Genomic DNA, 72,089 nt, shown 5'->3' with positions numbered 1-72,089 from the left:
AGAAATACATCCACACGTGGAACAACTCCTACAGAACTCCTACTGAAGGCTGGCAGAAGACCTCAGACCTCCCAAAAGGCAAGAAACTCCCCACGTAACTGGGTAGGGCAAAAGAAAAAACAGAGACAAAAGAATAAGGACGGCACCTGCACCAGTGGGAGGGAGCTGTGAAGGAGGAAAAGTTTCCACACAGTAGGAAGCCCCTCCGTGGGCGGAGACTGCGGGAGGCGGAGGGGGGAGTTTCGGGACCGCGGAGTAGTGCACAGCGACGGGTGCGGAGGGCAAAGCGGGGAGATTCCTGCACAGACGATCGGTGCCGACCGGCACTCACCAGCCCGAGTGGCTTGTCTGCTCACCCGCCGGGGCGGGCGGGGCTGCGAGCTGAGGCTCGGGTTTTGGTTTTGGACGGAGCTCAGGGAGAGGACTGGGGTTGGCGGCTTGAACATAGCCTGAAGGGGTTAATGCACCACGACTAGCCGGGAGGGAGTTCGGGGAAAAGCCTGCACCTGCCGAAGAGGCAAGAGACTTTTTCTTCCCTCTTTGTTTCCTGGTGCACGAGGAGAGGGGTTTAAGAGCGCTGCTTAAAGGATCTCCAGAGAAGGGCGCGAGCCGCGGCTAAAAGCGCGAACCCCAGAGACGGGCGCGAGCCGCGGCTAAAACCGCGGACCACAGAGACGGGCGGGAGACGCTAAGGCTGCTGCTGCCGCCACCAAGGGCCTGTGTGCGAGCACAGGTCACTCTCCACACCCCTCTTCCGTGGAACCTGTGCAGCCGGCCACTGCCAGGTTCCCGGGATCCAGGGACAACTTCCCCGGGAGTACGCACGGCGGGTCTCAGGCTGGTGCAACATCACGCCGGCCTCTGCCGCAACGTCACGCTGCCTCTGCAGCTGCAGGCCCACCCCGCACGTAGTGCCCCTCATACCCCCATCCCCCAACCCCCGGCCTGAGTGAGCCGGAGGCCCCGAATCAGCGGCTCCTTTAACCCCGTCCTGTCTGAGCGAAAAAACAGACGCCCTCCAGCGACCTACACGCAGAGGCAGGGCCAAATCCAAAGCCGAGCTCCTGTGAGCTGTGAGAACAAAGAAGAGAAAGGGAAATCTCTCCCAGCAGCCACAGAAGCAGAGGATTAAAGCTCCACAATCAACTTGATATACCCTGCATCTGTGGAATACCTGAATAGACAAGGAATGATCCCAAATTGAAGAGGTGGAATTTAGGAGCGAGATCTATGATTTTTTTCCCTTTTCCTCTTTTTGTGAATGTGTACGTGTATGCTTCTGTGTGAGATCCTGTCTGTATACTCTTGCTTCCACCATTTGTCCTAGGGCTCTATCCGTCCATGACTTTTTTTTAAAAATTCTTTTTCTTAATAATTAAGTTTAATTGTGATAACTTTATTATACTTTACCTTCGTTCTTTCTTTCTTTCCTTCCTTCCTTCCCTCCTTTAGACAACGAATCACCCCAAATTGAGGAGGTGGTCTCAGGGAGCAGGATTTATGATTTTTCCCCCTTTACCTCTTTTTGTGAAGGTGTATGTGTATGCTTCTGTGTAAGAATTTCTCTGTATAGCTTTGCTTCCAACATTTGTCCTAAGGTTCTATCCGTCCCTTTTTTTTTTTCTAAATATTTTTTAATTCAATAACTATATTATACTTTATTTTATTTTTACTGTATCATCTTTCTTTCTGTCTTTTTTCCTTCTTTCCCTCCTTCCTTCCTTCCTCCCTCCCTCCCTCCCTCCCTCCTTTCTTTCCTTCTTTGCTTCTTTCTTCCTTCCTTCCTTTCCTCCTTTCCTTCTTTCTTTCCTCATACTTCTAATAATTCTCCCTACTTTTTCTCCCTTTTATTCTGAGCTGTGTGGGTGAAAGGCTCTTGGTGCTCCAGCCAGGAGTCAGGGCTCTGCCTCTGAGGTAGGAGAGCCAACTTCAGGACACTGGTCAACAAGAGACCTCTCAGCTCCACATAATATTAAACGGTGGAAATCTCCCAGAGACCTCCATCTTAACACCAGCACCCAGCTTCACTCAACGACCAGCAAGCCACAGTGCTGGACAACCTATGCCAAACAACTAGCAAAACAGGAACACAACCCCACCCATTAGCAGAGAGGCTGCCTAAAATCATAATAAGGCCACAGACACCCCAAAACACACCACCAGACGTGAACCTGCCCACTAGAGAGACAAGATCCAGCCTCATCCAGCACAACACAGGCACTAGTCCCCTCCACCAGGAAGCCTACACAACCCACTGAAACAACCTTAGCCACTGGAGACAGACATCAAAAACAACGGGAACTACGAAAGTGCAGCCTGCAAAAAGGAGACCCTAAACACAGTAAGATAAGCAAAATGAGAAGACAGAAAAACACACAGCAGATGAAGGAGCAAGATAAAAACCCACCAGACCTAACAAATGAAGAGGAAATAGGCAATCTACCTGAAAAAGAATTCAGAATAATGATAGTAAGGATGATCCGAAATCTTGGAAGTAGAATGGACAAAATGCAAGAAACAGTTAACAAGGACCTACAAGAACTAAAGATGAAACAAGCAACGATGAACAATGCAATAAATGAAATTAAAATCACTCTAGATAGGATCAATAGCAGAATAACTGAGGCAGAAGAACGGATAAGTGACCTGGAAGATAAAGTAGTGGAAATAACTACTGCAGAGCAGAATAAAGAAAAAAGAATGAAAAGAACTGAGGACAGTCTCAGAGACCTCTGGGACAACATGAAACGCACCAACATTCGAATTATAGGGGTTCCAGAAGAAGAAGAAAGAAAGAAAGGGACTGAGAAAATATTTGAAGAGATTATAGTTGAAAACTTCCCTAATATGGGAAAGGAAATAGTTAATCAAGTCCAGGAAGAACAGAGGGTCCCATACAGGATAAATACAAGGAGAAACACGCCAAGACACATATTAATCAAACTGCCAAAAATTAAACACAAAGAAAGCATATTAAAAGCAGCAAGGGAAAAACAACAAATAACACACAAGAGAATCCCCATAAGGTTAACAGCTGATCTCTCAGCAGAAACCCTACAAGCCAGAAGGGAGTGGCAGGACATACTGAAAGTGATGAAGGAGAATAGCCTGCAACCAAGACTACTCTACCCAGCAAGGATCTCATTCACATTTGATGGAGAAATTAAAACTTTTACAGACAAGCAAAAGCTGAGAGAGTTCAGCACCACCAAACCAGCTTTACAACAAATGCTAAGGGAACTTCTCTAGACACGAAACACAAGAGAAGGAAATGACCTATAGTAGCGAACCCAAAACAATATATAAAATGGAAATAGGAACATACATATCGATAATTACCTTAAATGTAAATGGACTAAATGCTCCCACCAAAAGACACAGATTGGCTGAATGGATACAAAAACAAGACCCTTATATATGCTGTCTACAAGAGACCCACTTCAGAACTAGAGACACATACAGACTGAAAGTAAGGGGATGGAAAAAGATATTCCATGCAAATGGAAACCAAAAGAAAGCTGGAGTAGCAATTCTCATATCAGACAAAATAGACTTTAAAATAAGGACTATTAAAAGGGACAAAGAAGGACACTACATAATGATCAAGGGATCGATCCAAGAAGAAGATATAACAATTGTAAATATTTATGCACCCAACATAGGAGCACCTCAATACATAAGGCAAATACTAACAACCATAAAAGGGGAGATCAACAGTAACACATTCATAGTAGGGGACTTTAACACCCCACTTTCACCCATGGACAGATCATCCAAAATGAAAATAAATAAGGAAACACAAGCTTTAAATGATACATTAAACAAGATGGACTTAATTGATATTTATAGGACACTCCATCCAAAAACAACAGAATACACACTTTTCTCAAGTGCTCATGGAACATTCTCCAGGATAGATCATATCTTGGGTCACAAATCAAGCCTTGGTAAATTTAAGAAAACTGAAATTGTATCAAGTATCTTTTCCGACCACAACGCCATGAGACTAGATATCAATTACAGGAAAAGATCTGTAAAAATTACAAACACATGGACGCTAAACAATACACTACTTAATAATGAAGTGATCACTGAAGAAATCAAAGGGGAAATCAAAAAGTACCTAGAAACAAATGACAATGGATACACAACGACCCAAAACCTATGGGATGCAGCAAAAGCAGTTCTAAGGGGGAAGTTTATAGCAATACAAGCCCACCTTAAGAAGCAGGAAACATCTCGAATAAACAACCTAACCTTGCACCTCAAGCAATTAGAGAAAGAAGAACAAAAAAACCCCAAAGCTAGCAGAAGGAAAGAAATCATAAAAATCAGATCAGAAATAAATGAAAAAGAAATGAAGGAAACAATAGCAAAGATCAATAAAACTAAAAGCTGGTTCTTTGAGAAGATAAACAAAATAGATAAACCACTAGCCAGACTCATCAAGAAAAAAACGGAGAAGACTCAAATCAATAGAATTAGAAATGAGAAAGGAGAAGTAACAACTGACACTGCAGAAATAAAAAAAATCATGAGAGATTACTACAAGCAACTCTATGCCAATAAAATGGACAATCTGGAAGAAATGGACAAATTCTTAGAAATGCACAACCTGCCAAGACTGAATCAGGAAGAAATAGAAAATATGAACAGACCAATCACAAGCACTGAAAGTGAAACTGTGATTAAAAACCTTCCAACAAACAAAAGCCCAGGACCAGATGGCTTCACAGGTGAATTCTATCAAACGTTTAGAGAAGAGCTAACACCTATCCTTCTCAAACTCTTCCAAAATATAGCAGAGGGAGGAACACTCCCAAATTCCTTCTACGAAGCCACCATCACCTTGATACCAAAACCAGACAAGGATGTCACAAAGAAAGAAAACTACAGGCCAATATCACTGATGAACATAGATGCAAAAATCCTCAACAAAATACTAGCAAACAGAATCCAACAGCACATTAAAAGGATCATACACCATGATCAAGTGGGGTTTATTCCAGGAATGCAAGGATTCTTCAATATACGCAAATCTATCAATGTGATAAACCATATTAACAAATTGAAGGAGAAAAACCATATGATCATCTCAATAGATGCAGAGAAAGCTTTCGACAAAATTCAACACCCATTTATGATAAAAACCCTCCAGAAAGTAGGCATAGAGGGAACTTTCCTAAACATAATAAAAGCCATATATGACAAGCCCACAGCAAACATCATCCTCAATGGTGAAAAACTGAAAGCATTTCCACTAAGATCAGGAACAAGACAAGGTTGCCCACTCTCACCACTCTTATTCAACATAGTTTTGGAAGTTTTAGCCACAGCAATCAGAGGAGAAAAGGAAAGAAAAGGAATCCAAATCGGAAAAGACGAAATAAGCTGTCACTGTTTGCAGATGACATGATACTATACATAGAGAATCCTAAAGATGCTACCAGAAAACTACTAGAGCTAATCAATGAATTTGGTAAAGTAGCAGGATACAAAATTAATGCACAGAAATCTCTGGCATTCCTATATACTAATGATGAAAAATCTGAAAGTGAAATCAAGAAAACACTCCCATTTACCATTGCAACAAAAAGAATAAAATATCTAGGAATAAACCTACCAAAGGAGACAAAAGACCTGTATGCAGAAAATTATAAGACACTGATGAAAGAAATTAAAGATGATACAAATAGATGGAGAGATATACCATGTTCTTGGATGGGAAGAATCAACATTGTGAAAATGACTCTACTACCCAAAGCAATCTACAGATTCAATGCAATTCCTATCAAACTACCACTGGCATTTTTCACAGAACTAGAACAAAAAATTTCGCAATTTGTATGGAAACACAAAAGACCCCGAATAGCCAAAGCAATCTTGAGAACGAAAAAAGGAGCTGGAGGAATAAGGCTCCCTGACTTCAGACTATATTACAAAGCAACAGTAATCAAGACAGTATGGTACTGGCACAAAAACAGAAAGATAGATCAGTGGAACAGGATAGAAAGCCCAGAGATAAACCCACACACATATGGACACCTTATCTTTGATAAAGGAGGCAGGAATGTACAGTGGAGAAAGGACAGCCTCTTCAATAAATGGTGCTGGGAAAACTGGACAGGTACATGTAAAAGTATGAGATTAGATCACTCCCTAACACCATACACAAAAATAAGCTCAAAATGGATTAAAGACCTAAATGTAAGGCCAGAAACTATCAAACTCTTAGAAGAAAACATAGGAAGAACACTCTATGACATAAATCACAGCAAGATCCTTTCTGACCCACCTCCTAGAGTAATGGAAATAAAAACAAAAATAAAGAAATGGGACCTAATGAAACTTCAAAGCTTTTGCACAGCAAAGGAAACCATAACCAAGACCAAAAGACAACCCTCAGAATGGGAGAAAACATTTGCAAATGAAGCAACTGACAAAGGATTAATCTCCAAAATTTACAAGCAGCTCATGCAGCTCAATAACAAAAAAACAAACAACCCCATCCAAAAATGGGCAGAAGACCTAAATAGACATTTCTCCAAAGAAGATATACAGAATGCCAACAAACACATGAAAGAATGCTCAACATCATTAATCATTAGAGAAATGCAAATCAAAACTACAATGAGATATCATCTCACACCAGTCAGAATGGCCATCATCAAAAAATCTAGAAACAATACATGCTGGAGAGGGTGTGGAGAAAAGGGGACACTCTTGCACTGCTGGTGGGAATGTGAATTGGTTCAGCCACTGTGGAGAACAGTATGGAGGTTCCTTAAAAAACTACAAATAGAATTACCATATGACCCAGCAATCGCACTACTGGGCATATACCCTGAGCAAACCAAAATTCAAAAAGTGTCATGTACCAAAATGTTCATTGCAGCTCTATTTACAATAGCCAGGACATGGAAACAACCTAAGCGCCCATCATCGGATGAATGGATAAAGAAGATGTGGCACATATACACAATGGAATATTACTCAGCCTTAAAAAGAAATGAAATTGAGCTATTTGTAATGAGATGGATAGACCTAGAGTCTGTCATACAGAGTGAAGTAAGTCAGAAAGAAAAAGACAAATACCGTATGCTAACACATATATATGGAATTTAAGGGGAAAAAATGTCATGAAGAACCTAGGGGTAAGATAGGAATAAAGACGCAGACCTACTGGAGAACGGACTTGAGGGTATGGGGAGGGGGAGGGGTGAGTTTTGACAGGGCGAGAGAGAGTCATGGACATATACACACTAACAAACGTAGTAAGGTAGATAGCTGGGGGGAAGCAGCCGCAAGGCACAGGGTTATTAGCTCGGTGCTTTGTGACAGCCTGGAAGGGTGGGATGGGGAGAGTGGGAGGGAGGGAGATGCAAGAGGGAAGACATATGGGAACATATGTATATGTATAGCTGATTCACTTTGTTATAAAGCAGAAACTAACACACCATTGTAAAGCAATTATACCCCAATAAAGATGTTAAAAAAAAAAAATTTTTTTCCCTTTTTCCTCTTTTTGTGAGTGTGTTTGTGTGTGCTTCTGTGTGATATTCTCTCTGTAGAGCTTTGTTTCCACCATTTGTCCTACAGTTCTCTCTGTCCATTTTTTAAAATTTTTTCTTCATAATAATTATTTTTTATTTTAATAACTATTGTATTATACTTTATCTTCTCTCTTCCTTTCTTCTTTCCATCCTTCCCTCCTTTAGACAACGAATCATCCCAAATTGAGGAGGTGGACTTTGAGAGCATGGTTTATGATTTTTTTCCCCTTTTCCTTTCTGTGAGTGTGTATGTGTATGCTTTTTGTGTGTGTGTGTGTGGTACGCAGGCCTCTCACTGTTGTGGCCTCTCCCGTTGTGGAGCACAGGCTCCAGATGTGCAGGCTCAGCATCCATGGCTCATGGGCCCAGCCGCTCCATGGCATGTGGGATCTTCCCGGACTGGGGCACAAACCCATGTCCCCTAAATCGGCAGGCATACTCTCAACCACTGAACCACGAGGGAAGCCTTATGTATGCTTCTGTGTGAGATTTTGTCTGTATAGCTTTGCTTACAACATTTGTCCTAGGCTTCTATCCACCTCTTTTTTTCTTAATAATTGATTTATTTTTATAACTTTATTACATTTTATAGTACTTTATTTTGTTTTAACTTATCTTCTTTCTTTCTTTTTTTACTTCCTTCCTTCCTTCTTCCCTCCCTCCCTCCCTCCTTTCTTTCTTTCTTTCCTTCTTTCCTTCTCTCTTTCTTTCTTTCTCTCTTTCCTTCTACTTCTACTAATTCTTTCTTCCTACATTTTATCCCTTTTATTCTGAGCCATGTGGCTGAAAGGCTTTTGTTGCTGCAGCCAGGAGTCAGTGATGTGACTCTAAGGTGAGAGAGCTAACTTCAGGACACTGGTCCACAAGACACCTCCCAGCTCCACATAATATCAAATGGCGAAAATATCCCAGAGATCTCCAACTCAAATCCAGCACTCAGCTTCAGTCAATGAACACCAAGCTACAGTGTGGACACCCTCTTCTGAACAACTAGCAAGACAGGAACACAAACCCACCCATTAGCAGAGAGTCTTCCTAAAATCATAATTCCACAGACACCCCCAAACACACCATCACACGTGGACCTGCCCAGCAAAAGACAAGATTCCGTCTCATCCACCAGAACACAGGCACTAGTCCCCTCCACCAGGAAGCCTACACAACCCACTGAACCAGCCTGAGCCACTGGGGACAGAGACCAAAAACAACAGGAACTATGAACCTCCAGCCTGCAAAAAGAAGACACCAAAAACAGTAACATAAGCATAATGAGAACAGAAACACACGCAGCAGATGAAAGAGCAAGAAAAAAAACCCACCAGACCTAACAAATGAAGAGGAAATAGGCAGTCAACTTGAAAAACAATTCAGAATAATGATAGTAAAGGTGATCCAAAATCTTGGAAATGGAATAGACAAAATGCAAGAAACATTTAAGAAGGATCTATAAGAACTAAAGATGAAACAAACAAAGATGAAAACACAATAAATGAAATTAAAAATACTGTAGATGGGATGAATAGCAGAATAACTGAGGCAGAAGAACAGATAAGTGACCTGTAAGATAAAATAGTGGAAATAACTACTACACAGCAGAAAAAAGAGAAAAGAATGAAAAGAATGGAAGACAGTCTCAGAGATCTCTGGGACAACATTAAACACAACAACATTCGAATTATAGGGGTTCCAGAAGAATAAAAAACAAAGAAAGTGATTGAGAAAATATTTGAAGATATTATAGCTGAAAACACCCCTAATATGAGAAAGGAAATAGTTAATCAAATCCAGGAAGCACAGAGAGTCCCATAGAGGATAAATCCAAGGAAAATACGCTAAGACCTATATTAACTAAACTGTCAAAAGTTAAATACAAAGAAAACATATTAAAGTAGCAAGGGAAAAACAACAAATAATACACAAGGGAATCCCCATAAGGTTAACAGCTGATCTTTCAGCAGAAACTCTGCAAGCCAGAAGGGACTGGCAAGACATATTTAAAGTGAGAAGCAGAAAAACCTGCAAACAAGATTATTCTACCCAGCAAAGATCTCATTCAGATTTGATGGAGAAATTAAAACCTTTACAGACAAGCAAAAGCTGAGAGAGTTCAGCACCACCAAACCAACTTCACAACAAATGCTAAAGGGACTTCTATAGGCAAGAAACACAAGAGAAGGAAATGACCTACAATAACAAACCCAAAGCTATTAAGAAAATGGGAATAGGAACATACATATCGATAATTGCCTTAAATGTAAATGGACTAAATGCTTCCACCAAAAGACACACATTGGCTGAATGGATACAAAAACAAGACCCATATATATGCTGTCTACAAGAGACCGGCTTCAAACCTAGAGACACATACAGACTGAAAGTAAGGGGATGGAAAAACATATTCCATGCAAATAGAAACCAAAAGAAAGCTGGAGTAGCAATTCTCATATCAGACAAAATAGACTTTAAAATAAAGACTATTAGAAGAGACAAAGAAGGACACTACATAATGATCAAGGGATCGATCCAAGAAGAAGATATAACAATTATAGATATTTATGTACCCAACATAAGAGCACCTCAATACATAACACAAATACTAACAGCCATAAAAGGGGAAATCGACAGTAACACATTCATAGTAGGGGACTTTCACACCACACTTTCACCAATGGACAGATCATTCAAAATGAGAATAAATAAGGAAACACAAGCTTTAAATGATACATTAAACGAGATGGAGTTAATTGATATTTATAAGACATTCCATCCAAAATCCACAGAACACACATTTTTCTCAAGTGCCCATGGAACATTCTTCAGTCTAGATCATATCTTGGGTCACAAATGAAGCCTTGGTAAATTTAAGAAAATTGAAATTGTATCAAGTACCTTTTCCGACAACAGTGCTATGAGACTAGATACCAATTACAGGAAAAGATCTGTAAAAAATACAAACACATGGAGGCTAAACAATACACTACTTAATAATGAAGTGATTCCTTAAGAAATTAAAGGTGAAATCAAAAAATACCTAGGAACAAATGAAAATGGAGACACACGTGCCAAAACCTAAGGGATGTAACAAAAGCAGTTCTAAGAGGGAAGTTTATAGCAATAAAATCCTACCTTAAGAAACATGAAACAAGTCAAATAAAAAAACCAAACCTTACACCTAAAGTAATTAGAGAAAGAAGAACAAAGAAAACCCCAAAGTTATCAAAAGGAAAGAAATCATAAAGATCAGATCAGAAATAAATGCAAAAGAAATGAAGGAAATGATAGCAAAGATCAATAAAACTAAAAGCTGGTACTTTGAGAAGATAAACAAAATTGATAAACCATTAGCCAGCCTCATCAAGAAAAAAAGGAGAAGACTCAAATCAGTAGAATTAGAAATGAAAAAGGACAAGTAAAAACTGACACTGCAGAAATACAAAAGATCATGAGAGGTTACTACAAGAAACACTATGCCAATAAAATGGACAACCTGGAAGAAATGGGCAAATTCATATAAATACACAACCTGCCAAGACTGAATCAGGAAAAAATAGAAAATATGAACAGACCAATCACAAGCACTGAAATTGAAACTGTGATATAAAATCTTCCAACAAATAAAAGCCCAGGACCAGATGGCTTCACAGGCGAATTCTTTCAAATACTTGAGAACAGCCAACACCTATACTTCTCAAAGTCTTCCAAAATATAGTAGAGGGAGGAACACTCCCAAATTCATTCTACGAGGCCACCATCACCTTGATACCCAAACCAGACAAGGATGTCACAAAGAAAGAACACTACAGGCCAATATCACTGATGAACAGAGATGCAAAAATCCTCAACAAAATACTAGCAAACAGAATCCAACAGTACATTAAAAGGATAATACACCGTGATCAAGTGGGGTGTATTCCAGGAATGCAAGGATTCTTCAATATATGCAAATCAATCAATGTGATACATCATATTTACAAATTGAAGGAGGAAAACCATACGATCATCTCAATAGATGCAGAGAAAGCTTTTGACAAAATTCAACACCCATTTATGATTAAAAACCCTGCAGAAAGTAGGCATAAAGGGAACTTTCCTCTACATAATAAAGGCCATATATGACAAACCCACAGCCAACATCATCCTCAATGGTGAAAAACTGAAAGCATTTCCACTAAGATCAGGAACAAGACAAGGTTGCCCACTCTCACCACTCTTATTAAACATAGTTTTGGAAGTTTTAACCACAGCAATCAGAGAAGAAAAGGAAATAAAAGGAATCCAAATCAAAAAAGAAGAAGTAAACATGTCACTGTTTGCAGATGACATCATACTATACATAGAGAATCCGAAACATGCTACCAGAAAACTACTGGAGCTAATCAATGAATTTGATAAAGTAGCAGGATACAAAATTAATGCACAGAGATCTCTGGCATTCCTATACACTAATGATGAAAAACTCAATGAGAAATCAATAAAACATTTCCATCTACCATTGCAACAAAAAGAATAAAATATCTAGGAATGAACCTACCTAAGGAGACAAAAGACCTGTTTGTAGAAAATTTTAAGACACTGATGAAAGAAATTAAAGATGATACAAATAGATGGAGAGATATACCATGTTCTTGGATTGGAAGAATTCACAGTGTGAAAATGACTCTACTGGGCTTCCCTGGTGGCGCAGTGGTTGAGAGTCGGCCTGCCGATGCAGGGGACACGGGTTCGTGCCCTGGCCCGGGAAGATCCCACATGCCGCGGAGCGGCTGGGCTCATGAGCCATGGCCACTGAACCTGTGCGTCCGGAGGCTGTGCTCTGCAGCGGGAGAGGCCACAACAGTGAGAGGCCCGCGTACCGCAAAAAAAAAAAAAAAAAAAAAAAAAAAAAAAAAAAATGACTCTACTACCCAAAGCAATCTACAGATTCAATGCAATATGTATCAAACTACCACTGGCATTTTTCACAGACTAGAACAAAAAATTCACAATTTCTGTGGAAACACAAAAGACCCCGAATAGCCAAAGCAATCTTGAGAATGAAAAACGGAGTTGCAGGAATCAGGCTCCCTGTATTCACACAATACTGCAAAGCTACAGTAGTCAAGACCGTATGGTTCTGGCACAAAAACAGAAATATAGATCAATGAAACAGGATAGAAAGCCCAGAGATAAACCCACGCACATATGGTCACCTTATCTTTGATAAAGGAGGCAGGAATGTACAGGGGAGAAAGGACAGCCTATTCAATAAGTGGTGCTGGGAAAACTGGACAGGTACGTGTAAAAGTATGAAATTAGATCACTCCCTAACACCATACACAAAAATAAACTCAAAATGGATTAAGACCTAAATGCAATGCCAGAAACTATCAAACTCATAGAGGAAAACATAGGCAGAACACTCTATGACATAAATCACAGCAAGATCCTTGTTGACCGGTGGGAAACCTAGAGAAATGGAAATTTAAAAAAATGGGACCTAATGAAACTTCAAAGCTTTTCCACAGCAAAGGAAACTATAAAAAAGATCAAAAGACAGCCCTGTGAATGGAAATAAATATTTGCCAATGAAGCAACTGACAAAGGATTAATCTCCAAAATTTATAAGCAGCTCATGCAGCTTAATAACAAAAAACCAAAAACCCAATCCAAAAATGGGCAGAAGACAAAAATTAAAATTTCTCCAAAGAAGATATATGGACTGCCAAGAAACACATGAAAGTATGCTCAACATCATTAATCATTAGAGAAATGCAAATCAAAACTACAATGAGCTATCATCTCACACCAATCAGAGTGGCCATCAACAATAAATCTAGAAACTATAAATGCTGGAGAGGGTGTGGAGTAAAGGGAACACTCTTGCACTGCTGGTGGGAATGTGAATTGGTACAGCCAGTATGGAGAACAGTATGGAGGTTCCTTAAAAAACTACAAATAGAACTGCCGTATGACCCAGCGATCCCATAATTGGTCATATACCCTGGGAAAACCATAATTCAAAAAGAGTCGTGTACCAAAATGTTCATTGCAGCTCTATTTACAGTAGTCCAGAGATGGAAACAACCTAAATGCCCATCATCACATGAATGGATGAAGAAGATGTGTCACATATATACAATGGAATATTACTCAGCCATAAAAAGAAACGAAATTGAGCTATTTGTAATGAGGTGGATAGACCTAGAGTCTGTCATACAGAGTGAAGTAAGTCAGAAAGAGAAAGACAAATACCGTATCCTAACACATATATATGGAATATAAGAAAAAAAATGTCATGAAGAACCTAGGGGTAAGACAGGAATAAAGAGACAGACCTGCTAGAGGATGGAGTTGAGGATATGGGGAGGGGGAAGGTTAAGCTGTGACAAAGCGCGCGAGAGAGGCATGGACATATACACACTACCAAACGTAAGGTCGATAGCTAGTGGGAAGCAGCTGCATAGCAGAGGCAGATCAGCTCGGTGCTTTGTGACCGCCTGGAAGGGTGGGATAGGGAGTGTGGGAGGGAGGGAGACATACATATACATATGTATATGTATAACTGATTCATTTTGTTGTAAAGCAGAAACTAACACACCATTGTAAAGCAATTATACTGCAATAAAGATGTAAAAAAAACAGAGGTTAAGGGGAATAAATCCTGCTTTCAAAGTCCATCTCCTCAATTTGGGATGATTCGTTGTCTAAAGGAGGGAAAGAAGGAAAGAAAGAAAGAAGATAAAGTAAAATAAAACAAAATTATTAAAATAATTATTAAGAAAAAAAACTAAAGAAAACGGACAGATAGAACCCTAGGACGAATGGTGGAAACAAAGCTATACAGACAAAATCTTACACAGAAGCATACACATACACACTCACAAAAAGAGGAAAAGGGGAAAAAATCATAAATATTGCTCTCACAGTCCACCTCCTCAATTTGGGTTGATTCGTTGTCTATTCATGTATTCCACAGATGCAGGGTACATCAAGTTGATTGTGGAGCTTTAATCCGCTCCTGCTGATGCTTCTTGGAGAGATTTCCCTATCTCTTCTTTGTTCTCACAGCTCCCAGGGGCTCAGCTTTGGATTTGGCCCCGCCTCTGTGTGTAGGTCGCCGGAGGGCGCCTGTTCTTTGCTCAGACAGTTTGGGGTTAAAGGAGCAGCTGCTTTGGGGACTCTGGCTCACTCAGGCCGGTGGGGATGGAGGGGCACGGAGTGCGGGGCGAGCCTGCAGTGGCAGAGGCCAGTGTGACGTTGCACCAGCCTGAGGGGCACCATGTGTTCACTCGGGGAAGTTGTCCCAGGATCCCGGGACCCTGGCAGTGGCGGGCTGCACAATCTCTCCAGAACGTGGGTGTGGAGAGTGACCTGTACTCGCACACAGGCTTCTTGGTGGCAGAAGCAGCAGCCTTAGCATCTCTTGCCCGTCTCTGGGGTCCACGCATTTAGCCGCGGCTCGCGCCGTCTCTGGAGCTCCTTTAGGCAGTGCTCTTAAATCCCCTCTCCTCGGGCACCAGGAAACAAAGAGGGAAGAAAAAGTCTCTTGCCTCTTCGGCAGCTCCAGACTTTTCCCCAGACTCCCTCGCAGCTAGCCGTGGTGCACAACCCCCTGCAGGCTGTGTTCACGCTCCCAACCTCAGTCCTTTCCCTGCTCTCAGACCAAAGCCCGAGCCTCTGCTCCCAGCCCCGCCCACCCCTACGTGTCAGCAGACAAGCCTCTCAGGCTGGTGTGTACCGGTCGGCACCGATCCTCTGTGAGGGAATCTCTCCGCTTTGCCTTCCGCACTCCTGTTGCTGTGCTCTCCTCCGCGGCTCCAAAGATTTCCCCCTCCGCCACCCGCAGTCTCCGCCTGCAAACGGGCTTCCTATTGTGTGGAAACCTTTCCTCCTTCACAGCTCCCTCCCACTGGTGCAGGTTCCGTCCCTATCCTTTTGTCTCTGTTTATTCTTTTTTCTTTTGCCCTACCCAGGTACGTGGGGAATTTCTTGCCTTTTGGGATGTCTGAGGTCTTCTGCCAGCATTCAGTAGGTGTTCTGTAGGAGTTGTTCCACGTGTAGATGTATTTCTGGTGTATCTGTGGGGAGGAAGGTGATCTCCGTGTCTTACTCTTCCGCCATCTTCCCCTCGTCTTCCCCCTTTGATGTAATTTTAAAGAAGACTTTAAAATTTTCTCTTTTTTGATAGTTCATTAGTGTGTAGAAAAGCAACAGATTTCTGTATGTTAATCATGCATTATGTAACTTTGCTGAATTAATTTAATTTTTCTAATAGTTTTGGTGCAGAGAATTTAGTGTTTTTTACATAAAGTATCCCGTGATCTGCAAATAGTGACAGTTGTACCTCTTCCTTTCCAATTTGGACACATTTTATTTCTTTTTTTTTTTTTTTGTCTGATTGTTGTGGTTAGGACTTACAATACTATGTTAAATAGAAACAGTGAGAGTGGGCATTCTTGTCTGGTTCCTGAATTTAGCAGGAACGCTTTGAGCATTTACCAGTGAGTATGATGTTGGCTGTGTGTTTTTTCATAAATGGACTTTATCCTGGTGAGATATGTTTCCTCTGTACCCATTCAATTACTTTTTTTTTTAATAAATGGATGTGAATTATGTCAAATGCTTTTTCTGAACCTATTGAGGTGATCACGTAATTTTTACTATTTGCTTAATGTGATGCATCACATTGATTGATTTGAGAATGTTGTTTCTTTTTCCTTTTTTCTGGAGGTATTTCCTGATTTCCTCTTTGATTTCATCATTGACCCACTGGTTTTTAATACCATGTTGTTTAGTCTCCACTTGTTTGTTCTTTTCCCATTTTTGCTTATTTTGACATTTTAGTTATGATATACCTTGGTATGGGTCTCTATGGGTTCATCTTCTTTGGGACTCTCTGTGTTTCTTGTACCTGCATATCGGTTTCCTTTTTTAGGTTTGGGAAGTTTTCAGCCACAATCTCTTCAAATACATACTTTTCTCTCTTCTACTTCTGGAACCCCTGTATCCTATTCTTGGCATGTGATGTTACCCCAGAGATCACATATGTTGCACTCATTTTTTTTTTCATTTGTCTTTCTTTCTGCTGTTCTGATAGGTGATTTTGTTATTCTATCTTCCAGATCATTTATGAGTTCCTTTGTGTCATTTAGTCTGCTATTCATAACTTCTAGTGTTTTTAATCTCAGGCATTAAAATTATATATTTTTGATTAGGTCTTCTTTATATTTTCTAGTTCCTTGTTAAATTGATGTGTTTAGATCAATTATTTTCCATAATTCAGTTAGAATTTTAATTATCAATGTTTTAACTTCTGTATCTGGTAGATTGCTTATTTCTATTTCACTATTTTTTATAGGGTTTCTCTCGTTATTTGAATTGACAGTATTTCCTCTGCTTTTTAATTTACCTAACTTTCCCTGTCTCTATGAATTTAAGTAAAAGATTTACCTGTTGTGGTCTTGAAGTGGTGTTCTTATGTGGAAGCTTCCCTATAAAGTCTGCCTGTGCCAAATGCTTCTTTCTTTTTTTTTTTTTTTTTTTTTTTGCGGTACGCGGGCTTCTCATGGTTGTGACCTCTCCTGTTGCAGAGCACAGGCTCTGGACGCGCAGGCTCAGCAGCCATGGCCCACGGACCCAGCTGCTCCGTGGCACGTGGGATCTTCCCGGACTGGGGCACAAACCCGTGTCCCCTGCATTGGCAGGCGGACTCTCAACCACTGCACCACCAGGGAAGCCCGCCAAATGTTTTTGATGAAAGAGCTTGATTTGATTTGGGTGCCAGTTATGTCTTTCTTCAAGGTGTGCTGGCAGCCCTCACCTTGGTAATGGGTGTGACATTTGTTGGAGGATCTAGAGCCTACATGTGTTGTGAGGTGGGACTTTCTCTCTACTCAGTGGCTGACACTGCCCTGTCAGGGGTGGAGTCTGATCCTAAGTTGCTAAAGTTTGCTTTTTTCCCTTTAAATTTGTGTTTTCCCATCTCCCTACACTGAAAACTTTGCCCCGAAGGAAAGGAGTACTGCAGCAATTTGGGCTCGTGTGCTTACAGATTTCTCTTGCTCTGCCTCTATAGATGTCTGCTTCTCATATGCAGCCCACTGTTGCATCTCTTCCCCTTTTGTAGCCACTTCAGATCTAGTGATAGGCTCTGGCATAAAGCGTTTTGGGCTGGAGTGTTCACAGGCCTTTGGCTGGGGCATGCAGTGAGGTGGTCACTGAAATCTGTCATCCATGATGCCATCAAAGGTCTGGGCTGCTTCTGGGGCACCTCTTGAGTGATCACCAACAATGTCTGCTGCCACCCCACCTGGGATAGGCCTTAAGCTCCTGAGTTGCCTCTAAGTCCGTTGATTGGGCCTTGGCTGTCCTAGATCCAGTGCCAAAGTGTGGCATGGAGTGAACAGTGCCAGGGCATTCACTCAGCTTAGACTGGTGAATGCTGTGAAGTGGCAGCCAATAGAAGAGACCCCTCTTCTCCCTGCCTGGGGATAAAATTCAGTGCTCGTGCACTCCTCAAGAGTCAAGTCGAGGCTTTTTCAGGCTTTCTATCTCTGCTAGCAGTTCTTCAAGCAGCCACATGGGCTTGTCTCCTATGCATAGGATCCCAGGACTCTGTCTACATATGTGATCTCCTTTTTCCTCTGAGTCTCCCCGCAGGGGTTCAAGTCCTGACCTGTTGCCTTTCTTCCCTTTCTACACAATTATATGTGTATCTTTCTTACAGCTTTGGTTGTACAGGAGTCCTTCTGACAGTTTCCATTTAGTTTCCTAAATTGTTCCATGTGTAGATGCATTTTTGATATGTTCATGGGGGGACATGATCTCCACATCCTCTTATTCTGCAATCTTGATCTCCCTCTCCATTTGCTTTAAAGAGAGCCCAAATTAGCAGACTTTAACCATTTAGAACCTGCCTGTTTTTCATAACCCACAAACTGCACCCAACATCTTTTAGCCATTGATATATGAACTTTGGAGCTATAGAGACCTCAAGATACTGCTGTCCTCTGACCCAGAGACTCCTCACTGGGATGCTGAGCAATATCACTTAGACATGTAAGCTCCTTTTTGGTTTCCCTGTCCCCAAGGAGTTCCCATTTTTATCACCTCCACAATCCCAATCTTCTTTCCATACCTCTAGGCACACTTACCAAAGGATCACCTAAATAGAGTTTGTTGAATGCTGCTACCACCTCATGATTATATATTTTTCTTTGATCATCCCCTAAATCCCTTGAAGTCAGTAAAGGGAGGTAGTGAGTGTGATTCATTGCAAGGGCTAAAAGAGGGAGTATTGTTGAGATGGTACAGTTAAATACTTTGATGTAATGGTGGTAAACAAAGGTACATATGTAACCAAATTATAGAGTTACAAACACACAAAAATGTATGCATGTATATAACTGATAAAATTTGATTAAATTTGATGGATTTTATCAATGCGAATTTCATAGTTACAAATATATATTGTGACATACATATTCAAGATTGTTTCTCAGTTTTATTGAGATAAAATTGACATTTATATATATTATACAACACATAATATATAAATTATAATATGTATATATAATATATTATCATGTATATAACACATGATATATAGTATGTAAAATATGATATATAAAAATAAATATTTTACATCTATTTAATTGACACCATCTATAGAAGAGTCTGTCTTTTCTCCATTGAGTATTCCTGGCTCCCTTGTCAAATATTAGTTGACTATATATGCAATGGTCTTATTTCTGGGCTCTTGATTTTGTTTTATGGGTCTACCTTTATGCCAGCACCACACTGTTTTTTTTAAATATAGCTTCAAAATATAGCTTGAAATCAAGAAGTGTGATGTCTCTTGGTTTGTTTTTCTTCTCAGGATTGCATTGCCATTTGGAGTCTTTTTGTCTCCGTATAAATTTCAGGATTTTTTCTACTTGTGCAAAAAATGCCATTGGAATCTTGATTGGAATTTTATTGAATCTATAGATTGATTTGGGGAGTATGGACATTTTTACAATATCAACTCTTCCAATGCATAAATAACAATGCCATCCCAAATATTTATATCTTCTTTGATTTCTTTAAGCTCTTGTGTTTTGCAGTGTAGAAATTTTTCACCTCTTGTTTATATTTATTCCTAAATATTTTATCATTTTTGATGCTATTATAAACGGGATCTTTTTCTTTATTTCTTTTTCAGATAATTTCTGTTAGAGTATAAAAACGTTACTAATGTTTCCATGTTTATTTTGTACCCTGCAACATTACTGAACTCACTGATTAGATCTAATCATTTCCTGGTGGAATCTAAGCATTTGTATCCATAAAATCATATTACCTGCAAATAAGAACAATTGTATTTCTTCATTTTCCATTCTGATGCTTTATATTTCTTCTTGCCTGATTGCTCTAGCTAGGGTTCTGAGTATTAAGTTGAATAGGAGTGGGGTAGGTGGGTACTCTTGTCTTATTCCTGATCCAAGAGGAAAAATTTAATACAATTCGCAGTTGCATTTGATGTTAGCTGTAAGTTTGTCGAATGTAACTTAGGTTCCTTCTATACCTAATTTAAGTTTTTATAATGAAGGGATGTTGAATTATCTCAAATGCTTTTTCTGCATCTATTGAAAGTATTATACGATTTTTTTCTTTCATTCTATTAACATGATATATAACATTGTTTGTATATGCTGAAGCTTCCTTACAACCAAGGGATAAATACCACATGGTGAAGGTAAATAATCTTTTTACTGTGCTACTGCATTCAGTTTACTAGTATCTTATTGAGAATTATTGCATGTATTCATCAAGATTTTTGGCTTATAGTACTGGCTTTTGTATCAGGGTAATGTTGGCATTCTAGATTGAGTTTGGAAGTATTCCTTTCTTCAATATTTTGTAACAGTTTGAGAATGATGAGCATTAATTCTATTTTTTAAATTTTTATTTTTTTAACATTTTTATTGGAGTATAATTGCTTTACAATTGTGTGTTAGTTTCTGCTTTATAACAAAGTGAATCAGTTATACATATACCTAGGTGCCCATATCTCTTCCCTCTAGCATCTCCTTCCCTCCCACCCTACCTATACCACCCCTCTGTGTGGTCACAAAGCACCGAGCTGATTGCCCAGTGCTCTGCGGCTGATTCCCACTAGCTATCAGGTTTACATTTGGTAGTGTATATATGTCCATGCCACTCTCTCACTTTGTCCCCACTTACACTTCCCCTCCCCATATCCTCAAGTCCATTCTCTAGTAAGTCTGCATCTTTATTCCCATCTTGCCAGTAGGCTCTTCTAATCATTTTCTCTTTCTTTTTTTCTTAGATTCAATATGTATGTGTTAGCATACGGTATTTGTTTTTCTCTTTCTGACTTACTTCACTCTGTATGGCAGTCCCTATGTCCATCCACCTCACTACAAATTACACAGTTTCGTTCATATTCATGGCTGAGTAATAATCCATAGTATATATGTGCCACATTTTCTTTACCCATTCATCTGTTGATGGACACTTTGGCTGCTTCCGTGTCCTGGCTATTGTAAATTGAGCTGCAATCAACATTTTGGTACATGACTCTTTTTGAACTATGGTTTTCTCAGGGTATATGCCCAGTAGTGGGATTGATGGGTCGTATGGTAGTTCTATCTTTAGTTTCTTAAGGAACCTCCATACTGCTCTCCAGAGTGGCTGTATCAATTGACATTCCCACCAACAGTGCAAGAGGGTTCACTTTTCTCCACACCCTCTCCAGCATTTATTGTTTGTAGATTTTTTGATGATGGCCATTCTGACAAGTGTGAGGTGATATCTCATTGTAATTTTGATTTGAATTTTTCTAATGATTAATGATGCTGAGCATTCTTTCATGTGTCAGTTGGCAATCACTATATCTTCTTTGGAGAAATGTCTATCTAGGTCTTCTGCCCATGTCTGGATTGGGTTTTTTGTTTTTTGTTATTGAGCTGCATGAGCTGCTTGTAAATTTTGGAGGTTAATCCTTTGTTAGTTGCTTCATTGGCAAATATTTTCTCCCATTCTGACAGCTGTCTTTTTGTATTGTTTTTGATTTCCTTTGTTGTACAAAAGCTTTTAAGTATCATTAGGTCTCATTTGTTTATTTTTGTTTTTATTTCCATTTCTTTAGGAGGTGGGTCAAAAAGAACCTTGCGGTGATTTATGTCATACAGAGTTAGGCCTATGTTTTCCTCTAAGAGTTTAATGGTGTGTAGCCTTACATTTAGGTCTTTAATCCATTTTGAGTTTATTTTTGTGTATGGTGTTAGGGAGTGTTCTAATTTTATTCTTTTACATGTAACTGCCCAGTTTCCCAAGCACCACTTATTGAAGATGCTCTCTTATCTCCACTGTATATGCTTGCCTCCCTTATCAAACACAAGGTGACCATATGTGCGTGGGTTTATCTCTGGGTTTCTATCCTGTTCCATTGATCTATATTTCTGTTTCTGTGCCAGTACCATACTGTCTTGATTACAGTATCTCTGTACTATAGTTTGAAGTGGAGGAACCTGATTCCTCCAGCTCCATTTTCTTTCTCAAGATTGCTTTGGCTATTCGGGGTCTTTTGGGTTTCCATACAAATTGTGAAATTTTTTGTTCTAGTTCTGTGAAAAATGCCACTGGTAATTTGATAGGGATTCCACTGAATCTGTAGATTGCTTTGCGTAGTAGAGTCATTTTCACAATGTTGATTCTTCCAATCCAAGAACATGGTATATCTATCCATATATTTGTATCATCTTTAATTTCTTTCATCAGGGTCTTATAGTTTTCTGCATACATGTCATTTTTCTCCTTAGGTAGGTTTATTCCTAGATATTTTACTTTTTTGTTGCAAAGGTACATGAGAGTGTTTTCTTAATTTCACTTTCAGATTTTTCATCATTAGTGTATAGGAATGCAAGAGATTTCAGTGCATTAATTTTGTATTGTGCTACTTTATCAAATTCATTGATTAGATCTAGTAGGTTTCTGGTAGCAACTTTAGGATTCTCTCTGCATAGTATCATGTCATGTGCAAATAATGACAGCTTTAATTCTTGTTTTCCAATTTGGATTCCTTTTATTTCTTTTTCTTCTCTGATTGCTGTGGCTAAAACTTCCAAAACTATGTTGAATAAGAGTGGTGAGAGTGGGCAACCTTGTCTTGTTCCTGATCTCAGTGGAAAAGGTTTCACTTTTTCACCATTGAGGACAATGTTGGCTGTGTGTTTGTCATATATGGCCTTTATTATGTTGAGGGAAGTTCCCTCTATGCCTACTTTCTGAAGGATTTTTATCATAAATGAGTGTTGAATTTTTTTGAAAGCTTTATCTGCATCAATTGAGATGATCATATGATTTTTCTCCTTCAATTTGTTAATATGGTGTATCAAGTTGATTGATCTGCATATATTGAACAATCCTTGCATTCCTGGGATAAACCCCACTTGATCATGGTGTATGATCTTTTTAATGTACTGTTGTATTCTGTTTGCTAGTATTCTGTTGAGAATTTTTGCGTCTATGTTCATCAGTGATATTGGCCTGTAGTTTTCTTTCTTTGTGACATGTTTGTGTGGTGTTGATACCAGAGTGATTGTGGCCTCGTAGAATGCTTTTGGCTGAGTTCCTCCATTTGCTATATTTTTTTTTTTTTTTTTTTTTTTTTTTTTTTTTTTTTTTTTTTATTTTTTTATTCTTTAAACATCTTTATTGGGGTATAATTGCTTTACAATGGTGTGTTAGTTTCTGCTTTATAACAAAGTGAATCAGCTATACATATACATATGTTCCCATATGTCTTCCCTCTTGCGTCTCCCTCCCTCCCACTCTCCCCATCCCACCCTTCCAGGCTGTCACAAAGCACCGAGCTAATATCCCTGTGCCTTGCGGCTGCTTCCCCCCAGCTATCTACCTTACTACGTTTGTTAGTGTGTATATGTCCATGACTCTCTCTCGCCCTATCAAAACTCACCCCTCCCCCTCCCCATACCCTCAAGTCCGTTCTCCAGGAGGTCTGCGTCTTTATTCCTATCTTACCCCTAGGTTCTTCATGACATTTTTTTCCCTTAAATTCCATATATATGTGTTAGCATACGGTATTTGTCTTTTTCTTTCTGACTTACTTCACTCTGTATGACAGACTCTAGGTCTATCCATCTCATTACAAATAGCTCAATTTCATTTCTTTTTAAGGCTGAGTAATATTCCATTGTGTATATGTGCCACATCTTCTTTATCCATTCATCCGATGATGGGCGCTTAGGTTGTTTCCATGTCCTGGCTATTGTAAATAGAGCTGCAATGAACATTTTGGTACATGACTCTTTTTGAATTTTGGTTTTCTCAGGGTATATGCCAAGTAGTGGGATTGCTGGGTCATATGGTAATTCTATCTGTAGTTTTTTAAGGAACCTCCATACTGTTCTCCACAGTGGCTGAACCAATTCACATTCCCACCAGCAGTGCAAGAGTGTCCCCTTTTCTCCACACCCTCTCCAGCATTTATTGTTTCTAGATTTTTTGATGATGGCCATTCTGACTGGTGTGAGATGATATCTCATTGTAGTTTTGATTTGCATTTCTCTAATGATTAATGATGTTGAGCATTCTTTCATGTGTTTGTTGGCATTCTGTATATCTTCTTTGGAGAAATGTCTATTTAGGTCTTCTGCCCATTTTTGGATGGGGTTGTTTGTTTTTTTGTTATTGAGCTGCATGAGCTGCTTGTAAATTTTGGAGATTAATCCTTTGTCAGTTGCTTCATTTGCAAATGTTTTCTCCCATTCTGAGGGTTGTCTTTTGGTCTTGGTTATGGTTTCCTTTGCTGTGCAAAAGCTTTGAAGTTTCATTAGGTCCCATTTGTTTATTTTTGTTTTTATTTCCATTACTCTAGGAGGTGGGTCAGAAAGGATCTTGCTGTGATTTATGTCATAGAGTGTTCTTCCTATGTTTTCTTCTAAGAGTTTGATAGTTTCTGGCCTTACATTTAGGTCTTTAATCCATTTTGAGCTTATTTTTGTGTATGGTGTTAGGGAGTGATCTAATCTCATACTTTTACATGTACCTGTCCAGTTTTCCCAGCACCATTTATTGAAGAGGCTGTCCTTTCTCCACTGTACATTCCTGCCTCCTTTATCAAAGATAAGGTGTCCATATGTGCGTGGGTTTATCTCTGGGCTTTCTATCCTGTACCACTGATCTATCTTTCTGTTTTTGTGCCAGTACCATACTGTCTTGATGACTGTTGCTTTGTAATATAGTCTGAAGTCAGGGAGCCTTATTCCTCCAGCTCCTTTTTTCGTTCTCAAGATTGCTTTGGCTATTCGGGGTCTTTTGTGTTTCCATACAAATTGCGAAATTTTTTGTTCTAGTTCTGTGAAAAATGCCAGTGGTAGTTTGATAGGGATTGCATTGAATCTGTAGATTGCTTTGGGTAGTAGAGTCATTTTCACAATGTTGATTCTTCCCATCCAAGAACATGGTATATCTCTCCATCTATTTGTATCATCTTTAATTTCTTTCATCAGTGTCTTATAATTTTCTGCATACAGGTCTTTCGTATCCTTAGGTAGGTTTATTCCTAGATATTTTATTCTTTTTGTTGCAATGGTAAATGGGAGTGTTTTCTTGATTTCACTTTCAGATTTTTCATCATTAGTATATAGGAATGCCAGAGATTTCTGTGCATTAATTTTGTATCCTGCTACTTTACCAAATTCATTGATTAGCTCTAGTAGTTTTCTGGTAGCATCTTTAGGATTCTCTATGTATAGTATCATGTCATCTGCAAACAGTGACAGCTTTACTTCTTCTTTTCCGATTTGGATTCCTTTTATTTCCTTTTCTTCTCTGATTGCTGTGGCTAAAACTTCCAAAACTATGTTGAATAAGAGTGGTGAGAGTGGGCAACCTTGTCTTGTTCCTGATTTTAGTGGAAATGCTTTCAGTTTTTCACCATTGAGGATGATGTTTGCTGTGGGCTTGTCATATATGGCTTTTATTATGTTTAGGAAAGTTCCCTCTATGCCTACTTTCTGGAGGGTTTTTATCATAAATGGGTGTTGAATTTTGTCGAAAGCTTTCTCTGCATCTATTGAGATGATCATATGGTTTTTCTCCTTCAATTTGTTAATATGGTTTATCACATTGATAGATTTGCGTATATTGAAGAATCCTTGCATTCCTGGAATAAACCCCACTTGATCATGGTGTATGATCCTTTTAATGTGCTGTTGGATTCTGTTTGCTAGTATTTTGTTGAGGATTTTTGCATCTATGTTCATCAGTGATATTGGCCTGTAGTTTTCTTTCTTTGTGACATCCTTGTCTGGTTTTGGTATCAAGGTGATGGTGGCTTCGTAGAAGGAATTTGGGAGTGTTCCTCCCTCTGCTATATTTTGGAAGAGTTTGAGAAGGATAGGTGTTAGCTCTTCTCTAAACGTTTGATAGAATTCACCTGTGAAGCCATCTGGTCCTGGGCTTTTGTGTGTTGGAAGGTTTTTAATCACAGTTTCAATTTCAGTGCTTGTGATTGGTCTGTTCATATTTTCTATTTCTTCCTGATTCAGTCTTGGCAGGTTGTGCATTTCTAAGAATTTGTCCATTTCTTCCAGATTGTCCATTTTATTGGCATAGAGTTGCTTGTAGTAATCTCTCATGATTTTTTTTATTTCTGCAGTGTCAGTTGTTACTTCTCCTTTTTCATTTCTAATTCTATTGATATGAGTCTTCTCCCTTTTTTTCTTGATGAGTCTGGCTAGTGGTTTATCTATTTTTTTTATCTTCTCAAAGAACCAGCTTTTAGTTTTATTGATCTTTGCTATTGTTTCCTTCATTTCTTTTTCATTTATTTCTGATCTGATTTTTATGATTTCTTTCCTTCTGCTAGCTTTGGGGTTTTTTTGTTCTTCTTTCTCTAATTGCTTGAGGTGCAAGGTTAGGTTGTTTATTCGAGATGTTTCCTGCTTCTTAAGGTGGGCTTGTATTGCTATAAACTTCCCCCTTAGAACTGCTTTTGCTGCATCCCATAGGTTTTGGGTCGTTGTGTCTCCATTGTCATTTGTTTCTAGGTATTTTTTTATTTCCTCTTTGATTTCTTCAGTGATCACTTCATTATTAAGTAGTGTATTGTTTAGCTTCCATGTGTTTGTATTTTTTAAAGATCTTTTCCTGTAATTGATATCTAGTCTCATGGCGTTGTGGTCGGAAAAGATACTTGATACAATTTCAGTTTTCTTAAATTTACCAAGGCTTGATTTGTGACCCAAGATATGATCTATCCTGGAGAATGTTCCATGAGCACTTGAGAAAAATGTGTATTCTGTTGTTTTTGGATGGAGTGTCCTATAAATATCAATTAAGTCCATCTTGTTTAATGTATCATTTAAAGCTTGTGTTTCCTTATTTATTTTCATTTTGGATGATCTGTCCATGGGTGAAAGTGGGGTGTTAAAGTCCCCTACTATGAATGTGTTACTGTCGATCTCCCCTTTTATGGTTGTTAGTATTTGCCTTATGTATTGAGGTGCTCCTATGTTGGGTGCATAAATATTTACAATTGTTATATCTTCTTCTTGGATCGATCCCTTGATCATTATGTAGTGTCCTTCTTTGTCCCTTTTAATAGTCCTTATTTTAAAGTCTATTTTGTCTGATATGAGAATTGCTACTCCAGCTTTCTTTTGATTTCCATTTGCATGGAATATCTTTTTCCATCCCCTTACTTTCAGTCTGTATGTGTCTCTAGTTCTGAAGTGGGTCTCTTGTAGACAGCATATATAAGGGTCTTGTTTTTGTATCCATTCAGCCAATCTGTGTCTTTTGGTGGGAGCATTTAGTCCATTTACATTTAAGGTAATTATCGATATGTATGTTCCAATTTCCATTTTATATATTGTTTTGGGTTCGCTACAATAGGTCATTTCCTTCTCTTGTGTTTCGTGTCTAGAGAAGTTCCTTTAGCATTTGTTGTAAAGCTGGTTTGGTGGTGCTGAACTCTCTCAGCTTTTGCTTGTCTGTAAAGGTTTTAATTTCTCCATCAAATGTGAATGAGATCCTTGCTGGGTAGAGTAGTCTTGGTTGCAGGCTATTCTCCTTCAGCACTTTCAGTATGTCCTGCCACTCCCTTCTGGCTTGTAGAGTTTCTGCTGAGAGATCAGCTGTTAACCTTATGGGGATTCCCTTGTGTGTTATTTGTTGTTTTTCCCTTGCTGCTTTTAATATGCTTTCTTTGTATTTAATTTTTGACAGTTTGATTAATATGTGTCTTGGCGTGTTTCTCCTTGTATTTATCCTGTATGGGACCCTCTGTGCTTCCTGGACTTGATTAACTATTTCCTTTCCCATATTAGGGAAGTTTTCAACTATAATCTCTTCAAATATTTTCTCAGTCCCTTTCTTTCTTTCTTCTTCTTCTGGAACCCCTATAATTCGAATGTTGGTGCGTTTCATGTTGTCCCAGAGGTCTCTGAGACTGTCCTCAGTTCTTTTCATTCTTTTTTCTTTATTCTGCTCTGCAGTAGTTATTTCCACTACTTTATCTTCCAGGTCACTTATCCGTTCTTCTGCCTCAGTTATTCTGCTATTGATCCTATCTAGAGTGATTTTAATTTCATTTATTGCATTGTTCATCGTTGCTTGTTTCATCTTTAGTTCTTGTAGGTCCTTGTTAACTGTTTCTTGCATTTTGTCCATTCTACTTCCAAGATTTCGGATCATCCTTACTATCATTATTCTGAATTCTTTTTCAGGTAGATTGCCTATTTCCTCTTCATTTGTTAGGTCTGGTGGGTTTTTATCTTGCTCCTTCATCTGCTGTGTGTTTTTCTGTCTTCTCATTTTGCTTATCTTACTGTGTTTGGGGTCTCCTTTTTGCAGGCTGCACTTTCGTAGTTCCCGTTGTTTTTGATGTCTGTCTCCAGTGGCTAAGGTTGTTTCAGTGGGTTGTGTAGGCTTCCTGGTGGAGGGGACTAGTGCCTGTGTTGTGCTGGATGAGGCTGGATCTTGTCTCTCTAGTGGGCAGGTTCACGTCTGGTGGTGTGTTTTGGGGTGTCTGTGGCCTTATTATGATTTTAGGCAGCCTCTCTGCTAATGGGTGGGGTTGTGTTCCTGTTTTGCTAGTTGTTTGGCATAGGTTGTCCAGCACTGTGGCTTGCTGGTCGTTGAGTGAAGCTGGGTGCTGGTGTTAAGATGGAGGTCTCTGGGATATTTCCACCGTTTAATATTATGTGGAGCTGGGAGGTCTCTTGTTGACCAGTGTCCTGAAGTTGGCTCTCCTACCTCAGAGGCAGAGCCCTGACTCCTGGCTGGAGCACCAAGAGCCTTTCATCCACACAGCTCAGAATAAAAGGGAGAAAAAGTAGGGAGAATTAGTAGAAGTATGAGTAAAGAAAGAAGGAAAGGAGGAAAGGAAGGAAGGAAGAAAGAAGCAAAGAAGGAAAGAAAGGAGGGAGGGAGGGAGGGAGGAAGGAAGGAAGGAGGGAAAGAAGGAAAAAAGACAGAAAGAAAGATGATACAGTAAAAATAAAATAAAGTATAATATAGTTATTGAATTAAAAAATATTTAGAAAAAAAAAAGAAAAAAAAAAAAGGGACGGATAGAACCTTAGGACAAATGTTGGAAGCAAAGCTATACAGAGAAAATCTTACACAGAAGCATACACATACACCTTCACAAAAAGAGGTAAAGGGGGAAAAATCATAAATCCTGCTCCCTGAGACCACCTCCTCAATTTGGGGTGATTCGTTGTCTAAAGGAGGGAAGGAAGGAAGGAAAGAAAGAAAGAACGAAGGTAAAGTATAATAAAGTTATTACAGTTAAACTTAATTATTAAGAAAAAGAATTTTTAAAAAAAAAGTCATGGACGGATAGAGCCCTAGGACAAATGGTGGAAGCAAGAGTATACAGACAGGATCTCACACAGAAGCATACACGTACACATTCACAAAAAGAGGAAAAGGGAAAAAAATCATAGATCTCGCTCCTAAATTCCACCTCTTCAATTTGGGATCATTCCTTGTCTATTCAGGTATTCCACAGATGCAGGGTATATCAAGTTGATTGTGGAGCTTTAATCCGCTGCTTCTGTGGCTGCTGGGAGGGATTTCCCTTTCTCTTCTTTGTTCTCACAGCTCACAGGAGCTCAGCTTTGGATTTGGCCCTGCCTCTGCGTGTAGGTCGCTGGAGGGCGTCTGTTTTTTCGCTCAGACAGGACGGGGTTAAAGGAGCCGCTGATTCGGGGCCTCCGGCTCACTCAGGCCGGGGGTTGGGGGATGGGGGTAGGAGGGGCACTACGTGCGGGGCAGGCCTGCGGCTGCAGAGGCAGCGTGACGTTGCGGCAGAGGCCGGCGTGATGTTGCACCAGCCTGAGACCCGCCGTGCGTACTCCCGGGGAAGTTGTCCCTGGATCCCGGGAACCTGGCAGTGGCGGGCTGCACAGGCTCCGCGGAAGAGGGGTGTGCAGAGTGACCTGTGCTCGCACACAGGCCCCTTGGTGGCGGCAGCAGCAGCCTTAGCGTCTCCCGCCCGTCTCTGGGGTCCGCGGTTTTAGCCGCGGCTCGCGCCTGTCTCTGGGGTTTGCGCTTTCAGCCGCGGCTCGCGCCCGTCTCGGGGGCTCGCGCCCTCAGCCGCGGCTCGCGCCCGTCTCTGGGGTTCGCGCTTTTAGCCGCGGTTCGCGCCCTTCTCTGGAGATCCTTTAAGCAGCGCTCTTAAACCCCTCTCCTCGCGCACCAGGAAACAAAGAGGGAAGAAAAAGTCTCTTGCCTCTTCGGCCGGTGCAGGCTTTTCCCCGAACTCCCTCCCGGCTAGTCGTGGTGCACTAACCCCTTCAGGCTATGTTCAAGCCGCCAACCCCAGTCCTCTCCCTGAGCTCCGTCCAAAACCAAAACCCGAGCCTCAGCTCGCAGCCCCGCCCGCCCCGGCGGGTGAGCAGACAAGCCACTCGGGCTGGTGAGTGCCGGTCGGCACCGATCGTCTGTGCAGGAATCTCCCCGCTTTGCCCTCCGCACCCGTCGCTGTGCACTACTCCGCGGTCCCGAAACTCCCCCCTCCGCCTCCCGCAGTCTCCGCCCGCGGAGGGGCTTCCTAGTGTGTGGAAACTTTTCCTCCTTCACAGCTCCCTCCCACTGGTGCAGGTGCCGTCCTTATTCTTTTGTCTCTGTTTTTTCTTTTGCCCTACCCAGTTACGTGGGGAGTTTCTTGCCTTTTGGGAGGTCTGAGGTCTTCTGCCAGCCTTCAGTAGGAGTTCTGTAGGAGTTGTTCCACGTGTGGATGTATTTCTGGTGTATCCGTGGGGAGGAAGGCGATCTCCGCGTCTTACTCTTCCGCCATCTTCAAGGTCCCCCCCATTTGCTATATTTTGAAAGCATTTGAGAAGTGTAGGTGTTAGCTCTTCTGTAAATATTTGGTAGAATTCTCATGTGAAGCCAAGTGGTCCTGCACTTTTGTTTTCTGGAAGATTTTTAGTCAAAGTTTCAATTTCAGTGCATGTTATTCGTCTGTTCATATTTTCTATTTCTTCCTGGTTCAGTCTCAGAACGTTGTGCGTTTCTAAGAATTTGTCCATTTCTACAAGGTTGTCCATATTATTCGCATATAGTTGCTTGCAGTAATCTCTCATGTTCCTTTGTATTTCTGTAGTGTCACCTGTTACTTCTCCTTTTCATTTCTAATGCTATTAAATTGCATCGTCTCTCATTTTTTCTTGATAAGTCTGGCTAATGGTTTATCAATTTTTTTTATCTTCTCAAAGAACCAGCTTTTAGTTTTACAGATTTTTGCTATCGTTTCCTTTATTTCTTTTTCATTTATTTCTGATCTAATCTTTATGATTTTTTGTTCTACTTTCCCTAATTGCTTTAGGTGTACAGTTAGGTTGTTTATTGGAGATGTTTCTTGTTTTTTAAGGTAGGATTGTATTGCTATGAACTTCCCTGTTAGAATTGCTTTTGCTGCATCCCATAGGTTTTTGGTCATCATGTTTTCATTGTCATTTGTTTGTAGGTATTTTTTGATTTCCTCTTTGATTTCTTCAGTGATCTCTTGGTTAGTAATTAGTGTGTTGTTTAGCCTCCATGTGTTTGTATTTCTTACAGAAATTTTCCTGTAATCGATATAGAGTCTCATAGCGTTGTTGTCAGAAAAGTACTTGATAGCATTTCAATTTTCTTAAATCTCCCAAGGCTTGATTTGTGACCCAAGATATGGTCTATCCTGGAGAATGTTCCATAAGCACGTGTGAAGAAAGTGTATTTTGTTGTTTTTCGGTGGAATTTCCTATAAATATCAATTATGTCCATCTTGTTTTATGTATCATTTAAAGCTTGTGTTTCCTTATTCATTTTCATTTTGGATGATCTGACCATTGGTGAAAGTGGGGTGTTAAAGACCCATACTCTTGTTGTGTTACTGTTGATTTCGCCTTTAATGGCAGTTAGTATTTGCCTCATGTACTGAGGTGCTCCTATGTTAGGTGCATAAATATTTGCCACTGTTATATCTTCTTTGATTGATCCACTGATCATGATGTAGTGTCTTACTTTGTCTCGTAATAATCTTTGTTTTAAAGTCTATTTTGTCTGATATGAGAATTGCTACTGAAGCATTCTTTGATTTCCATTTGCATGGAATATCTTTCTCCATACCCTCACTTTCAGTTTGTATTGTCCCAGGTCTGAAGTGGGTCTCCTGTCAACAGCATATATTCAGGTCTTGTTTTTGTATCCCTTCAGCCAATCTATGTCTTTTGTTTGGAGCATTAATCCATTTACATTTAAGGTAATTATCTACATATATGTTCCTATTACCATTTTCTTAAATGTTTTGCATTATTATTGTAGGTCTTTTCCATCTCTTGTGTTTTCTGCCTAGAGAAGTTCCTTTAGCATTTGTTGCAAAACTGTTTGGTGATGCTGAATTCTCTTAGCTTTTGCTTGTCTGTAAAGGTTTTAATTTCTCTGTCAAATCTGAGTGCAATCATTGCTGGGTAGAGCAATCATGCTAGTAGGTTTTTCTCCTTCATTCTCTTCAAATATATCCTGCCACTCCCTTCTGGCTTGCAGAGTTCCTGCTGAAAGATCAGCTGTTAACCTTATGGGGATTCCCTTATATGTTATTTGTAGTTTTCCCTTCCTGGGCTTAATATTTGTTCTTTATATATATATATATATTTTAAACATCTTTATTGGGGTATAATTGCTTTACAATGGTGTGTTAGTTTCTGCTTTATAACAAAGTGAATCAGCTATATTCCCATATGTCTTCCCTCTTGCGTCTACCTCCCTCCCACTCTCCCCATCCCACCCCTCCAGGCTGTCACAAAGCACCAAGCTAATATCCCTGTGCCTTGCAGCTGCTTCACCCTAGCTATCTACATTACTATGTTTGTTAGTGTGTATATGTCCATGACTCTCTGTCGCCCTGTCAAAACTCACCCTTCCCCCTCCCCATATCCTCAAGTCCGTTCTCCAGTAGGTCTGGGTCTTTATTCCTGATTTACCCCTAGGTTCTTCATGACATTTTTTTCCTTTAAATTCCATATATATGTGTTAGCATACGGTATTTGTCTTTTTCTTTCTGACTTACTTCACTCTGTATGACAGACTCTAGGTCTATCCATCTCATTAAAAATAGCTCAATTTCATTTCTTTTTAAGGCTGAGTAATATTCCATTGTGTATAGGTGCCACATCTTCTTTATCCATTCATCCGATGATGGGCGCTTAGGTTGTTTCCATGTCCTGGCTATTGTAAATAGAGCTGCAATGAACATTTTGGTACATGACTCTTTTTGAATTTTGGTTTTCTCAGGGTATATGCACAGTAGTGGGATTGCTGGGTCATATGGTAATTCTATTTGTAGTTTTTTAAGGAACCTCCAGACTGTTCTCCATAGTGGCTGAACCATTTCACATTCCCACCAGCAGTGCAAGAGTGTCCCCTTTTCTCCACACCCTCTCCAGCATTTATTGTTTCTAGATTTTTTGATGATGGCCATTCTGACTGGTGTGAGATGATATCTCATTGTAGTTTTGATTTGCATTTCTCTAATGATTAATGATGTTGAGCATTCTTTCATGTGTTTGTTGGCATTCTGTATATCTTCTTTGGAGAAATGTCTATTTAGGTCTTCTGCCCATTTTTGGATGGGGTTGTTTGTTTATTTGTTATTGAGCTGCATGAGCTGCTTGTAAATTTTGGAGATTAATCCTTTGTTAGTTGCTTCATTTGCAAATGTTTTCACCCATTCTGAGGGTTGTCTTTTGGTCTTGGTTATGGTTTCCTTTGCTGTGCAAAAGCTTTGAAGTTTCATTAGGTCCCATTTGTTTATTTTTGTTTTTATTTCCATTACTCTAGGAGGTGGGTCAGAAAGGATCTTGCTGTGATTTATGTCATAGAGTGTTCTTCCTATGTTTTCTTCAAAGAGTTTGATAGTTTCTGGCCTTACATTTAGGTCTTTAATCCATTTTGAGCTTATTCTTGTGTTTGGTGTTAGGGAGTGATCTAATCTCATACTTTTACATGTACCTGTCCAGTTTTCCCAGCACCATTTATTGAAGAGGCTGTCCTTTCTCCACTGTACATTCCTGCCTCCTTTATCAAAGATAAGGTGTCCATATGTGCGTGGGTTTATCTCTGGGCTTTCTATCCTGTTCCACTGATCTATCTTTCTGTTTTTGTGCCAGTACCATACTGTCTTGATTACTGTTGCTTTGTAATATAGTCTGAAGTCAGGGAGCCTGATTCCTCCAGTTCCTTTTTTCGTTCTAAAGATTGCTTTGGCTATTCGGGGTCTTTTGTGTTTCCATACAAATTGCGAAATTTTTTGTTCTAGTTCTGTGAAAAATGCCAGTGGTAGTTTGATAGGGATTGCATTGAATCTGTAGATTGCTTTGGGTAGTAGAGTCATTTTCACAATGTTGATTCTTCCCATCCAAGAACATGGTATATCTCTCCATCTATTTGTATCATCTTTAATTTCTTTCATCAGTGTCTTATAATTTTCTGCATACAGGTCTTTCGTATCCTTAGGTAGGTTTATTCCTAGATATTTTATTCTTTTTGTTGCAATGGTAAATGGGAGTGTTTTCTTGATTTCACTTTCAGATTTTTCATCATTAGAATATAGGAATGCCAGAGATTTCTGTGCATTAATTTTGTATCCTGCTACTTTACCAAATTCATTGATTAGCTCTAGTAGTTTTCTGGTAGCATCTTTAGGATTCTCTATGTATAGTATCATGTCATCTGCAAACAGTGACAGCTTTACTTCTTCTTTTCCGATTTGGATTCCTTTTATTTCCTTTTCTTCTCTGATTGCTGTGGCTAAAACTTCCAAAACTATGTTGAATAAGAGTGGTGAGAGTGGGCAACCTTGTCTTGTTCCTGATCTTAGTGGAAATGCTTTCAGTTTTTCACCATTGAGGATGATGTTTGCTGTGGGCTTGTCATATATGGCCTTTATTATGTTGAGGAAAGTTCCCTCTATGCCTACTTTCTGGAGGGTTTTTATCATAAATGGGTGTTGAATTTTGTCGAAAGCTTTCTCTGCATCTATTGAGATGATCATATGCTTTTTCTCCTTCAATTTGTTAATATGGTTTATCACATTGATAGATTTGCGTATATTGAAGAATCCTTGCATTCCTGGAATAAACCCCACATGATCATGGTGTATGATCCTTTTAATGTGCTGTTGGATTCTGTTTGCTAGTATTTTGTTGAGGATTTTTGCATCTATGTTCATCAGTGATATTGGCCTATAGTTTTCTTTCTTTGTGACATCCTTCTCTGCTTTTGGTATCAAGGTGATGGTGGCCTCGTAGAAGGAATTTGGGAGTGTTCCTCCCTCTGCTATATTTTGGAAGAGTTTGAGAAGGATAGGTGTTAGCTCTTCTCTAAACGTTTGATAGAATTCACCTGTGAAGCCATCTGGTCCTGGGCTTTTGTTTGTTGGAAGATTTTTAATCACAGTTTCAATTTCAGTGCTTGTGATTGGTCTGTTCATACGTTCTATTTCCTCCTGATTCAGTCTTGGCAGGTTGTGCATTTCTAAGAATTTGTCCATTTCTTCCAGATTGTCCATTTTACTGGCGTACAGTTGCTTGTAGTAATCTCTCATGATTTGTTTTATTTCTGCAGTGTCAGTTGTTACTTCTCCTTTCTCATTTCTAATTCTATTGATTTGAGTCTTCTCCCTTTTTTTCTTGATGAGTCTGGCTAGTGGTTTATCTATTTTGTTTATCTTCTCAAAGAACCAGATTTTAGTTTTATTGATCTTTGCTATCGTTTCCTTCATTTCTTTTTCATTTATTTCTGATCTGATTTTTATGATTTCTTTCCTTCTGCTAGCTTTGGGGCTTTTTTGTTCTTCTTTCTCTAATTGCTTGAGGTGCAAGGTTAGGTTGTTTATTCGAGATGTTTCCTGCTTCTTAAGGTGGGCTTGTATTGCTATAAACTTCCCCCTTAGAACTGCTTTTGCTGCATCCCATAGGTTTTGGGTCGTTGTGTCTCCATTGTCATTTGTTTCTAGGTATTTTTTTATTTCCTCTTTGATTTCTTCAGTGATCACTTCATTATTAAGTAGTGTATTGTTTAACCTCCATGTGTTTGTATTTTTTACAGATCTTTTCCTGTAATCGATATCTAGTCTCATGGCGTTGTGGTCAGAAAAGATACTTGATACAATTTCAGTTTTCTTAAATTTACCAAGGCTTGATTTGTGACCCAAGATATGATCTATCCTGGAGAATGTTCCATGGGCGCTTGAGGGAAATGTGTATTCTGTTGTTTTTGGATGGAGTCCTATAAATATCAATTAATTCCATCTTGTTTAATGTATCAATTAAAGCTTGTGTTTCCTTATTTATTTTCATTTTGGATGATCTGTCCATGGGTGAAAGTGGGGTGTTAAAGTCCCCTACTATGAATGTGTTACTGTCGATCTCCCCTTTTATGGCTGTTAGTATTTGACTTATTTATTGAGGTGCTCCTATGTTGGGTGCATAAATATTTACAATTGTTATATCTACTTCTTGGATCGATCCCTTGATCATTATGTAGTGTCTTTCTTTGTCCCTTTTAATAGTCCTTATTTTAAAGTCTATTTTGTCTGATATGAGAATTGCTACTCCAGCTTTCTTTTGGTTTCCATTTGCATGGAATATCTCTTTCCATCCCCTTACTTTCAGTCTGTATGTGTCTCTAGGTCTGAGGTGGGTCTCTTGTAGACAGCATATATCAGGGTCTTGTTTTTGTATCCATTCAGCCAATCTGTGTCTTTTGGTGGGAGCATTTAGTCCATTTACATTTAAGGTAATTATCGATATGTATGTTCCTATTCCCATTTTCTATACTGATTTGGGTTCGTTATTATAGGTCGTTGCCTTCTCTTGTCTAGAGAAGTTCCTTATCATCTGTTGTAAAGCTGGTTTTGTGGTGCTGATCTCTCTCAGCTTTTGCTTGTCTGTAAAGGTTTTAAATTCTCCATCAAATCTGAATGAGATCCTTGCTGGGTAGAGTAGTCTTGGTTGCAGGCTTTTCTCCTTCATCACTTTCAGTATGTCCTGCCACTGCCTTCTGGCTTGTAGGGTTTCTGCTGAGAGATCAGCTGTTAACCTAATGGGGATTCCCTTGTGTGTTATTTGTTGCTTTTCCCTTGCTGCTTTTAATATGCTTTCTTTGTATTTAATTTTTGACAGTTTGATTAATATGTGTCTTGGCGTATTTCTCCTTGTATTTATCCTGTATGGGACTCTCTGTGCTTCCTGGACTTGATTAACTATTTCCTTTCCCATATTAGGCAAGTTTTCAACTCTAATCTCTTCAAATATTTTCTCTGTCCCTTTCTTTTTTTCTTCTTCTTCTGGAGCCCCTAAAATTCGAATGTTGCTGCGTTTAATGTTGTCCTAGAGGTCTCTGAGACTGTCCTCAGTTCTTTTCATTCTTTTTTCTTTATTCTGCTCTGCAGTAGTTATTTCCACTACTTTATCTTCCAGGTCACTTATCCGTTCTTCTGCCTCAGTTATTCTGCTATTGATCCTATCTAGAGTGGTTTTAATTTCATTTATTGCATTGTTCATCGTTGCTTGTTTCACCTTTAGTTCTTGCAGGTCCTTGTTAACTGTTTCTTGCATTTTGTCCATTCTACTTCCAAGATTTCGGATCATCCTTACTATCATTATTCTGAATTGTTTTTCAGGTAGATTGCCTATTTCCTCTTCATTTGTTAGGTCTGGTGGGTTTTTGTCTTGCTCCTTCATCTGCTGTGTGTTTTTCTGTCTTCTCATTTTGCTTATCTTACTGTGTTTGGGGTCTCCTTTTTGCAGGCTGCACTTGTGTAGTTCCCGTTGTTTTTGATGTCTGTCTCCAGTGGCTAAGGTTGTTTCAGTGGGTTGTGTAGGCTTCCTGGTGGAGGGGACTAGTGCCTGTGTTGTGCTGGATGAGGCTGGATCTTGTCTCTCTAGTGGGCAGGTTCACGTCTGGTGGTGTGTTTTGGGGTGTCTGTGGCCTTATTATGATTTTAGGCAGCCTCTCTGCTAATAGGTGGGGTTGTGTTCCTGTTTTGCTAGTTGTTTGGCATAGGTTGTCCAGCACTGTGGCTTGCTGGTCGTTGAGTGAAGCTGGGTGCTGGTGTTAAGATGGAGGTCTCTGGGAGATTTCCACCGTTTAATATTATGTGGAGCTGGGAGGTCTCTTGTTGACCAGTGTCATGAATTTGGCTCTCCTACCTCAGAGGCAGAGCCCTGACTCCTGGGCTGGAGCACCAAGAGCCTTTCATCCACACGGCTCAGGATAAAAGGGAGAAAAAGTAGAGAGAATTCGTAGAAGTATGAGGAGCGAAAGAAGGAAAGGAGGAAACGTAGGAAGGAAGAAAGAAGCAAAGAAGGAAAGAAAGGGTGGAGGAAGGGAGGGAGGAAGGAAGGAAGGAAGGAGGGAAAGAAGGAAGAAAGACAGAAAGAAAGAAGATACAGTAAAAATAATATAAAGTATACTATAGTTATTGAATTAAAAAATATTAAAAAAAAAAAAAACGACGTTTAGAACCTTAGGACAAATGTTGGAAGCAAAGCTATACAGAGAAAATCTTACACAGAAGCATACACATACACGTTCACAAAAAGAGGTAAAGGGGGAAAAATCATAAATCTTGGTCTCAGAGACCACCTCCTCAATTTGGGGTGATTCGTTTTCTAAAGGAGGGAAGGAAGGAAGGAAAGAAAGAAAGAAAGAACGAAGGTAAAATATAATAAAGTTATTACAATTAAAATTAATTATTAAGAAAAAAATTTTTTGAAAAAAACCGTGGACGGATAGAGCCCTAGGACAAATGGTGGAAGCAAGAGTATACAGACAAGATCTCACACAGAAGCATACACGTACACATTCACAAAAAGAGGAAAAGCAAAAAAATCATAGATCTCGCTCCTAAATTCCACCTCTTCAATTTGGGATCATTCCTTGTCTATTCAGATATTCCACAGATGCAGGGTATATCAAGTTCATTGTGGAGCTTTAATCCGCTGCTTCTGTGGCTGCTGGGAGAGATTTCCCTTTCTCTTCTTTGTTCTCACAGCTCACAGGAGCTCAGCCTTGGATTTGGCCCTGCCTCTGCGTGTAGGTCGCTGGAGGGCGTCTGTTTTTTGCTCAGACAGGACGGGGTTAAAGGAGCCGCTGATTCGGGGGCTCTGGCTCACTCAGGCCGGGGGTTGGGGGATGGGGGAAGGAGGGGCACTGCGTGCGGGGCGGGCCTGCGGCGGCAGAGGCGGCGTGACGTTGTGGCAGAGGCCGGCGTGACGTTGCACCAGCCTGAGGCCCGCTGTGCGTACTCCCGGGAACGTTGTCCCTGGATCCCGGGAACCTGGCAGTGGCGGGCTGCACAGGCTCCGCGGAAGAGGGGTGTGGAGAGTGACCCGTGCTCGCACACAGGCCCCTTGGTGGCGGCAGTATCAGCCTTATCATCTCCCGCCCATCTCTGGGGTCCGCGGTTTTAGCCGCGGCTCGTGCCCATCTCTGGGGTTCGTGCTTTTAGCCGCGGCTCGCGCCCGTCTCTGGGGTTCCTTTAAGCAGCGCTCTTAAACCCCTCTCCTTGCACACCAGGAAACAAAGAGAGAAGAAAAAGTCTCTTGACTCTTCGGCAGGTGCAGGCTTTTCCCTGAACTCCCTCCCGGCTACTCGTGGTGCACTAACCCCTTCAGGCTATGTTCAAGCCGCCAATCCCAGTCCTCTCCCTGCGCTCCATCCAAAACCGAAACCCGAGCCTCAGCTCGCAGCCCCGCCCGCCCCGGCGGGTGAGCAGACAAGCCTCTCGGGTTGGTGAGTGCCGGTCGGCACCGATCGTCTGTGCAGGAATCTCCCCGCTTTGCCCTCCGCACTCGTTTCTGTGCACTACTCCACGGTCACGAAGCTCCCCCATCCACCTCCCGCCGTCTCCGCCCACGGAGGGGCTTCCTAGTGTGTGGAAACTTTTCCTCCTTCACAGCTCCCTCCCACTGGTGCAGGTGCCGTCCTTATTCTTTTGTCTCTGTTTTTTCTTTTTTTCTTTTGCCCTACCCAGGTACGTGGGGAGTTTCTTGCCTTTTGGGAGGTCTGAGGTCTTCTGCCAGCCTTCAGTAGGTGTTCTGTAGGAGTTGTTCCACGTGTAGATGTATTTCTGGTGTATCCGTGGGGAGGAAGGCGATCTCCGCATCTTACTCTTCCGCCATCTTCAAGGTCCCCCCTGTTCTTTATATTTAACTTTTGATAATTTGATTAATATGTGTCTTGGCATGTTTCTCCGTGGATGTATCCTGTATGGGACACTCTGTGCTTCCTGGACTTGATTAACTATTTCCTTTCCCATCTTAGGGAAGTTTTCAACTATAATCTCTTCAAATATTTTCTCAGTTCCTTTCTTTTTCTCTTCTTCTTCTGGGACCCCTATAATTCGAATGTTGGTGCACTTAATGTCATCCCAGAGATCTCTGAGAGTGTCCTCAGTTCTTTTCATTCTTTTTTCTTTATTCTGCTCTGCAGTAGTTAGTTCCACTATTTTATGTTCTAGGTCACTTATTCATTCTTCTGCCTCAGTCATTCCACTCTTGATCCCTTCTAGAGTATTTTTAATTTCATTTATTGTGTTGTTCATCATTGTTTTTATGCACTTTAGTTTTTCTAGGTGCTTGTTAAACGTTTCTTGTATTTTCTTCATTCTATTTCCAAGATTTTGGATCACCTTTACTATCATTATTCTGAATTTTTTTCTGGTCAACTGACTATTTCCTCTTCACTCATTAGGTCGGGTTGGTTTTTGCCTTGCTCCTTCATCTGCTGTGTGTTTCTCTTTATTTTCATTTTGCTTAACTTACTGTGTTTGGGGTCTCGTTTTTGCACGGTGCAGGTTAGTAGTTCCCATTGTTTTTGGTGTCTATCCCCAGTGGCTAAGTTTGGTTGAGTGGATTGTATAGGCTTCCTGGTGGAGGGGAGTAGTGACTGTGTTCTGTTGGATGAGGCTGGATCTTGTCTGTCTGGTGCGCAGTTACAAGTCTGGTGGTGTGTTTTGAGTTGTCTGTGGCCTTATTATGATTTTAGACAGCCTTTCTGCTAATGGATGCGGTTGTGTTCCTGTCTTGCGAGTTGTTTGGCATAGGATGTCCAGCACTGTAGTTTGCTGGTAGTTGAGTGGAGCTGGGTCTAGGCATTGAGATGGAGATCTCTGGGAGATTTTTGCCTTTTGATATTACGTGGAGCTGGGTGGTCTCTTGTGGACCAGTGTCCTGAACTTGGCTCTCCCAACTCAGTGGCACAGCCCTGATGCCTGGCTGGAGCAGCAAGAGCCTGTCCTCCATATGGTTCAGAATAAAAGGGAGGCAAAAAAGAAAGAAGAAATTAAAATAATGTAAAGTGAAATAACATATATTAAAATAAAAAATAATTATTAAGAAAAAACAATTTTTAAGTAAAAAAATAAAAAGGACAGACAGAACCGTAGGACAAGTGGTAAAAGCAAAGTTATACATACACAATCACACACAGAAGCATACACCTACACACTCACAAAAAGAGGAAAGGAAAAAAGTTTATATATATATATATAGTTGCTCCCAAAATCCGCCTCCTCAGTTTGGGATGATTCGCTGTCTACTCAGGTATTCCACAGATGCAGGGTACATCAAGTTGATTTTGCAGATTTAAACCACTACTCCTGAGGCTGCTGGGACAGATTTCCCATTCTCTTATTTGTTTGCACACCTCCCAGGGTTCAGCTTTGGATTGGGACACACCTCTGCGTGTAGGTCGCCTGAGTGCATCTCTTCTTCGCTCAGACAGGGCGGGTTTAAGGTAGCAGCTGATTTGTGGGCTGTGGCTCGTTCAGGCCAGGGGAAGGGAGGGTTATGGATGCGGGTCCAGCCTGTGGCCACAGAGGCCGACATGACGTTGCACCAGCATGAGGCACGCCGTGCATTCTCCCGGGGAAGTTGTCCCTGGATCACAGGATCTTGGCAGTGGCGGCCTGCACAGTCTCCCAGAATGGGAGGTGTGGAGAGTGACCTGTGCTTGCACTCAGGCTTCTTGGTGGCTGCAACATCAGCCTTGGTGTCTCATGCCCATCTCTGCAGTCTGTGCTGCTAGCCATGGCTCGCGCCCGTCTCTAAAGCTTCTTTAATTGATGCTTTTATCCCCTCTCTTCGTGCACCAGGAAACAAAGAGGCAAGAAAAAGTCTCTTCTTCAGCAGCTCCAGACTTTTTCCCGGACTCACTCCCAGCTAGCTGTGGCACACTATCCCCCTTCAGGCTGTGTTCACAGAGCCAACCCCAGTCCTCTCCCTGGGATCCGACCGAAGCCTGAGCCTCAGCCTCCAACCCCCACCCATCCAAGCAGGTGAGCAGACAAGCCTCTCGGTCTGTTGAGGGCAGGTTGGCATGGATCGTCTGTGCGGGAATCTCTCTTCTTTGCCCTCCACACCCCTGTTGCTGCCCTCTCCTCCGTGGCTCCAAAGGTTCCCCCCTCCACCACCCACAGTCTCCGCCCATGAGGGGGCTTCCTACTGTGTGGAAACCTTTCCTCCTTCACAGCTCCTTCCCACTGGTGAAGGTCCCTTCCCTATTCTTTTGTCTCTGTTTTTTATTTTTTCTGTTGCCCTACCCAGGTACATGGAGAGTTTCTTGCCTTTTGGCAAGGTCTTCTGCCAGCATTCAGTAGGTGTTCTGTAGGAGTTGTTCCACATGTATATGTATTGCTGATGTATTTGTGGGGAGGAAGGTGATCTCCGTGTCTTACTGTTCTGCCATGTTGCACCTCTCCCTAATTATTCTTTAAATGTTTGGTAAAATTCAAAAGTGAAGCTATCTGGTCCTGGGCTTCTCTTTGTGGAGGGATATTTGATTTCTGATTAAATTTCCTAACTAGTAATTTGTCTGTTTAGATTTCCTATTTCTTCCTGATTAAGCCTTAATAGGTTGTATACTTCTAAGAATTTTCTCATGTTTTTCTAGGTTGTACAATACGTTGGTGTATAGTCGTTTATAGTTGCCTGTTATGATCCTTTGTATTTCTATGGTGTCAGTTGTAATGTCTCCTTTTTCATTTATCATTTTGTTGATTTGGATTCTCTTTTTTCCTTGGTTAGTCTAAATAATAGTCTGTCGAATTTGTTTATATTTTCAATGAAGCAACTCTTAGTGTTGTTAATCTTTTCTATTATTTTTCTGTTCTCTATTTCATTTATTTCTCTACTGATCTTTACTATATCCTTCCTCTTATTAACTTTGGGCTCAGTTTGTTTTTATTTTTCTAGCTCTTTGTGGCATAGAGTTAGATTATGTGACATTTGTTTGTTTGTTTGTATCTTCATGTAGGTGTTTTTTGCTATGAACCTTCCACCTCGAACTGCTTTTGTTACATATGTATTGGCATGTTGTGTTTCCATTTTTCTATTGCTTCAGCATAACTTTAAACTTTCCCCTTTAATTTCTTCTTTAATCCAGTAGTTTTTCAGGAGAGTGTTGTTTAATTCCCATGTATTTGTGAGTTTTCCAGTTTTCCTCTTGTTATTGATTTCTACTTTCATACAATTGTGATCAGAGAAGAGATTTGGTATGACTTCAATTTTCTTTAATTTGCTGAGACTTGTTTTGTGGTGTAAAATAAAATATATCCTATTAAATGTTCCATCTGTGCTTGAGAAGAATGTACTTTCTGCTGTTGGATAAAATGTTCTATGTATTTCTGTTAGGTCTATTTGGTCCATAGTGCTGGTCAATTCTCCTCTTTCCATATTGATTCTCAGTCTGGATGATCTATCCATTTTTGAATTAAAGTTTCAACTATTAATGTGTTTGTTTATTTCTTCCTTTAGCTGTGTTAGATTTGCTTTATACATTTAAGTTCTCCAATATTGGATGTATAAATACCTACAGTTGTTATATATTATTGATGGATTGATCTCTTTATCATTATATAATTACTCTCTGTCTTTTTTGACCATTTTTAATTTAAAGTCTAACTTGCATGGTAAATGTGTAACTACCCCTGCTTTTATGGTTACACTTTCCTTGAAATATCTTTTTCCAACTCTTCCTCCTCGGTTCATGTATGTTTTAAGACCAAAATAAATCTCTTGTAGGCAGTGTATTATAAAATATTGGTTTTAAAATAAAATCTCTTTAGCCATAATATGCCTTTTGATTGTAGAATTTAATCCATTTACATTTAAAGTAATTTTTGATAGGTAAGGACTTACTGTTGTCATTTTGTTTACTATTTTGTGATTGTCTTGTAGGCCCATGTTTTCTTGCCTCTTATCCTGCTCTTTCTTGTGTGTCCTTTGATGTCTTTTGGTACCAGTATGCTTTCATTTAGTTACCATGTTCTTTTGTGTAACTACTATAGGTGTTCCCCTTGTCGTTACCATGAGGCTTACATAATGTACTTTCAAATTATAACGGCCAATTTTAAACTGATAAAAACTTAACTTTGATTACATTCCAGAACTTTATACCCTTAATTCTCCTCCCTCTCACATTTTAGGGTATTGCATATTTTATATTGTGTATTCAATAACATATTATTGCAGCTTTGGTCATTTTAATATGTTTGCTTTTTAGCTTTTATACTAGAGTTGTATTGAATTTTGCACCACCATTATGGTGTTACAGAATGTAACTTTGAGTATGTATTTATCATTACCACTGAGTTTTATGCTACCTTCATGTATTTTTATAATTTTAATTAGCGTCCTTTTTGTTCCACTCCACAAATTCCATTTAGCATTTTTTAAGGTAGGTCTAGTTGTGAACACATTCATCTTTTGTTTTCTGTGAAAGTATTTCTCCATTTCTGAAGGACCTTTGCTTAGTATAGAGTTCTGGGTTAACAGTCTTTTCTTTCAATATTCTGAATATATCAATGCATTTTCCCCTGGCTAGAAAAGTTTTTTTTTGAGGAATTTGTCCATATTCTTATGGGAGTTCCCTTGTAATTTATCTCTTTTCTCTGGTTTCATTAAAAATTCTAACTTTGTCTTTTACTTTTGACAATTTAATTGTAATGTGTCTTGGTGTAGCACTATTTAGCTTCAACCTATTTGGGGTCCTTAGGGCCTCATGTATTTGGATGTCCATGTCTCTCCCCAGGTTTTGAAAGTTTCCAACCATTATTGTTTTTAATATGCTTTCTTTCCCTTTTCTTTCTCTTTTCTTTCTGGAATTCCCATAATGTTTTTATTGCTTCTTTTATTTGTGTCCTATAGGCTTTTTTTTTCTATTTTTAATTCTGTTTTTCTTTCTCCTTCTCTGAAAGGGTCATTTCAAATGGCCTGTCTTCTAAGTCATTGATTCTTTCTTCAGCATGGTAGAGTTTGGTTTTGAAGTTATCTATTGAATTCTTCAGTTCAGTCACTCATTTTTCAGCTTAGGATTTCTTGATTTTTTATGGTTTCAATTATTTGTTGAACTTATTTTATTCATTCATTGTTTTTCTAATTACACTTAGTTGTCTCTCTGTGTGTTCTTGTAGTTCACTAAAATTCATTAAGAGGGTTAGTCTGAAGTTTTTGACAGTTCATAGATCTCCATTTCTTTAGGGTCAGTTATTGGAGTTTTATTAGTTTCATTTGATGGTGTCATCTGTATTTGATTTTTCATGATCCTTGATTATGTCTGTTGGTATCTGCATATTTGGGTAAGTGGTCTTCTCTTCCATATATTACAGGTTTGATTTGGCACAGGCAGTTCTTCAACAGTAATATTTGTTTGGGTTTCTGGATATGTCTGTTGGTAAGATCATTCGGTTGCTAACAGGGTCTATTTTTTGTTGAAGGGACTACCCATGCTCTGTGATTGGGGATGATGCCAGTGGCTGAGAATAGTTGGATAGGACTGCTGGCTTGGTTCCTTGGACACATGAGGCTGTTAGATGGGCTCTGTGGTTGCCTATGTTCTCTGGTTGGGCTTCCTAGATAGTCAGGACTGGATAATATTATCAGCAGTAGTTGGGGATTTGAATTAGTTTCCCTGCCCTGGTGAAGCAGCAGAACATGTCCCAAGAAGATCCCATGAAGATGGATCAGTTGCAGGTGGGACTGAATTAGGCAAGGTTGGGTATTGAATTACCAGGCCTGTCAGGTCCACAGATTTTGCTTTGCATATGAGGAAAGCCACAGGTTGTGCTCTCTGTTCAAGTGTCATCATAAGCAGAGCTTGAAGATGGACTATACAGCTTCCTGTGTGTTCTGCTTGGGTTCCCTATTTGGACTGCATGAGGGCTGTACTCAGCAATGGGAATGGATATGTATTATATATCCATCCTGGCAGAGAAGAACTTGCTCCAAGCTCAGAAAGGGTCATTTTTTATAGAGTTAACTCAAATTGACTCATGCCCCAAGTTCCCTGGTTGAAAGGAGTTACAAGCTTTGCTCTGTAATATAAACATCTCTGTATGCCAGACTCTTGGCTCAAGAATTGCTGGGATATGCAACTTTTTTGTATTCCAGCCAGGCTTCCTGGTAAGGTACGGCCAGGAGCTGTACTCAGCAGTGCATGGGGCTTTGAATTATCTCCCTTGCCTGGGTGGAACTGGAGGGTCAGCTCCAAGCAGCTTCTCAGGTGTTTCCAGTAAGTTTTCTTTTTTTTTTTCTGTTGGGAGAAATATGGGACTACACTCATCATTGATTGGGTCTTTGATTCAGCTCCTTTGCCTGGGCAAAGGGGAGGCAACCACACCCCAGGTCTAGCAAATTTCTTTGTTTGAAGACCTGGATCAAATCACATCTGCATCCCTATGTGTTCTCTGATAAGACTGCACCACGATCTTGGCTCTGCAGATGAGAAAAGCTGCTGGTTTTAACTACTACTTGGGTGTTTCAGATAAGAGGTGGGTCTGCCAAGATCTGGTACTTGTAAGCCCCTCCCCCTTTTCCATGACAATCAGATTCCCAGTGGTCAAGACCTGCGGATTGAGGGGTGCTGAGGGCAAAGCGGAGAGATAACCTCACAGAGGATCGGTGCCTAACGGCACTCACCAGCCCGAGAGGTGCCTAACGGCACTCACCAGCCCGCTCATCCACTGGAGCGGGCGGGGCTGGAAGCTGAGGCTCGAGCATCGGTCAGAGGGCAGGGAGAGGACTGGCGATGGCGGCGTGAACACAGCCTGCAGGGGTTTAGTGCACCACAGCTAGCAAGGAGGGAGTCCGGGAAAAAGTCTGGACCTGCTGAAGAGGCAACAGACTTTTTCTTCCCTCTTTGTTTCCTGGTGCACAAGGAGAGGGGATTAAGAGCACTGCTTAAAGGAGTTCCAGGGACGGGCGAGAATGTCGGCTAAAAGCGTGGACCCCAGAGATGTGCATGAGATGCTAAGGCTGCTGCTGCTGCCACCAAGAAGTCTGGGTGTGAGCACAGGTCACTATCCACAACCCGCTTCTGGGGAGGCTGTGCAGCCCGCCACTGCCAGGGTCCCGGGATACAGGGACAACTTCCCCGGGGGAACGCACGGTGCACATCAGGCTGGTGCAATGTCATGCTGGCCTGTGCCGGCACAGGCTCACCGTGCACTCCGTGCCCCTCCCTCCGCCCAGCCTCAGTGAGCCAGAGTCTCCGAAGCAGCTGCTCCTTTAACCCTGTCCTCTCTGAGCGAAGAAGAGACACCCACCAGCGACCTACACACAGAGGCGAGGCCAAATCCAAAGCTGAACACCGGGAGCTGTGCGAACAAAGAAGAGAAAGGGAAATCTCACACAGCAGCCTCAGAAGCAGCGGACTTGATGTACGCTGCATCTGTGGAATACATGAATAGACAATGAATCATCCCAAATTAAGGAGGTGGACTTTGAGAGCAAGATTTATGAATTTTTCCCCTTTTCCTCTTTTTGTGAGTGTGTATGTATGTATGTATGTTCTATCCGTCCGTTTTTCTGTTTAATATTTTTTCTTAATATTCTAATATTCTAATAACTTTATTGTATTTTACTTTATCTCCTCTTTCTTTCTTTTTTTCTTTCTTTCTTTCTTTCTTCCTTCCTTCCTTCTTTCCTTCCTTCCTTCCTTCCTTCCTTCCTTCCTTCCTTCCTTCCTTCCTTTCCTTCCTTCCTTCCTTCCTTCCTTCCTTCCTTCCTTCCTTCCTTCCTTCCTTCCTTCCTTCCTTCCTTCCATCCTTTAGACACTGAATCATCCCAAATTGAGGAGGTGGACTTTGAGAGCAAGGTTTATTATTTTTTCCCCTTTTCCTCTTTTTGTGAGAGTGTATGTGTATGCTTCTGTGTGAGATTTTTTTCTGCATAGCTTTGCTTCCACCATTTGTCCTAGGGTTCTATCTGTCCTTGCTTTTTGTTTGTTTTGAATTTTTTCTTAATAATTAATTTTAATAACTTTATTATATTTTAATTTACTTTATTTTACTTTATCTAATTTTCTTTCCTTCTTTTCTTTCTTCCTTTCTTTCTACTAATTGTTTTTCTTCATTTTTTAATTAAAAATTTTTTTTCTTGTGCATGTTTATTGGAGTATAATTACTTTACAATGGTGTGTTAGTTTCAGTTTCATAACAAAGTGAATCAGTTATACATATACATATGTCCCCGTATCTCTTCACTCTTGCGTCTCCCACCCTCCCACCCACCCTATTCCACCTCTCTAGGTGGTCACAAAGCACCGGGCTGATCTCCCTGTGCCATGCGACTTCTTCCCACTAGCTATCTATTTTACATATGATAGTGTATATATGTCCATGCCTCTCTCTCGTTTTGTCACGGCACACCCTTCCCCCTCCCCATATGCTCAAGTCCATTCTCTAGTAGGTCTGTGTCTTTGTTCCTGCCTTATCACTACGTTCTTCATGACATTTTTTTTCCTTAAAATCAATATATATGTGTTAGCATATGGTATTTGTCTTTCTCTTTCTGACATACTTCACTCTGTATAACAGAACCTAAGTCAATCCACCTCACTACAAATAGCTCAATTTCGTTTGTTTTTATGGCTGAGAAATATTCCATTGTATATATGTGCCACATCTTCTTTAGCCATTCATCCGATGGAGGACACTTAGGATGTTTCCACCTACGGGCTATTGTAAATAGAGCTGCAATGAACATTTTGGTACATGACTCTTTTTGAATTACGGTTTTCTCAGGTTATATGCCCAGTGGTGGGATTGTTGGGTCATATGGTAGTTCTATTTGTAGTTTCTTAAGGAACCTCCATACTGTTCTCCATACGGGCTCTACCAATTCACATCCCAACCAGCAGTGCAAGAATGTTCCTTTTTCTTTTCTTCTTCTTTTCTCCACACCCTCTCCAGCATTTATTGTTTCTAGATTTTTTAATGATGGCCATTGTGACCGGTGTGAGATGATATCTCATTGTAGTTTTGATTTGCATTTCTCTAATGATTAATGATGTTGAGCACTCTTTCATGAGTTTGTTGTCAGTCTTTATACCTTCTTTGGAGAAATGTCTCTATAAGTCTTCTGCCCATTTTTGGATTGGGTTGTTTCGTTTTTTGTTACTGAGCTGCATGAGCTGTTTATAAATTTTGGAGATTAATCCTTTCTCAATTGCTTCATTTGCAAATATTTTCTCCATCTCTGAGGGTTGTCTCTTGGTCTTGTTTATGGTTTCCTTTGCTGTGCAAAACTTTGAAGTTTCATTAGGTCCCATTTGTTTATTTTTGTTTTTATTTCCATTTCTCTAGGAGGTGGGTCAAAAAGGATCTTGCTGTTATTTATGTCATAGAGTGTTCTGCCTATGTTTTCCTCTAAGAGTTTGATAGTTTCTGGCCTTATATTTAAGTCTCTAATCCATTTAGAGCTTATATTTGTGTATGGTGTTATGGGGTGATCTAATCTCATACTTTTACATGTACCTGTCCTGTTTTCCCAGCACCACTTATTGAAGAGGCTGTCCTTTCTCCACTGTACATTCCTGCCTCCTTTATCAAAGATAAGGTGACCATATGTATGTGGATTTGTCTCTGGGCTTTCTATCCTGTTCCATTGATCTATATTTCTGTTTTTGTACCAGTAATATACTGTCTTGATTACTGTAGCTTGGCAGTATAGTCTGAAGTCAGGGAGCCTGATTCCTCCAGCTCCGTTTTTCGTTCGCAAGATTGCTTTGGCTATTCGGGGTCTTTTCTGTTTCCACACAAATTGTGAAAATTTTTGTTCTAGTTCTGTAAAATATGCCAGCGGTTGTTTGATAGGGATTGCACTGAATCTGTAGATTGCTTTGGGTAGTAGAGTCATTTTCACAATGTTTATTCTTCTGATCCAAGAACATGGTATATCTCTACATCTGTTTGTATCATTTAATTTCTTTCACCAGTGTCTTATAATTTTTTGCATAGAGGTCTTTTGTCTCCTTCGGTAGGTTTATTCCCAGATAGTTTATTCTCTTTGCAGCAATGGTAAATGGGAGTGTTTTGTTGATTTCACTTTCAGATTATTCATCATTCGTGTATAGGAATGCTAGAGATTTCTGTGCATTAATTTTGTATCCTGCTACTTTACCAAATTCATTGATTAGTTCTAGTAGTTTTCTGGTAGCATCTTTAGGATTCACTATGTATAGTATCATGTCATCTGCAAACTGGGATAGGTTTACTTCTTCTTTTCTGATTTGGATTCCTTTTATTTCCTTTTCTTCTCTGATGGCTGTGGCTAAAACTTCCAAATCTATGTTGAATAAAAGTGCTGAGAGTGGACAACCTTGTCTTGTTCCTGATCTTAGTCGGAACGCTTTCAGTTTTTCACCATTGAGAACGATGTTGGCTGTGGGTTTGTCATGTATGGCCTTTATTATGTTGAGGAAAGTTCCCACTATGCTTATTTTCTGCAAGGTTTTTATTATAAATGGGTGTTGAATTTGTCGAAAGCTTTCTCTGCATCAATTGAGATGATCATATGATTTTTCTCCTTCAATTTTTTAATATGGTGTATCATGTTGATTGATTTGCGTATATTGAAGGATCCTTGCATTCCTGGGATAAACCCCACTTGATCATTGTGTATGATCCTTTTAATGTGCTGTTGGATTCTGTTTGCTAGTATTTTGTTGAGGATTTTTGCATCTATGTTCGTCAGTGATATTGGCCACTAGTTTTCTTTTTTTGTAACATCCTTGTCTGGTTTTGGAATCAGGGTGTTAGTGGCCTCATAGAATGAGTTTGGGAGTGTTCTTCCCTCTGCCATATTTTGGAAGAGTTTGAGAAGGATAGGTGTTAGCTCTTCCCTAAATGTTTGATAGAATTCGCCTGTGAAGCCATCTGGTCCTGGGATTTTCTTTGTTGGAAGATTTATAATCACAGTTTCAGTTTCACTGATTGTGATTGGTCTGTTCATATTTTCTATTTCTTTCTGATTCAGTCTTGGCAGGTTGTGCATTTCTACGAATTTGTCCATTTCTTCCAGATTGTCCATTTTATTGGCATAGAGTTGCTTGTAGTAATCTCTCATGATCTTTTGTATTTCTGCAGTGTCAGTTGTTACTTCTACTTTTTCACTTGTAATTCTATTGATTTGAGTCTTGTCCCTTTTCTTCTTGATGGGTCTGGCTAATGGTTTATCAATTTTGTTTATCTTCTCAAATAATCAGCTTTTAGTTTTATTGATCTTTGGTATCATTTCTTTTTCATCTATTTCTGATCTAATTTTTATGATTTCTTTCCTTCTGCTAACTTTGGGTTTTTTTTGTTCTTCTTTGTCTAATTGCTTTAGGTGCAATGTTAGGTTCTTTACTCGAGATAGTTCCTGTTTCTTAAGGTAGGATTGTATTGCTATAAACTTTCCTCTTAGAACTGCTTTTCCTACATCCCATAGGTTTTGGGTCGTCATGTCTCCATTGTCATTTGTTTCTAGTTATTTTTTGATTTCCTCTTTGATTTCTTCAGTGATCACTTCGTTATTAAGTAGTGTATTGTTTAGCCTCCATATGTTTGTATTTTTTTCAGATATTTTCCTGTAATTGATATCTAGTCTCATAGCGTTGTGGTCGGAAAAGATACTTGATATAATTTCAATTTTCTTAAATTTACCAAGGCTTGATTTGTGACCCAAGATATGATCTATCCTGGAGAATGTTCCATGAGCACTTGAGAAAAATGTGTATTCTGTTCTACTTGGATGGAATGTCCTATAAATATCGATTAAGTCCATCTTGTTTAATGTATCATTTAAAGCTTGGGGTTCCTTATTTATTTGCATTTTGTATGATCTGTCCATTGGTGAAAGTTGGGTGTTAATGTCCCCTGCTATGAATGTGTTATTGTCAATTTCCCCTTTTTTGGCTGTTAATATTGGCCTTATGTATTGAGGTGCTCCTATATTGGATGAATAAATATTTACATTTGTTATATCTTCTTCTTGGAATGATCCCTTGATCATTATGTAGTGTCCTTCTTTTTCTCTTCTAATCACCTTTATTTTAAAGTCTATTTTGTCTGATATGAGAAGTGCTACTCCAACTTTCTTTTGGTTTCCATTTGCATAGAATTTTTTTCCACTCCCTTTAGGTCTGAAATGGGTCTCTTGTTGACAGCATATATATGTGTCTTGTTTTTGTATCCATACAGCCTATCTCTGTCTTTTGGTGGGAGCATATAGTCCATGTACATTTAAGGTAATTATCGATATGTATGTTCCTGTTCCCCTTATCTTAATTGTTTTGGGTTCATTATGGTAGGTCTTTTCCTTCTCTTTTTTTCCTTGCCTAGAGAAATTCCTTTAGAATTTGTTGTAAAGTTAGTTTGGTGGTGCAGAACTCTCTCAGCTTTTGCTTGTCTGTAAATGTTTTAATTTCTCCATCATATCTGAATGAGATTCTTGCTGGGTCGAGTAATCATGGTTGCAGGTTTTTCTCCTTCATTACTTTAAATATGTCCTGCCATTCCATTCTGGCTTGCAGAGTTTCTGCAGAAAGATCAGCTGTTAACCTTATGGGGATTCCCTTGTGTGTTATTTGTTGCTTTTCCCTTGCTGCTTTAATATGTTTTCTTTGTACTTAATTTTTGCCAGTTTGATTAATATATGTCTTGGCATATTTGTCCTTGGATTTACACTGTATGGGACTCTCTGTGCTCCCTGGATTTGATTAACTATTTCCTTTCCCATCTTAGGGAAGTTTTCAACTATAATCTCTTCAAATATTTTCTCAGTCCCTTTCTTTTTCCCTTCTTCTTCTGGAACTCCTATAAGTCAAATGTTGGTGCATTTAATCTTGTCCCCGAGGTCTCTGAGACTGTCCTCAGTTCTTTTCATTGTTTTTTCTTTAATCGGCTCTGCAGTGGTTATTTCCACTATTTTATCTTCCAGGTCACTTCTCCGTTCTTCTGCTCAGTTATTCTGCTATTGATCCCATTTAGAGTACTTTAAATTTCATTTATTGTGTTGTTCATCATTGCTTGTTTCATAGTAATACCTCTAGGTCCTTGTTAAATGTTTCCTGCAGTTTTTCTATTCTATTTCCAAGATTTTGGATCACTTTTACTATCATTATTCGGAGTTCTTTTTCCAGTAAACAGCCTATTACCTCTTCATTTGTTAGGTCTGGTGGGTTTTTATTTTGCTCCTTCATCTGCTGTGTGTTTTTCTGTCTTCTCATTTTGCTTCTCTTACTGTGTTTGGGGTCTCCTTTTTGCAGGCTTCAGGTTCGTAGTTCCCCTTGTTTTTGGTGTCTGTCCCCAGTGGCTAAGGCTGGTTCAGTGGGTTGTGTAGGCTTCCTTGTGGAGGGGACTAGTGCCTGTGTTCTGGTGGGTGAGGTGGAATCTTGTCTTTCTGCTGGGCAGGTCCACGTGTGATGGTGTGTTTTGGGCTGTCTGTGGACTTATTTTTATTTTCCACAGCCTCTCTGCAATGGGTGGGATTCTGTTCCTATTTTGCTAGTTGTTTGGCATAGGGTTTCTCACTGTAGCTTGCTGGTCATTGAGTGAAGCTGGGTGCTGGTGTTGAGATGTAGCTCTCTGGGAGATTTTCACCGTTTGATATTATGTGGAGTTGGGAGCTCTCTTGTGGTCCAGTGTCCTGAAGTTGTCTCTCCCACCTCAGAGACACAGCCTGGACTCCTGGCTGTAGCACTAACAGCCTTTTATCCACACGGCTCAGAATAAAAGGGAGAAAAAGTAGAAGGAAAGAAAGAAAGAAAGGAAGGAAGGATGTTAGGAAGGAAAGAAGGAAGGAAGGTATATAGGAAGCAAGGAAAGAAGGAAGGAAGGAAGGGAGGAAGAAGGGAAGGAGGGAGGGAGGAATAAAGGAAGGAAGGAAGGAAGGAAGGAAGGAGGGAAGGAAGGAAAGAAAGAAGATAAAATAAAATAATATAAAATAAAATAATGTTATTAGGTTTCCCTCATGGTGCAGTGATTGAGAGTCCGCCTGCCAATGCAGGGGACATGGGTTCGTGCCCCGGTCCTGGAAGATCCCACATGCCGCGGAGAGGCTAATCCCATGAGCCATGGCCACTGAGCCTGTGTGTCCGGATCCTGTGCTCCATGATGAGAGAATCCACAACAGTGAGAGACCCATGTACCGGAAAAAAATAATAATATTAATGTTATTAAAAATAATAATTATTAAGAAAACTATTTTTTAAAGGAAAAGAAAATGGACGGGTAGAACCCTAGGACAAATGGTGGAAACAAAGCTATACAGGCAAAATCTCACACAGAAGCACACACATACACACACAAAAAGAGGAAAATTGGAAAAAATAAGAAATCTTGCTCTCAAAGTCCAACTCCTCTATTTGGGATGATTCATCGTGTATTCTTATATTCCACAGATGCAGGGTACATGAAGTTGATTTTGGAGCTTTAATCCGCTTCTTCTGAGGATGCTGGGAGAGATTTCCCTTTCTCTTCTATGTTCTCACAACTCCCGGGTGTCGGCTTTGGATTTGTCCCCACCCCTGCATGTAGGTTGCCTGAGGGCATCTGTTCTTCGCACAGACAGGACGGGGTTAAAGGCGCAGCTGCTTTGGGAACTCCGGATCACTCAGTCCGGCAGGAGGGAGGGGTACGGGGTGCAGGGCGCACCGGTGGTGGCTGAGGCCGGCGTGACGTTGCACCAATCTGAGGCGTGCCGTGCGCTCTCCTGGGGAAGTTGTCCCTGGATCCTGGGACCCTGGCAGTGGCGAGCTGCACAGGCTCCCTGGAATCGGGTGTGGATAGTGACCTGTGCTCGCACACAGGCTTCTTGGAGGTGGCAACAGCAGCCTTAGCATCTCATGCCCGTCTCTGGGGTCCGTACTGTTACCCGCGGCTTGTGCCTGTCTCTGGAGCTCCTTTAAGCAGTGCTTTTAATCCCCTCTCCTCACGCACGAGGAAACAAAGAGGGAAGAAAAGTCTCTTGCCTCTTCAGCAGGTCCAGACTTTTCCCCGGACTCCCTCCCGGCTAGCTCTGGTGCATTCAGCCCCTGAAGGCTGTGTTCACACAGCCAACCTCAGTCCTCTCCCTACGCTCAGTCCGAAGCCCGAGCCTCAACTCCCAGCCCTGCCCACCCCTACGTGTCAGCAGACAAGCTTCTCGGGCTTGTGAGTGCCGGTCGGCACTGATCCTCTATGCGGGAATCACTGCGCTTCACCCTCTGCACACCAGTTACTGTGCGCTCCTCCATGGCTCTGAAGCTTCCCCCTCTGCCACCCACAGACTCCACCCACGAAGCGGCTTCCTACTGTGAGGAAACCTTTGCTCCTTCACAGTTCCCTCCCACTGGTGCAGGTCCCTTCCCTATCCTTTTGTGTCTGTTTATTCTTTCTTCTTTTGCCCTACCCAGGTACGTGGGGAATTTCTTGCTGTTGGGGAAGTCTGAGGTCTTCTGCCAGCATTCAGTAGGTGTTCTGTAGGAGTTGTTTCACGTGTAGATGTAATTCTGGTGTACCTGTGGGGAGGAAAGTGATCTCCGCATCTTACTGTTCAGCCATCTTCCACTCATCCTCTGCTAATTCTTTCTTTCTACTTTTTCTACCCTTTATTCTGAGCTGTGTGGACGAAAGGCTCTTGGTGCTGCAGCCAGGAGTCAGTGCTATGCTTTTGAGGTGCGACAGCCACCTTCAGAACACTGCTCCACAATAGACCTCCCAGTTCCACATAATATCAAATGGCGAAAATCTCCCAGAGATCTCCACCTCAACACCAGCACCCAGGTTCACTCAACGACCAGCAACCTACAGTGATGAACACCCTAGGCGAAACAATTAGCAAGAGAGAAACACAACCCCACCCATTTGCAGAGAGGTTGCCTAAAATCATAATAAGTCTACAAACACCCCCAAAACACACCACCAGACATGGACCTGCCCACCAGAAAACAAGATGGAACCTCATCCAACAGAACACAGGCACTAGTTCCCTCCACCAGGATGCCTCCCCAGTCCACTGAACCAAACTTAGCCACTGTGGACAGAGACCAAAAACTACGGGAATTATGAACATGCAGCCTGCAAAAAGGAGACCCCAAACCCAGTAAGATAAGCAAAATGAGAAGACAGAAAATCACACAGCAGATGAAGGAGCAAGATAAAAACCCATCAGACCTAACAAATAAAGAGGTAATAGGCAGTCTACCAGAAAGGGAATTCGGAATAATGATAGTAAAGGTTATCCAAAATCTTGGAAATAGAATAGACAAAATCCAAGAAATAATTAACAAGGACATAGAAGAACTAAAGATGAAACAAGCAACAATAAGCAACAAAATAAATGAAATGAAAAATACTCTAGAGGGGATCAATAGCAGAATAACTGAGGCAGAAGAACGGATAAGTGACCTGGAAGATAAAATAGTAGAAATAACTACTGCAGAGCAGAATAAAGAAAAAAGAATGAAAAGAACTGAGGACAGTCTCAGAGACCACTGGGACAACATTTAATGCAACATTTGAATTATAGGGGTCCCAGATGAAGAAGAGAAAAAGAAAGGGAGTGAGAAAATATTTGAAGAGATTATAGTTGAAAACTTCCCTTATATGGGAAAGGAAATAATTAATCAAGTCCAGGAAGCACAGAGAGTGCCATACAGGATAAATTGAAGGAGAAATACGCCAAAAAATATATTAATCAAACTGTCAAAAATTAAATACAAAGAAAACATTAAAATCAGCAAGGGAAAGACAACAAATAACACACAAGGGAATCCCCACAAGGTTAACAGCTGATCTTTCAGCAGAAACTCTGCAAGGCAGAAGGGAGTGGCAGGACATATTTAAAGTGATGAAGGAGAAAAGCCTGCAACCACGATTACTCAACCCAGCAAGGATCTCATTCATGTTTGATGGAGAAATTAAAACATTTACAGACAAGCAAAGGCTGAGAGAGTTCAGCACCACCAAACCAGCTTTACAACAAATGCCAAAGGAATTTCTCTAGGCCAGAAACACAAGAGAAGGAAAAGACATAAAGTAACCAACCCAAAACAATTAAGAAAATAGGAAAAGGAACATACATATAGTTAATTACCTTAAATGTAAATGGATTAAATGCTCCCACCAAAAGACACAGATTGACTGAATGGGTACAAAAACAAGACCCATATATATGCTGTCAACAAGAGACCCACTTCAGACCTAGAGACACATACAGACTGAAAGTAAGGAGATGGAAAAATATATTCCATGCAAATGGAAACCAAAAGAAAGCTGGTGTAGCAATACTCATATCAGACAAAATAAACTGTAAAATAAAGACTATTAAAAGAGACAAAGAAGGAAACTACATAATGATCAAGTAATTGATCCAAGAAGAAAATATAAGAATTGTAAATATTTATGCACCCAGCATAGGATCACCTCAATACGTAAGGCAAATACTAACAGCCATAAAAGGGGAAATCGACAGTAACACATTCATAGTAGGGAACTATAATACCCCAATTTCACCAATGAACATATCATCCAAAATGAAAATAAAAAAGGAATCACAAGCTTTAAATTATATATTAAAAAGATGGACATAATCAATATTTATAGGACATTCCATCCAAAAATAACAGAATACAAATTTTTCTCAAGTGCTCATGGAACATTCTCCAGGATAGTTCATATCTTTGGTCACAAATCAAGCCCTGGGTAATTTAAGAAAATTGAAATTGTTTCAAGTATCTTTTCTGACCATGCTATGAGACCAGATATGAATTACAGGAAAAGATCTATAAAAAATACAAACACATGGAGGCTAAACAATACACTACTTAATAAAGAAGTAATCACTGAATAAATAAAAGAGGAAATCAAAAAGTACCTAGAAACAAAAGACAATGGAGACACGACGACCCAATACCTATGGAATGCAGCAAAAGCAGTTCTAAGAGGGAAGTTTATAGCAATACAATCCTACGTTAAGAAAGGGGAAACATCTCGAATAAACAACGTAACCTGGTACCTAAAGCAATTACAGAAAGAAGAACAAAAAAAAAAAAACCCCAAAGTTAGCAGACGGAAAGAAATCATAAAAATATAATCAGAAATAAATGAAAAAGAAATGAAGGAAATGATAGCAAATATCAATAAAACTACAAGCTGGTTCTTTGAGAAGATAAACAAAATTGATAAACCATTAGCCAGACTCATCAAGAAAAAGGGAGAAGACTCAAATCAATAGAATTAGAAATGAAAAAGGATAAGTAACAACTGACACTGCAGAAATACAAAGGATCATGAGAGATTACTACAAGCAACTCTATGCCAATAAAATGGACAACCTGGAAGAAATGGACAAATTCGTAGAAATGCACAACCTGCCAAGACTGAATCAGGAAGAAATAGAAAATATGAACAGACTAATCACAAGCACTGAAGTTGAAACTGTGATTTAAAATCTTCCAACAAACAAAAGCCCAGGACCAGATGGCTTCACAGGCGAATTCTATCAAACATTTATAGAAGAACTAACACCTATCCTTCTCAAACTCTTCCAAAATATAGCAGAGGGAGGAACACTCCCAGAATCCTTTTACGAGACCACCATCACCTTGATACCAATACCAGACAAGGATCTCAGAAAGAAAGAAAACTACAGGCCAATATCAGTGATGAACATAGATGCAAAAATCCTCAACAAAATACTAGGAAACAGAGCCCAACAGCACATTAAGAGGATCATATAACATGATCAAGTGGGGTTTATTCCAGGAATGCAAGGATTCTTCAATATACACAAATCAATCAATGTGATAAACCATATAAACAAATTGGAGAAAAAACATATGATCATCTCAATAGATCCAGGGAAATCTTTTGACAAAATTCAACACCTATTTATGATAAAAACCCTGCAGAAAGTAGGCATAGAGGGTACTTTACTCCACAAAATAAAGGCCATATATGACAAACCCACAGCCAGCATCATCCTCATTGAGGAAAAACTGAAAGCATTTCCACTGAGATCAGGAAAAAGACAAGGTTGTCCATTCTCAGCACTCTTATTCAACATAGTTTTGGAAGTTTTAACCACAACAATCAGAGAAGAAAAGGAAATAAAAGGAATCCAAATCGGAAAAGAAGAAGTAAACCTATCACTGTTTGCAGATGACATGATATTATAAAGAGAATCCTAAAGATGCTGACAGAAAACTGCTAGAGCTAGTCAATGAATTTGGTAAAGTAACAGGATACAAAATTAATGCACAGAAATATCTTGCATTCCTATACACTAATGATGAATAATCAGAAAGTGAAATCAAGAAAACACTCCCATTTACCATTGCAACAAAAAGAATAAAATATCTAGGAATAAACCTACCTAAGGAGACGAAAGACCTGTATGCAGAAAATTATAAGACACTGATGAAAGAAATTAAAGATGATACAAATAGATGGAGAGATATACCATGTTCTTGGATGGGAAGAATCAACATTGTGAAAATGACTCTACTACCCAAAGCAATCTACAGATTCAATGCAATCCCTATCAAACTACCACTGGCATTTTTCACAGAACTAGAACAAAAAATTTCGCAATTTGTATGGAAACACAAAAGACCCCGAATAGCCAAAGCAATCTTGAGAACGAAAAAAGGAGCTGGAGGAATCAGGCTCCCTGACTTCAGACTATATTACAAAGCAACAGTAATCAAGACAGTATGGTACTGGCACAAACACAGAAAGATAGATCAGTGGAACAGGATAGAAAGCCCAGAGATAAACTCACGCACATATGGACACCTTATCTTTGATAAAGGAGGCAGGAATGTACAGTGGAGAAAGGACAGCCTCTTCAATAAATGGTGCTGGGAAAACTGGACAGGTACATGTAAAAGTATGAGATTAGATCACTCCCTAACACCATACACAAAAGTAAGCTCAAAATGGATTAAAGACCTAAATGTAAGGCCAGAAACTATCAAACTCTTAGAAGAAAACATAGGAAGAACACTCTATGACATAAATCACAGCAAGATCCTTTCTGACCCACCTCCTAGAGTAATGGAAATAAAAACAAAAATAAACAAATAGGACCTAATGAAACTTCAAAGCTTTTGCACAGCAAAGGAAACCATAACCAAGACCAAAAGACAACCCTCAGAATGGGAGAAAACATTTGCAAATGAAGCAACTAACAAAGGATTAATCTCCAAAATTTACAAGCAGCTCATGCAGCTCAATAACAAAAAAACAAACAACCCCATCCAAAAATGGGCAGAAGACCTAAATAGACATTTCTCCAAAGAAGATATACAGAATGCCAACAAACACATGAAAGAATGCTCAACATCATTAATCATTAGAGAAATGCAAATCAAAACTACAATGAGATATCATCTCACACCAGTCAGAATGGCCATCATCAAAAAATCTAGAAACAATAAATGCTGGAGAGGGTGTGGAGAAAAGGGGACACTCTTGCACTGCTGGTGGGAATGTGAAATGGTTCAGCCACTATGGAGAACAGTATGGAGGTTCCTTAAAAAACTACAAATAGAATTACCATATGACCCAGCAATCCCACTACTGGGTATATACCCTGAGAAAACCAAAATTCAAAAAGAGTCATGTACCAAAATGTTCATTGCAGCTCTATTTACAATAGCCCGGAGATGGAAACAACCTAAGCGCCCATCATCGGATGAATGGATAAAGAATATGTGGCACATATACACAATGGAATATTACTCAGCCTTAAAAAGAAATGAAATTGAGCTATTTGTAATGAGATGCATAGACCTAGAGTCTGTCATACAGAGTGAAGTAAGTCAGAAAGAAAAAGACAAATACCATATGCTAACACATATATATGGAATTTAAGGGAAAAAATGTCATGAAGAATCTAGGGGTAAGACAGGAATAAAGATGCAGACCTACTGGAGAACGGACTTGAGGATATGGGGAGGGGGAAGGGTGAGTTTTGACAGGGCGAGAGAGAGTCATGGACATATACACACTAACAAACGTAGTAAGGTAGATAGCTGGGGGAAAGCAGCCGCAAGGCACAGGGATATTAGCTCGGTGCTTTGTGACAGCCTGGAGGGGTGGGATGGGGAGAGTGGGAGGGAGGGAGACGCAAGAGGGAAGACATACGGGAACATATGTATATGTATAGCTGATTCACTTTGTTATAAAGCAGAAACTAACACACCATTGTAAAGAAATTATACCCCAATAAAGATGTTTAAAACAATAAATAAATAAATAAAGAGGTGTGTCTGCCACAGACCTTAGTGAGAACACTTCTGAGAGGACAGGATACAGACTGCTAATTCCAGTTTCTTCTGCAAGACTTAAAACAAATCCCCCGGCATCCTTATTCTTCTCCATGCCGTTGAGTTTTAACCACAGTCTGTTCTGTTGCAACTCCCAAGGCAGTGTTCTAGACTGAAAAAAAAAATCAGACTTGGATAGAGGTTTAAGTGGGAAAAGGGTAACAGATCTTGGGGTGAGGCCAACTCCTGCTGTATGGGGTGTCATTAAAAGCACATGGAGGTTTGCCTTGCAGAATATATAATAGAAATTCCCAGGACAATCTGTTTAGAGACACATTTATAACAAAACTTGTTAATAGTGTAGCAATTAGAATTTAGGTGTACAGTCTACATTAAAGATATAAGAAATGTTTGGCTTTTAGCAGTATCATTTGAAAGTATTGGTGCTTTTCTTGTACATGGGCAGATTAGACACTGACAACTTGGCCAAGTTTGATAAGAAACAAAACTGAGTCCCTCATTAATCATTAGAGAAATGCAAATCAAAACTACAATGAGATATCATCTCACACCAGTCAGAATGGCCATCATCAAAAAATCTAGAAACAATAAATGCTGGAGAGGGTGTGGAGAAAAGGGAACACTCTTGCACTGCTGGTGGAAATGTGAATTGGTTCAGCCACTATGGAGAACAGTGTGGAGGTTCCTTAAAAACTACAAATAGAACTACCATATGACCCAGCAATCCCACTACTGGGCATATACCCTGAGAAAACCATAATTCAAAAAGAGTCATGTACCAAAATATTCATTGCAACTCTATTTACAATAGCCCAGAGATGGAAACAACCTAAGTCCCCATCATCGGATGAATGGATAAAGAAGATGTGGCACATATATACAATGGAATATTACTCGGCCATAAAAAGAGATGAAATTGAGCTATTTGTAATGAGGTGGATAGACCTAGAGTCTGTCATACAGAGTGAAGTAAGTCAGAAAGAGAAAGACAAATACCGTATGCTAGCACATATATATGGAATTTAAGAAAAGAAATGTCATGAAGAACCTAGGGGTAAGACAGGAATAAAGACACAGACCTACTAGAGAACGGATTTGAGGATATGGGGAGGGGGAAGGGTGAGCTGTGACAAAGCGCGAGAGAGGCATGGACATATATACACTACCAAATGTAAGGTAGATAGCTAGTGGGAAGCAGCTGCATAGCACAGGGAGATCAGCTCAGTGCTTTGTGACCGCCTGGAGGGGTGGGATAGGGAGGGTGGGAGAGAGGGAGATGCAAGAGGGAAGCGATATGGGAACATATGTATATGTATAACTGTTTCACTTTGTTATAAAGCAGAAACTAACACACCATTGTAAAGCAATTATACACCAATAACAATGTTAAAAAAAAAAAACAAAACTGAGTCCAGTTAAAAGAAGGACCTCATGATGGCCTGAGATACTAGGACATGCATTCTCTGCTAGGCCTTTGCTGTTTCACCTGCTGAACTGCTGAATCACTCCTCCCCGTTCCTCCCATCAAATGCGGGAGACCCAGTTCCTGGGAGAAATACAGCTGTCTGGACAGACCCTCAGCAATGGTCTCCACCATCTGTGGGTCACATATTCTGGCTGCACTGGTGAGAGTAACTTCTTATTTTTCTTCTGGCTTGGATTCTTTCCTCCTTTTCCTCCATATTGCATCTAAAAGGAGTTAAGATTTATCAATAAAGCTTTTTGTTTTGTTGTACTCATAAAAAAAAAAAAGAAAGAAAGAAAGAGGTCAGAGTAATGGGCTTAGAGATGATAAAAAAAAAACTCAAGAGGAGAATGGAGTCACAGAGCATGAAGTTACAAGAAGTTTTTAAAAAGAATTAGAAAATATAAACAACCACACAGAATTGAAGAATACAATAACTGAAATGAAAATACACTAGAAGGAATCACTAGCAGAATAAATGAAGCAGAAGAATGGATCAGTGAGCTGGAAGACACAGTGGTGGAAATCACTCGTGTGGAACAGAATAAAGAAAAAAGAATGAAAAGAAATGTGGACAGTTTAAGAGACCTCCGGGACAACATCAAATTGACCAACATTTGCTTCATAGGGGTAGCAGAAGGAGAAGAAGAGAAAGAGCCTGAGACAATATTTGAAGAGATAATAGCTGAAAACTTCCCCACCTGCGGAAGGAAACAGTAACCCAGGACTAGGAAGTGTGGAGAGTCCCACATGGGGCAGACCCACAGAGAAATATACCACAAAACATTGTAATCAAAATGACAAAACTTAAAGGTAAAAAGAGAATATTATAATCAACAAAGGAAAAGCAACAAATAGCATACAACGGAACCTGCATAAGGCTATTAGCTGGCTTTTCGGTAGAAATTCTGCAGGCCAGAAGGGAGTGCCATGATATACTTAAAGTGTTTAAAGGGAAAAGCCAACAGCCAAGAATAATCTGTCCAGCAAGGCTCTTGTTCAGATATGATAGAGAAATCAAGAGTTAGAGACAAGCAAAATGGAAAAGCTCTGCACTACCAAACCAGCTCAAAAATAAATGTTAAAGGAACTTCTCTAGGTGAAAAAGAAAAGGCCACAACTAGAAGCAAGAAAATTTTAAAACGAGAAAGCTCACTGGTAAAAGCAAACATACAGTAAAGGTAGGAAATCATCTACACACAAAACAAGTAGGGAGGTTAAAAGACAACAGTAGTAAAATCAACTGTATCCACAATAAGCAGTTATGGGATACACAAAGCAATTAGAGATAAAGTATGATATCAAAATCAGTAATCATGGGGGGACAAAAGTACAAATGAAGGGTTTTTTAAATGCATTTGAAATTGAGATCAGCAACATAAAATAATCATATATATATATATATATATATATATATATATACATACAGACTGTTACACAGAAACATCATGGCAACTGCAATAAAATTCTATAATAGATACACACTCAAAAAAAATAAAAGGAATCCAAATGTAACACTAAAAATAGGCCTCAAATTACAAGATAAGAGAACAAAAGAAGAAAGGGGGGAAAAGACCTACAAAAATAAATCCAAAACAATTAACAAAATGGCAGTAAGAACATACATATCGACTATTACCTTAATTGTAAACAGACTAAAATCTCCAACCAAAAGACATAAAGTGGCTGAACGGGTAAAAAACACAAAACCTGTATATATGCTGCCTACAAGAGACTCACTTCAAATCTAGAGACACACACAGACTGAAAGGGAGGGGATGGAAAATGGTTATCCCCACAAATGTAAATCAAAATAAAGGTGGAGTGCCAATACTCATATCAGACAAAACAGACTTTAAAGACTGTTACAAGAGACAAAGAAGGGCACTACATAATGACCAAGATATCAACCCAAGAAGAAGATATAACAATTGTAAATATGTATGCAACCAACGTAGGAGCACCTCAATACAAAGAGACACATATTAACAGACATGAAAGAAGGAAATGACAGAAACAACTCTAATACACCACTTACATCAATAGAGAGATCATCTAGACAGAAAACCAGAAGACCTTAAATGACACATTTAGACCAAATGGACTTAATACATATACACAGAGAGCATTCCATTGGAAAGCAGCAGAATACCCATTCTTTTAAAGTGTACATGGAACATTCTCCAAGACAGATCCCATGTTGGGCTGCAAAATAAGCCTGGGTAAATTTAAGAAAATTGAAATCATATCAAGCATCGTTTCCAACCCCAAACCTATGAGACTAGAAATCAACTGCAAGAAAAATAAAACTGCAGAAAACACAAACAGGTGGAAGTTAAACAATATGCTACTAAACAACCAATGTATCACTGAAGAAATCAAAGAAGAGATTAAAAAAATACCAAAAGACAAATGAAAACGAAAACATGGCGATCCAAAACCTATATAATGCAGCAAAAGCACTTCAAGAGGGAAGTTTATAGCACTACAAGCTTACCTCAGGAAACAAGAAAAGTCTCAAATAAACAACATAACCTTCCACGTGAAGGAACTAGAGAAAGAATAAACAAAACACATAATTTGTAGAAGGAAAGGACTCATAATGATCAGAGATAAAATAAATGAAATGAGACTAAAAATACAATATAAAAGAACAATAGATGCAAAAGAATCTATGACACTAAGAGCTACTTCCTCAAAAAGATAAACAAAATTGATTAACATTTAGCCAGACTCATCAAGAAAAAAAGAGAGTGGACATAAATGAATAAAATCAGAAATGAAAAGGGAGAAGTTACAACTGACACCACAGATATACAAAGGATCATAAGAGAGACTACTGCAAAAAACTATATGCCAATAAAATGGACAACCTAGAAGAAATGGAGAAATTCCTAGAAATGTAGTCTCCAAAGTTGAACCAGGATGAAATAGAAATTATGGACAGACCAATGCCAGTAATGAACTTGAATCACTAATTAAAAACAACAACAAGAAAACTCCAACAACCAAAAGTGCAAGACCAAATTCTTCACAGGTAAATTCGACGAAACAGAGAAGAGTTAACACCTATACTTCTGAAACTAGTCCAAAAAACTTCAGAGGAAGGAGCACTTCTGAACCCATTATACGAGGCCACCATCACCATGATACAAAAACCAGACAAAGATATCACCAAATACGAAAAGTGCAGGCCAATAACACTGATGAACATAGATGCAAAAATCCACAACAAAATACTAGCAAGTTGATTCCAACAATACATTAAAAGGATCATACACCATGATCAAGTGGGATTTATCCCAGGGATGCAAAGGATTATGAATATCCACAAATCTTTCATTGTGATACACCACATTAACAAATTCAAGAATAAAAATCATCTGACCATCTCAATAGATGCAGACAAACTTTTCATAAAATTCAGCATCCATATATGATAAAAAAAAACTTCTCAGAAAGTGGGCATAAGTGGAAGGAAAACTCTCAAACACATTCAGTGAGGCCACCATCGTCCTGACACCAAAACCAAAGATACCACAGAAAAAAAGAAAACTAAAGGCCAATATCACTGATGAACATAGACGTAAGAAACATCAACAAAATACTAGCAATCTGAACCCAACAATACATTAAAAGGATCATACACCATGATCAAGTGGGATTCATCCCACGGATGCAAGGATTTTTCAACATCCACAAATCAATCAATGTGATACACCACATCAACAAATTGAAGGATAAAAACCATATGATCATCTCAAAAGATGCAGAAAAAGCTTTTGAAAAACTTCAGTACCCATTTATGATAAAAAAAAAACTCTCCAGAAACTGAGCATAGAGGGAACATACTTCAGCATAACAAAGGCCATATATGACCAACATACAGCTAACCTCGTACTCAATGGTGAAAAAGTGAAAACATTTCCTCTAAGTTCAGGAACAAGATAAGGATGTCCACTCTGACCAGTTTTATTCAACACAGTTTTGGAAGTCCTACTAAGGCATTGAGAGAAACAAACTAAAAGGAATCCAAAATGGAAAAAAAAATAAGTTGAACTGTCACTGTTCGTAGATGACATGATACCATACATAGACGATCCTAAAGATGCAACCAGAAAAATACTAGAGCTCATCAATGAATTTGGTAAAGTTGCAGGTTAAAAAATTAATACACAGAAATCTGTTGCATTGATATACACTAAAGACAAAAGATCAGAAAGAGAAATTCAAGAAACAATCTCATTTACCATTACATCAAAAAGAATAAAATACCTAGGATACACCAACCTAAGGAGGCAAAATACCTGTACTCTGAAAAATATAAGATGCTGATGAAAGAAATCAAAGAAAACAATAACAGATGGAAAGATATACCATGTTCATGGAATAGAAGAACCAATATTGCCAAAATGACTATACTACCCAAGGCAATCTACAGATTCAATGCAATCCCTATCAAATTACCAATGGCATTTTCCACAGAACTAGAACAAAAAAATCGTAAAATTTGTATGCAGACACAAAAGACCCAGGATAGTCAAGGCAATCTTGAGAAAGAAAAACAGAGCTGGAAGAATCAAGCTCCCTGACTTCTGACTATACTACAAAGCTATAGTCATCAAAACAGGATGGTACTGGCACAAAAATAGAAATATAGATTAATGGAACAGGATAGAAAGCTCAAAAATAATCCCATGGACCTATGGTCAATTAATCTATGACAAAGGAGGAAAATCTACATAATGGTGGAAAGACAGTCCCTTCAATAAGTGATGGTGGGAAAGCTGGACAGGTATGTGTTTAGAAAAATGAAATTAGATTATTCTTTAACACCATACACAAAAAAGAGCTCAAAATGGATTAAAGACCTAAATATGACACATGACACTATAAAACACCTAGAAAAAAACATAGGCAGAACATTCTCTGACATAAATTGCAGCAATATCTTTTTCAATTGGTCTCCAGGAGTAATAGAAATAGTAACAAAAATAAACAAATAGGACTTAATTAAACTCAAAAGGCTTTGCACAGTAAAGGAAACCATAAACAAAACAAAAAGGCAACCCACAGATTGGGAGAAAATATTTGTAAATGATGTGACTGACAAGGGATTACTCTCCAAAATTTACAAACAGCTCATGAGGCTTAATATTTTCAAAAACACCCCAAACAAACAATAGACACTTCTCCAAAGAAGACATATATATGGCCAATAGGCAAATGAAAAGATGTTCAACATCGCTAATTATTTGAGAAATGCAAATCAAAACTACAATGAAATATCACCTCACACCAGTCAAAATGACTATAATCAAAAAGCCACAAACAGTAAATGCTGGAGAGGGTGTGGAGAAAAGGGCACCCTCCTATACTGTTGGTGAAAAGGTGAATTGGTACAGCCACTATGGAGAACAGTACAGAAGTTCCTTAAAAAACTAAAAATAGAGTTACAGTAATGACCGTGAAATTCCACTCCTGGGCTTATATCCAGAGAAAAACATGGTCCAAAATGATACATGCACCCTGATATTCATTGCAGCACTGTATACAATACCCAAGACATAGAAGCACCCTAAATGTCCATTGACAGAGGAATGGATTAAGTAGATGTAGTATATATGTACAATGGAATATTATTCAGCCATTAAAACGAATAAAATAATGCCATTTGCAGCAACATGGATGGACCTAGAGATGGTCATATGGAGTTAAGTAAATCAGAGAAAGAGAAATATCATATAACTCTTATACAAGGAATCTAAAAAGAGCTGATACAAATGAACTTACTTACAAAACAGAGACTCAAAAACGTAGAGAACAAACTTACAGTTACACAAGGGGAAGGATGGAGGGAAGGGATAATCAAGGAGTTGGGAACCAACATGTGCACACTGTTATGTTTAAAATGGATAACCAAGTGGACCCTCAAGATGGTGGAGGAGTAAGGTGTGGAGATCGCCTTCCTCCCCACAAATACATCAAAAATACATCTACATGTGGAACAATGTCTACTGAACACTGGCAGAAGACCTCAGACTTCCCAAAAGGCAAGAAAATCCCCAACGTACCTGGGTAGGGCAAAAGAAATAAAAAACAGAGAAAAGGAAGAGGGACAGGACCTGCATCTCTGAGAGGGAGCTGGGAAGGAAGAAAAGATTCCACACACTAGGAAGCCCCTTCACTGGCAGAGACAGTGGTTGGGAGGGATGGGAGCTTCAGAGCCATGGAGGAGAGCTCAGCAACAGGGGTGCAGAGGGAAAAGCAGAGAGATTCCTGCACAGAGGATTGGTGCTGACCAGCACTCACCAGCCTGAGAGGCTTGTCTGCTCATCCACTGGGGCGAGTTGGGGCTGGGAGCTGAGGCTTGGGCTTCATAGGTCAGATCCCTGGGAGAGGACTGGGGTTGGCTGCATGAACACAGCCTGACGGGAAGAAGTGTGCCACAGTTAATGAGGAGGGAGTCTGGGGAAAAGTCTGGAACTGCCTAAGAGTCAAGAGACCATTGTTTTGGGGTGTGCAAGGAGAGGGGATTCCTTCCCTGACTGCCCACAGAAGGCAGAGCACTGCCTAAATGAGCTCCAGAGATGGGCGCAAGCCATGGCTATAAGCTTGGACCCCAGAGACGTACATGAAATGCTAAAACTGCTGCTGCAGCCACCAATAATCCTGGGTGAAAGCACAGGTCACTATCCACACTTCCCCCCAGGAGACTGTGCAGTCTGCCACTGCCAGGGTCCTGTGATCCAGGAACAACTTCCAGAGGAAAAACATGCATGCCTCAGGCTGTTGCAACATCTTGTCGGCCTCTGCCACTGTAGGCTCAACCACATTCCAATTATAACTACCATACCCCTCTGTCCCCCTGAACTGACTGAGCCAGAGCCCCCTAATCAGCTTTTTCTTTAATCCTGTCCTGTCTGGTGGGGAACAGAAGTCTGAGGGCAACCTACATGCCGAGGTGGGGCCAGAACCAAAGCTGAACTCACGGAGTTGTGCAAACAAAGAACAGAAAAGTAAATTTCTCCATGCAGCCTCAGGAGCAGTAGATTAAATCCCCACAATCAACTTGAGGTAACCTGCATCTGTGGAATACCTGAATAGACAATGAATCAAACCAAAATTGAGGCAGTGACCTTTGGGAGGAACTGTAGACTTGGGGTTTTCTGTCTGCAACTGACTTGTTTCTGATTTTTATGTTTACCTTAGTATAGTTTTTAGTGCTTGTTATCATTGTTGGATTTGTTTATTGGGTTTGATGCATTCTTCTTTTTTTATTACTTTTTTAATTTTAATAATTCTTTTATTTTTTATATTAATTAAATTATTTTATTTTTTTCATTCTCTTTTCTCACTTTCCTTCTGAGTTGTGTGGCTGACAGTGTCTTGGTACTCCAGCCTAGTGTCAGGCCTCTGAGGAGGGACAGCTGAGTTCAGGACATTAGACCACCAGAGACTTCACAGCCCCATGTAATATCAATCGGTGATAGCTCTCCCAGAGATCTCTGTCTCAATGCTAAGACCCACCTCCACCCAACAGCCAGCAAGTTCCAGTGCTGGCTGCCCCATGCCAAATACCTAGCTAGGCAGGATCAAAACCCCACCCGTTAGCAGAGAGGCTGCCTAAAATTATACTAAGTACACAGACACCACAAAACACACCAGTGGATGTGGCCAGCCTCACCCACCAGAACAGAAACACCAGTCCCCTCCACCAGGAAGCCTACACAAGCCAGTAAACCAACCTTAAACACTGGGGCAGACCCCCAAAACAATGGGAACTAGGAACGTGCAGCCTGAGAAAAGGAAAACCCCAACACAGTAAGTTAAGAAAAATAGGAAGACAGAGATATATGCAGCAGATGAAGGAGCTAGATAAAAACCCCCACCAGACGAAACAAATGAAGAGGAAATAGGCAGTCTACCAGAAAAAGAATTTAGAGTAAAGATAGTAAAAATGATCCAAAATCTTGGAAACAGAATGGAGAAAACACAAGAAACGTTTAACAAGGACATAGAAGACCTAAAGATCAAACAAACAAAGATGAACAACACAAAAGATGAAATTAACAATGCTGTAGAAGAAATCTATAGCAGAATAACTGAGGCAAAACAATGGAAAAGTGACCTAGAAGATAAAATAGTGGAAATTACTACCACAGAGCAGAATAAAGAAAAAAGAATGAAAAGAATGGAGGACAGTCTCAGGGACCTCTGGGTCAACACTAAATGCACCAACAATAGAATTACAGGGGTCCCAGAAGATGAAGAGAAAAAAAAAGTGTCTGAGAAAATATTTGAAGAGATTATAGTTGAAAACTTCCCTAACATGGGAAAGGAAATAGTCAAGTCCAGGAACGGCAGAGAGTCCCATACAAGATAAATACAAGGAGAAACACGTCAAAACACATAGTAATCAATCTATCAAAAATTAAATACAAAGAAAACACATTAAAAGCAGCAAGGGAAAAGCAACAAATAACATACAAGGGAATCCCCATAAGGTTAACAGCTGATCTTTCAGCAGAAATGGTGCAAGGATAAGAGAGTGACAAGACACATTTAAAATGATGAAGGGGAAAAAGCTACAACCAAGATCACCCTACTCAGCAAGGATCTCATTCAGATTCGAAGGAGAAATTAAAACCTTTACACACAAGCAAAATTTAAGAGAATTCAGCACCACCAAACCAGCACTACAACCAGTGGTAAAGGTACTTCTCTAAGCAGGAAAAAGAAAGAGAAGGAAAAGACCTACAAAAACAAACCCACAACAATTAAGAAAATTTTAATGAGAACATACATATCAATACTTACCTTAAATGTAAATGGAATAAATGCTTCAACCAAAAGACATAGAGTGGCTGAATGGATACAAAAACAAGACACCTATATATGCTGTTTACAGGAGACCCAATTCAGACCTAGAGACACATACAGACTGAAAGTGAGGGGATAGAAAAAGATAT

This window comes from Phocoena sinus, chromosome X (assembly GCF_008692025.1).
Source record: "Phocoena sinus isolate mPhoSin1 chromosome X, mPhoSin1.pri, whole genome shotgun sequence".
NCBI classification, from domain to species: Eukaryota; Metazoa; Chordata; class Mammalia; order Artiodactyla; family Phocoenidae; genus Phocoena; species Phocoena sinus.
Note: the sequence above shows the minus strand (reverse complement) of the source record.